The 71,195-nt window shown below is 49.3% G+C and overlaps 1 protein-coding gene and 1 non-coding gene across 3 annotated transcripts; one reads left to right on the plus strand and one right to left on the minus strand.

The window, feature by feature from the left end:
- Positions 1-679: 679 nt before the first annotated feature.
- On the minus strand, positions 680-38,891 carry SOX13 (SRY-box transcription factor 13). 2 transcript variants are annotated; one of them, XM_049770631.1, is made up of 14 exons: positions 38,790-38,891; positions 9,453-9,666; positions 7,517-7,628; positions 7,351-7,437; positions 6,204-6,376; positions 5,810-5,878; positions 5,499-5,610; positions 4,303-4,388; positions 3,625-3,787; positions 3,424-3,533; positions 3,244-3,340; positions 2,934-3,077; positions 2,012-2,228; positions 680-1,917 (listed from the first exon to the last, which is right to left on the minus strand). In XM_049770631.1, exons 2-14 carry the CDS (start codon positions 9,663-9,665, stop codon positions 1,641-1,643), a joined length of 1,860 nt encoding a protein of 619 aa, XP_049626588.1. In that variant the 5' UTR covers position 9,666; positions 38,790-38,891; the 3' UTR covers positions 680-1,640. The 2 variants fall into 2 exon arrangements, with proteins under 2 accessions (XP_049626588.1, XP_049626587.1); XM_049770630.1 differs by having other exon boundaries at positions 5,499-5,613.
- A 19,952-nt stretch (positions 38,892-58,843) lies between these two features.
- LOC126005773 (U6 spliceosomal RNA) lies at positions 58,844-58,950 on the plus strand. The gene has a single exon (XR_007494808.1). It is a non-coding gene; the product is annotated as a U6 spliceosomal RNA (small nuclear RNA).
- Positions 58,951-71,195: the final 12,245 nt, after the last annotated feature.

The raw sequence follows: 71,195 nt of genomic DNA on the forward strand, positions 1-71,195 counted from the left end.
GCTTTATCTTTATCACAGGTTGCCATTTGGCTTTGTTGCTTTCACTCTAGATTAATAGTATGTTTAGACACAAAAGCTTTTCTGGTTTGTTAGAACCCAGGGCCTCCTACATATTAAGCAAATGCTCTATTGGACCACATCCCTGGCCCCAATTTGGTCTGTTTTATCTACTCTTGTGTTTTCAGGGTTTCTGTGAGTCACACTACTCTTTCAGTTCAAGAGAACTGTTGTTCTCTTGCAATCCTTCTGAACAGTCAGTCAGAGAAACCAGTGACCAAGGCTTCACTAGCCCCTAGGGGTGAGCAGGGGCCTCAGAAACGAGCCTTTCTTGGGGACAAATGAGCTGTTTCTGATGAGGGCCCATAGCTTTCACTCACAGTTCAAACGGGCTGCTTCTCCCAGAAGCTACAGTGCATTAGTGAGATGGGACAGGGCCCTTTGTTTTCAGATGACTGTTGTCAGGTTCCCGAGTGTTCTCCTGGCCTTGTCAAAGGACATGAGAAAGGTCCAGGGCCTCATCAAGTGTGCCCACAGGGTGGCGCCTGTCACCCTACCTTCCTGCTCCTCCCAGGCCAGGCGGCCAGAGCTTTCCAGAGCCACCACCAGGGGGCAGGATGAAGGACTGGCAGCTCATTCCAGGCTTTCTCCCGGTGGCCAGCCTCCCAGCCCTTGCAAGGGATTCTGAAACGGTCTCTTTATTATGCCAACAGAAAACAAAACTCCCCCAGTGTAAACAGGAGAAATGTCTGGTTAAGTTACTCATCATTATCTTCTTATTAACAAAATAAAGCACTATCTATGTTTACAGTCATAAAAAAAGAAACAGCCTGGAGAAGTCGGGCTTTGGTGAGGGGGGAAGATAGGGGGTAGGCAGAGGAGACTCCACATCTGCCTGAGGGACTTGGGGTTCCCCCTCCCACCTGGACTTTTGGAGTCAGGTACCCCTGGGACATGACTTTCTCCCCACTCTTTCCCAAGAACGGGAGGACCCTACAGTCCTGAGCCCTGCTCTCCAGGCCTAGTCATTCACAAACCAGCCTTCACCCCGCACTCAGGTTGGGAGCTGGCCCAGGATCCAGCCGCAGGAGGCCAAGCTCTTTCCTAGGCTGCTGGGAGCTAAAAATGGCTCTGTGGGAAGCAGGGGTGGGGAGGCAGGGGGCTGGTTGCCACGCAGGGGCTGCCGGAGACCCAGAGCGCCAGTGCCATCCCAGGGCAAGGATGCACTAACGAGAGGACAGTGGCCTGTAAGGCCAAGGATAGGAACGCACAGGACACAAACCTGAGACACTCAGACTGACAGAGGTAGTAGCCATGTGGGGCAAAGAGAAGCACAGAGAGGCCCCCAAGGGCAGAAATGGGCACCCGACAGCCCGCCGCCTTGGAACAGGGGCTTAATAAATACCTCGTGTGAGGAGGAAGAGAGAAACACCAAACTCGCACACAGGACAGACAGTGAGGGTCCCCTGAGACCCCTGCAGCAAGGACACGGATCCCAGTGTAGGCCAGGACAGTGGGTGCAGGGCTGGTCCCACAGGGCTGAATGGAAGCAAAGCGCTTGGGGAGCCCAGGCCTGGCCCCTCAGCGCCCCCCTGGAGTCTGTACAAGGGCAGAGCTGTATGGCGCCTGCGCTCCAGGCCAGGTCAGTCTGTGAGCACCACCAGCTCTCCGTCACTCTTCTCCTCGCCCTCAGAATCCTCGTCCTCGCTGTACCGGTACATCTCGCCATCAGCCACTGAGTGCCTGTCCTCAGCGGCCTCGCCCTCCTCCCGCAGGCTGCAGGTGTTGACGATGACGGGCATGTTGGGGTCCAGGCTCCGGGGCACATAATGCTCCACCAGGGGCTGAGCCAGGGGCACACCTGCCACTCGTGGGTATAGGACCTCCGAGGCACTCATGGGCACCTGGCCGGCTTGTGAACTGTGGGGCAGGAAAGAGAAGTGGTTACAGAGGACCCCCTGGGGCACCTCCCAGCACCCCGCTTCTTGGCTGCCCACCCTGCAGGCCAGCTCACGGGGTGGCGTAGCTCTGGCGTGCATCCTGGCGCCGGGTTCTCATCAGGGCCTTGTACTCGCCCACCCGCAGTCGCTTGCCCTCCACAATGCAGGTGCGCTTGGGCCTCGGCTTGTACTTGTAGTCCGGGTACTTCTCCAGGTGCTGCCTGCTCAGTCGCGCCTGCTCCTCATAGTACGGCTGCTTCTCCTGGTTGCTCATGGACTTCCAGCGGGAGCCTGGCCCAGTCCCAGGCAGGTGGTCAGTGCTGGTCTCTGCTGCTGACCCCCACCCCCAACACCTACTAGGTCCCCAAGGGAAGTTTCTCCCCAGACAGATATGCAAGGTTCTGAGCTCCTCTGAGGCCAAATGACACAGGCAGGTAATGAGTCAACCAAGGTCAGTGGGAAGCCCATCACCTGCCAGCTCCCCATGCCCCACCTACTCTATTGGAGGGAACATACCCAGAGGTGCTTGGCTTGAACTCAGCACTTAGGAACTGCTCCTGGCGTGCTCAGAGGGCCATACAGGATAATGAGAATCAAACCCAGGCCAGTCACTTACAAGGCAAATGCCCCCTCCCCGTGACCCAAACTGCTGTGCATAAAGAATTAATTAGGGGTACCTCCCCACATTGACACAGATTTAGGAGGAGGTGCATGTGGCCCTTCTGACAAACCTGGGAGGAAACGCAAAGGCCTGATACACTTATTGGCCCAGTAGCTCCCCTGTGCCCTGCAGAACTAGCCTCAGGATCTGGGCAGACAGTGGGGCAGTTTAAGAAAACAGGGCAGCCGTGGGGCCAGTAGAAAGGATGGGGCTGTGCCCACACTGTCCTGTCTCCCCGAAGTTCTCGTGTTTCACAGCAGCACTGAGTTCAACTCCTCAAGTTCCACATGGACTCCCACATTCTGTGCCCCAGGTCTTCCCCTCACTGCTCTCACCGAGAATCTTGCTGATGCTGGAGTTGTGCATGTCGGGGAAGGCCTGCAGAATCTTCCTGCGCTCATCCTTGGCCCACACCATGAAGGCGTTCATGGGTCTCTTGATGTGACTGCTGTTCCGGGACTCAGGGAAGTGGCGGGAGCCTGAAGACAGGGAGGGTCAGCTGGGAGCCAGTGGGGCAGAACGCAACCCCCACCACCACCACTAGAGTAGTGAAGCCCACCCACAGGAAGGCAGGAAGATGCCTGGAACCTCCTAGTCCAGCTGGGACCCTGAGGGCTGAGCACAGTGGTAAAGGATGGGCCTCACCGTCCATGTCACAGCCCAGCATGGCCTCCTCCAGGGGGTGTCCACAGCTCTCCTCCAGTCGCTCCTTGGCTGGGGATGTGTCCAGACTGATGAGGTCCTGGAGGGGACAGTAACAGCTGAATTCGCCTCCCCCACCCCATGCTGTCCGTGCCTGCTGTGTGCCAGGGAGTGGGGCCATACCTTGCGGAAAGGGGTGCTCGGTGGGTTTTCCACAGCCCCACTGTGGCTGTGCAGCAGCTGCCGGGCGTCCTGGATAGCTTTGGTCACTGCATCCCCTTCGCCAAGAAAACCTGTGGGGGGCAGGCAGCTAAGCCAATACCCTTAGGGGAGGACTGCGTGTTCCCCAAGAAGGGGAGAACCAGGCCCTAGACAGGAGCTTACCCAAAGGCAGGCTGGGGGGGCTGGACTGCAGGTCCCTCGTGGGGGCCCCATGGCTGGGAGGGCGAGGCCCACAGCTGCTCATCTTCAAGCTGGGAGAGCTGGTAGTGCTGGGCAGTTCAGGGGCCTTGGGCTTGGCTGTGAGGTTCAGGGGTTGGGGGGGCTCCTGAGGGAGACCCGGGAGGTCAGAAGCTGAGACACCCCCAGGGAGACCCTCCAGTGTGACAGAGGGATACAGTGACAGAAGAGATGTGGTGGCAGAGGGGACATGGGAGGGATGTAATAACAGGTGATATGGTGGCAGAGGGAGATAGTGACAGGAGAGACAGTGACAGAGAACAATGACAGGGGACATGGCAGAAGGAATATGGTGACGGGATATGGTGAGGGGGAACATGGTAACAGGACATGACAGGATGAGGTGGTAGAAGGGATATGGTGACAGAGGACACAGTGATAGGAGGGACACCACAACAGAGGGAACACAGTGACAGAGGGGACACAGTGACATTGGACAGTGGTAGAGGGAGCATGGTGACTAAGGGACATGGTAACAGGAAATGACAGGGAATGTGGAGACAGAAGGGAAATAGTGACAGAAGGGATGCAATGATGGCGGGACACAGGGACAGAAGAGGCGGTGACAGACAAGGACAGAGGCGGGTCAGATGCGGTGATCACCTGCAGGGAGTGATGGGCACCCACAGCCCCGGGCCGCTTCACGACAGACGCAGGCGGGCTGTGCAACAGCTGCAGCGGGTACTCCACTGCAGAGAGATGGTGGTGAGGGGGGAGGCACTTCCAGGGCTGCCCCTGCCCTGCACCTGTGATTTCCCAGCCAGGTCACACCGTGTCCAAAGGTTCTTGTGTTCAAGGTGGACAGGTGAGTCCCCATGGGGCCCCTGGCCCTCACCACAGGTGTAGAAACAGACCCCCATCCTCTGGTCCTGCCTCAGCTGATCTTTCTTCTCCCTGACTGGCACGCACTATGGAGTAGTGGGATGTGTGAGGCCAGATGTGGGTGCTGTGACTGGCAGGGGTTCGGGCCATACAGTGTGGACTGTGCTGAGGAGTCAGGACTCCAGCAAAAGCCCTGAAGCTCCCCAAACTTGCAAACACATGGGGTGTCGCTCAAATTCACTGCAGGAAGGCCATGGGCCAGCCAGCCCCAGTCTCCTACTAACAGTCTCCCAGACGGCTCCTGCCATCCTTCCCTCCACAACTCTGTTCTGGGATCCCCTAGGATGCAGAGGTCCCAGTCCCAGGTCTGGCTCTCATCCTGTAGTGACTGGTGTGGCAGTTACAGGCTGATGTGTGAACAGTGCCCACAGCCTGCAGACTTCATGGCAACCTGCCTGGTTCATTTCAAGAGGTCAGTTCTGTCACCCCATCACTCAGTCACCTGAGAAGCTCTGACCACGTGCTGTGTGCAGACACTCCCACTGCCGATGGGACACACCTCCACGCAAACCTGCGAGCTCTCCACCTAGAAGCTGCATCTGAACAGCTGCCCACCATGTTTCCTTCCACCCTCACACCTGATTCAAACTCTGAACTCAGAATCCCTGGGATCTGCAGTTGTGGCTGCCAATGCCATCGAGTGCTGAGCCCTGGGAGAGGCAACAGCAGGAAGAAGGGGTGCATGGGGAGCACACATTAGTCCACTCCAGGCTTGGACGTGGGGTAGGGGAGACCAGAGCTGACCTGGCCACACCTGCTCACACCTGGAAGGCCCTTGTGGTTTCAAATGCCCGGTGACAGAAGGAAAGTCGCCTCTTCCTCCTCCCCCCTAGGGCATCCTTTTCCTCCTCCACCCTAGGGCATCCTCCTTTATGGTGAGGTTCTTCTCCAGCCAAAGGTGCCTGCCTGTCACTCACCTGGCTTACAGGGGATGGGCTGAATGGGCAAGGCCAGCTGGGATTCGGCGGGGACAGACAGAGGTTGGTGGCTGGGGGGGAAGGCCGGGATCATGACATAAGGCATGTTGACCTGCTGAGAGCAAAGAAACACTGTGTGAAGGGGTGAGTGTGGGGACACAGCAGCAGTCTCAGTGTACCCCCATTGCACCAATGGATCCTGACTGAGGAGGAAGATGTCCCATTCCGGGCTCCCCTCCACCTTCCCATGTTCCCTTCTCTCCTCTCCCCCCTCCTGAGCCCCTGCCCTGCCCAGCTCAGCGCCAGGGTACCTGGATCTGCTGCTGCAGGAGGTTGATCTTATGTTGCTGCTGAATGAGCTGTTGCTGCTGCTTCGCGATCTGGTGGGGAGAAGCCGGGTAAGTGAGACCAGTGGTTGGGGCAATAGGGCCAGCGCTGACAGTGCAGCATGTCTCCCTCAAGCTCGGGACAGCTCAGGACAGCTCAGGACGACCCAGGCACTGAGGGCAGCTGGGGTGTCTTCATAATCCTGCATGCTCTTCCCAGCCTTTCCTGCAGCTCCTGATGGACCACTCCACGGGACCTGCCCCAAACAGCCCCCAGCCAGGCCATCCATAGGACCTGCCCATCATTGGCCCCTGCCTAGCAAACCCACAAGACCTGACCCCGTGCTCCTGCCCACAGTGTTCCTCCCCTCAGGCCCACCTGCTCCTGCTGCTGCCGGGCCAGCTCCATCTGCTGTTGCTGCTTCTCAAACAACATGGCCGCCATGTTCTTCTGCTCTGAGTGGGCAGCTAGAAGCTGGTCCCGCAGGGTGGACAGCTGGTGAATCATGACCAGAAGCTGCAGCTCCTTCTCTGCCAGGCTCTCCTGAGTCCCTGTTCCACAGCAATATATTCATGGTCATGCTGTGACCCCTCAGTCCATCTATCTACTCATCTGATGGGCAAGCAAGCAACTGCCATGTTCCAGGCCTGTCTTGTGCTGAGTTGCCAGACTATGGAGACTGACCAGAGAGGGGTCTTTCCAGGTCTCCCAGAGGGGCCCTTCTTGAGGGCATCAGGCAGTCATTACCATGGCCATGTCAGCTGGGAGTGGGGGGTGGCATTTCAGTGGCATCTCTCTCTTCCTGGAGTTGCAAGAGTGACCTGTGTCCCAACACTTGCCTTTCCTTTTTCTTCCATTTCTTTGCTGAGCCACACCCTGCGGTGCTCAGGGTTTACTCTGGCTCTGCTCAAGGATCATATGGGATACCAGGGATTAAATTTGGGCCAGCTGGGTGTGAGGCAAGTGCCCTGCCCACTACCCCATCTCTCTGGTCTCACTTAGGCACAGGCCTAGTGCCTTCACAGGAAGCTCTGGCACATGATCTCTGACCAATAAATGCTTCCTGTCACCCTCCTGTGAGGAGCCAGGCCGCTCCAGAAGGCAGCCCCAACAGACAAAGACTCGAGCAGAACTTCGGTCTCGATACTATTCTGAGATGCTCTTGTATGAGCTGAGCTCACTGGGGAAATGCCCCATGAAGACCCCAAATGACTGACCCTGCAAGCCACTACTGTTCAGTTCAGTGGAGAACATGGAGGATTTGCCTAGAGTCAGATCAGGCCTAAGATGCAAGGGTTTCCAGGAGGGCCCACACCTGCACATATACACTGGACTCCCAGCAGCCTTTACTGCACTGGAACATCAGAGCTGATGCTCAGCCTAGGAGAGGCATGAAGCAGGGCTTGGAGCCATGGGGGAACCAGTGAAACAGGGAGGTCTCAGAGCTCTGGGAACCTGTGGGCTCCACATGGGCTGGGAAATGGAAAGGGAGTTCGGGGCCAAGGGCAGCGGCCCACAGGTTCACCTTTGATGTCTTTGGTCTCCATAGCACTCCTTCCCAGAAACCTCTCCTTCCAGTCACTGGACAGCAGCTTCTCAATGGCTGGTACCACTAATCAGAGAGAGGGTATGAGGGTGGCTCCCCGGCCTCCCTCCCGGCACCCGCTCAACACCTAACTGATCTAGCTGACCTTCTTTCAAATTCCGGTTGAAGTCCAACTTGTCCTGGCTTCCGGAAGCCACGTCAGACCTTCCTGGTCTCTTGGGTTCTGGAGACCCGTTGTTCTCTGGGGAGCTGCAATCCTGCCAGACACAGTCAATGTCACTGTCAGCCCCAGAGGAGGGGTAAGGGGCAGGCTGAGTGCCCAGAGATGTGAGACCAGAGGGGATCCCGGGTCCATTCAGCCCTGGCAAAGGCCTCCTCCCTCAGCTATGGCTTTGCTTGACAAAATGAAAAGAATAAGGGCTGGGAAGGGCCAAAAGGGCAGAGCACATGTTTTCCATGTGGGATGTCTCAGTTAATTTCTGGCACTGCATGGTCACCTTGCACAGAGCTGAAAGCAGGCCCTATGACCAACCAAGTGTGGCCCCAAAACAAAACAAATGGGGTGTGTGTGAAGTAATAGTACAATGGGTAGGGCATTTGCCTAATGCAGGTTCAATCCCCAGCATCCCATATGGTCCCCGGAACTCATCAGGAGTGATTCCTGGGCACAGAATCAGGAGTAACCCCTGAGCACTGCCGGTTGTTACCCCAAAACAAGAAAAATATTGAGGAGGAAAGGGTTAATAAAACAAAATAATGGGCCAGAGCGGTGGCACAAGCAGTAGGGCATCTGCCTTGCATACGCTAACCTAGGACAGCCCCCCCCCCCCCCCCCGGCACCCCATATGATTCCCTAAACCAGGAGCAATTTTTTTTTTTTTTGGTTTTTGGGCCACACCCGGCGTTGCTCAGGGGTTACTCCTGGCTGTCTGCTCAGAAATAGCTCCTGGCAGGCACGGGGGACCATATGGGACACCGGGATTCGAACCAACAACCTTAGGTCCTGGGTCGGCTACTTGCAAGGCAAATGCCGCGGTGCTATCTCTCCGGGCCCAGGAGCAATTTCTGAGCGCATAGTCAGGAGTATTCCCTGAGTGTCACCGGGTGTGGCCCAAACCCTCCCCCAAAATAAATAAAATAAAATAGGGGCTGGAGAGTTGGCGCTAGCTGTAAGGCCAGGGATGATTTCTGAGCGCACAGCCAGGAGTAGCCCCTGAACCTCACCAAGTGTGGCCCAACCCTCCCAAAAGGAAAATAAAAATAAAAATAAATAAAATAAAATAAAAGGTCTAAAGATAAGAGGCAACTTTAAGTATAGGCTGTGGATGCATAGGAGGAATCCTCTGAGTTATCCTAATACTCCTGTCAGGACTGTTGCTGTCACTAGGACTAGGAATGGTCATTACTTAATGTCAGGAGGCATAATGCAGGCACTCCACCAATGCTCTGAAGACACTATCACTGCCTCCTCTCAGGGAACCCCTCCATCCTTGGGCTAGAGAGAATAGGTCCAGCAGGGAGGGTGCTTGCCTTGCATACAGCAGACCTGAGTTAGATACCCAGTGTTCTACATAATTAACTGACCACCAGGAGTGATCCCTGAATGCAGATCAGGAGTAGGCCCTGGACATTGTTGGGTGTCACCCAAAACAAAACAAAAAGTTCCTCTCCAGCCTCTAGGATCCAGCTTGAGGTCCCAGCTCCTCCAAGAAGACCTTCTTCATTACTCCCCCTTCCAAACTCCTCCAGATGGGACTCAGCCTAGAGCTCCTCACTCTGGATCTGGTATTTGAAGCCATCTCTGCCTTCACAGAGTCCTTCCTGCTCACAGAGCTCAGCTCCTGTTCCAGGAGGGAGTTTTAGTCTGGATGGAGAAGACTGGCAACCTCTGGGAAAGTAGCTTTGGGCCAAGCCTGGCAGAGATTGAGGAGCCCGTGCCTCTGCACCTGTCCTGGGGGGTGGGGATAAAGAATGGGAGGAGGGTATTCCTGGGGGATGGTTTCCACCTGCCCAAGCACAGGGTTGGAGGTGAGGGCCAAAGGAGGACTTGCACCAAGGAGCCCCAGAAAAGGGTTGAGCACCTGGGCTGCAGCCTGAGGGTCAGAGCCCTCCAGGGCCACCTGGGCAGAGTCTCCTGGCTGGGCTTCTGATGTGGCAGCAGCAGCAGCTGTGGCTGGGCCTGGAGATGTCTCGGGACAGGCATCCTTTTTCCCCTCTGGCTTGACAGTACAGTTCACCATGGTGCCAGCACCGTCCAGGGCCAGCTGGGCAGAGCCAGGGCTCCTCATGGACATCCTGTAGGAGAAACAGAGTGAGTGGTGAGCTCCAGGCCGAGCCCAGAGGTAACGCCCCCTACATACCCACTTCCTACAAACGCACAGACAGTGGGATGTCCCTCATCCTCTTTTAAAGGAAAGGCTGGGGGCCAGAGAGACAGCGTGGCGAAGAGGGAACTAGCTTTGTATATCATCAACCTGGGTTCAATCTCCAGAACCCCATATGCTTCCTCGAGCCCATCAAGGAGTGATCCCTGAGCACAGAGCCAGAAGCCCGAGTACAGTTGGCTTATAACAACAACAATAGCAACAATTATGCTAGAGAATACTATAGGGGGAGGAGGCCCTTGTTTTGCAAATGGCTGAAACAGGTTTGATCCTAGCATTGAATGTTGTCTTCTGAACACCACCGGGAGTGATCCCTTAGCATAGAGCCAGGAGTTAAGTCCTGAGCACTGCCTGGTATAGCCCCAAACCAACAATTACACACACACACACACACACACACACACACACACACACACACAAGCCCTGAGCACTGCCTGGTATAGCCCCAAACCAACAATTACACACACACACACACACACACACACACACACACACACAAGCCCTGAGCACTGCCTGGTATAGCCCCAAACCAACAATTACACACACACACACACACACACACACACACACACAATCTAGAGCCCGAAGAGTAGCTCAGTGGCTGAAGAAACCCCAAATTTGACCCCCAGGACTGCCCAGACCCACATGCTGATACGGTCTCAGTTGCTCTGTGGCCCTGGACTTCTTGGGCTACAAGAAGGGATTTGGTCACTGAAGCACCAAGCAGAGTGGTAGCCTCTGGTGAGCATGTGTGCAAACATTGCAGCTGGAGAGTGTGACCAAGACCACTCATGTTCGAAGAAACAAATACAACTGGACACGTTGTGTCCGGTGAGGGGGAGCCACCCTGCTAAAGCCACCTGCAACCCAGCCACAAACACAAGGGATGGGAGAGGATGGAACCACCAGCCATGGACACTCACTGGAACTGGGATCTGATGCACCCACCACAGCAGAGCAGGGAGGCTCACTGGCTGCTCGTGGGCCCAAAAACCTAGGGCTACCCTTACACTGTGTGCATCCACATTCCACATTCCTGTCTCTACGTGCACTTGTCACCAGCAGCATTTAGCATCAAGGCAGACCACGTGGTTGGGACTCTCAGCAGATGCGTTTCTAGTGGAATCCAGTTTGGCCTCAACACTCCCCACAAGTGCCCATCCCCTTCCAAAAGGAAAACCAAGTACCAACTAATCCCGTTATTCCATTTGTCTGAGATGAGGGACAGATGAGTGATGTTTTCTCTATTAATTATACAAGGGCCAGAAGCAGGAAAACAAATGACAAGCAGAGAGTGGTTTCCAAAAAATGTCTGGCGGGACTGAGCCTAGCCCTGCAGGGCACAGCCAACCCTAAGGGCAGCTGAGCCTGAGCCTTGCACTCTCTTCACTGCCCCCTACTGGCCACATGTCCACCAGTGAGTCTGGAAGAGTGAGGAGCAGCAGGAAGCTGGGATCTTGGGCAAGTCAAGGATGAGGGGACCGGCGGCAGCTCTGCCCTCATGGGTCCTGCCTTTTCTCCCCAGGCCAACTCCTTCTGGCCCTCAGCTCAGTTTCCTCACCTGTGCCATGGGCCTATGTAGAATTCCGGGAGTGCCCATGTGTGGTCAGGGCCGCTGCTCACCTGCCTGGTCTGCAGAGAACAGGAACCCGGGATGGGCCCAGGGAGCTTTTCAGCAACTCTTAGTGATACACCATTAAGTAGACTTGAAAACAGTAACACTAGGGTCTTATAGATAATACTGGGGGGAGGGAGCTCCCCCCCACTAAAGGCCTTCCTAGGTTCTAACCCTGGTATCCCAAATGGTCCCAGAGCCCTAAGCACCCCTGGGTGTGGCCCCAGAATAAAAACATAAACAAATTGGAAAGAATCCTACTTTGCATAAAGTTCGGGGGTTGTGCTACTAAAAAGCAAATAAAAACAAAAGCAAATTTTTAAAAAATCACAACAGAGAGAGGCCCTGGAGTCTAAGGGCAGGTGCAGCTGTGGGTATGACAAGACTGACAGGACCCTGAAGCTCCCACCAGAGACCAGGATGGCCGGGCTGGGATGCCCTGGAGCCCAGCCTGGACACATCGGAATGGCCATGGGGAGAAAAGCTCGTGTTGGCAGGCCAAAGGGACTGAGCTGCTTGGGTGCGGGGTGACCTCCCGGGGCCCAGGGCCAGGGGCCGGGAGAGCATCCAGGAAGCCGGGCGCAGCCCATCCGGGCAGGGGGATCGGCGCCGAGCCAGGACGAGCAGGCCGGGGGAGGGGCGCCGGGCTCGGGTATTATCCTGGAGCTGAGGGCAGCAATTACATAACAAACAAACCCCGGGCTCAAGCTGTGAATTAATCAAACCGCTGAAAATAAAACCTTCCTCTCAGGAACTTCAGACAAAAGAAATGAAAACAACCAGGCTGGCTGGAAAAGAAAAGGCAGCAACGCTGAGAGGGGACAAAAGGAGGCAGACAATAGGGTGCTGGACAAAGGCAATAAAGCCAAAGGAAGTGTGACGGGACAATGCGGCCTGTGTGCTCCGTCCTCCCGCCCCAGCTCAGCGGCCCACAGCCACTGCTCCCGGCTGCTCCGGAGTGGGAGGAAGCCAATGGCACCACCGACTGGGTCCTGAGCCCGGACTGTCCCCTCCATCCAGCAGTTCTCCATGTCCCACCTCCCAGCTGGGTGCACTGCCCCCCAAGACCTCAGAGCTGGGCGGTCCCATGAACAGCTGACCATGCCTTAGCAAAAGGGAAGGGGAGACAGAGGGAGAGGGGGTGGAGAAAGGAGAGAGAAAAGAGAGGAGAGAGAGGAGGAGAGGAGAGACAGACAGACTGTCCAAAGACTGTGACAGCCCAACACTACAAGCAAGTCGCCAAGTGTGCAGTGCTTGGCATTTGTGATGCTTCCCGCAGACAAAGCCACCAGCTGGGCTCGCTGGCCTCTAGGTGGCATGTTCCTGGGGTGCTGAGTTAAATAAAAGGCACCACGAAGAAAAGTCATTCCACTTTTTCTATTTGCGCTTCTTAACGGAGCCCCTGGAGAATGCAAGTGTGCAGATGGCTCCGCCCTCCCGCCAAACATCCTCGTGCCCGCTTTCAGTTCCCATGCCCTTGGCCACCCACGTTTCACCTCCTAGAGTACCTCCAGTGTGGCACTGTGGCTTATCTTTACTTGGGGGGGGGGGGGGCTTGCTTCCTGAAGCTCCTGGAGCCCAACCTGGACTTTGGCACAGTGCCTAGTAACAGACAATGACAGCACGGCCCAGCCAAGCTGGACAGGAGTGTAAGTCTAAGCGCCTGGATGCAGTGCCCACCAGGTGCCCCAAGCCACTGGCTGGCTCCCTGCGGGCCTGGCACCGGCTCTCCGGAGGCTGGAACCACCTGTTGACGGGGAAGCAGCCTGGCAGGCCTCCCTCCCCACCTGTGCAGACAGGCTCCACAGGCATAGCCGAGCTCAGAAGAGCGCGCCCTTCTCTGTCACAAGCACAGCCTCGCCGAAGGACCTCAGAACCAGGCTTGGAACTGGCCCCTCCAGGTCTTTGCTCCCCGGGAGCCAAACAAGAGCTCGGCACAGTGGTGAGGGGGAAGATGAGGGTGATCCTATATCACTGTCTGGCCAGGGCTCTGAGTCACCTGTGCGGCCTCTTCTTAAACGAGGAATAGGAGGGAGCACAGATGTGAACGGGGTCTGGGGCGCAATAATCTGACCTGCTCTGGCTGACCTCTGTGACATCAGGCAAGTGAATTTACTGGAGCCTCTATCTCCTGGCTGGGAGAATGGGCACAACATCCAGGGCCTCAGGTGTCTATGAATAGGAGCTAAGGTTGAGCATCTTCCCTATTGCCACAGCCCAGGATATGTCTGGAGCTGCGTGGTGCAGGGAAAAGCTCTATATTCACACAGACTTGGGTAAGCATGAAGGCCAAATCTGCCCCACAGGCTGCTGTGCAGTCCTGAGGAAGGAACTTAGGGTCTCTGAATGTCAGTAAAATGAGAATAAGGAAACCCAGAGAAAAGAGCTGAGCTTCCCGAGAACACTGCGGGTCTGCAGACAGGCCTTCAGGGCACTCACTGTGACTGGGTTTGAGGTTTTTGCATGGTGGGCTCCTTACAGGCTCAGGAGACCCAACACCCTCGGCCTCTCTTGGGCATGCAGGAAAGCCCCGCCTCTGCACAGCACTGCAGAGTTCAGCACAGAGCTGGAACTCAGACACTCCGTGTGGGCACAGGGCCAGGAGGGGTGCTGGGGAGAAGCAGTGAAGTTAGGCAAGCCTGGTTAACTTGGAAAAGTCCTGCTGCTGACCACTTGCGGCTCTGCCCCACACTCCTGAGTGTTATGAGTGCTCCAGGGACAGAGAAGACCACTGCCTTATAGGGTACAGGGGAGCTTTTCCCAGATGCACTGCCTCCCTAACATGCCCCCCATATAGGCTCTCCAGAGCTTTGGACCCTGGAAGCTTCCTGCCCTGCATGCATAGGAGATGAGATGGAGGTGAGTGACTGGGGGCCCAGTGCTCAAAAGCCACAAATCCCAGGAGCCTGAATTCAACCTTCACTCTTGCTTGATCAGGAGCCCTCACTCCTACTCCCCGGACTCACTGGGGCAATTTTGCACCTGGGACCAGAGCCACTGGGACTGCCCACCTGCTTGGAATCCCTCTGCACCCCTCCTGGCCTGCTCACCAGAGCCTGGATGAGGGTAAGGCTATGCCTATGCCTGGCTTTGGCTCTCAAGTAGAGGGGGTCAGGCCATCACCCTCCTCCCAAAGCCCACCCTCTCCCCCACGCCCAGCCCTCACCCACTCACGATACAGCTAGACAAACTGCCTGTCCCATCAGACCTGTGCCCACAGCGACCAGTTGGGCTGGGATCAAGGGATCAAAGCAGTTTCCACCCTCAACCCTGCCCCCCAGAAAGCACCCACTGGAGTATCTAGATGCAGATAAAGATAGATAGTGTCCGGTCTCCAGGGCAACGGTGACTCAGACCCAGGGACACAGGAAGACAGCCTGGGCAGATGGACAGACCCTTGGGGGGGGCCATGCCCTGCCTCCCTGCCAGGCACCCCCCAGCCTACCCATGGCTCCCACACCCTGTGTGAACAGTGCCAGGGGAGATCTGAGTGGCAGGGGTGGGGCGGAGCGCGCGCCCCAGGGAATGTCACTTCCTCCCAGAGCCCCGGGAAAGTGGCAAGCCTCGGGCAGCCTTAAACAATGGCCCAAGGCGTGGGTGCCCAGAATGGTGCCCCTGTGCCACATCCTGCCATTCTTCTCCCAGGCCGCACCCTGCCACCCTTCCTGGCTACACCTGATCCTATCGCTGCTGTTTACTCAGAGCTGGGCTGGCTGCACAGTGGTCTGGGGACACAGCTTTCCTGAAAGGCCCCTCACCTTCTCCAGTCACCATGCTTGGGAAGTAATGATGGGGGTCACATCCAGGGCAGGGCCCAGTCTGGTCTGGCCAGACCAGGAAGGGCCAAAGCGACACAGCCCAGTCCCCGAGTGCCTCCTCCAGGTTGTATGAGGCAGCCAAGGCCCCTGTATGCAACTGCAGTACCACCCTAACATCCTGCAGAAAGGTTATTGGGACCAGGCCTGACTGCTCTGTCTGTAGCTCTCTGTGGGGAGAGCCAAAAAGTGCCCCCAAAGCCATCAGCAGCTCCAGGAGGATAGGGCTCACTGCTCAGCCCTTTATCCTGTGCCAGGGCCAGGGAAACCAGGCATCATGATGCCCAAATTCACTTCTCTCATAGGCTGCTGAGGCCCTGGCTCTCTCCCAGCAGCCCAGATAATAGGAGCAGGTCAAGGAGAGGGACAGAAGGGAAGAAAAAGAGAGTGGGGCGGGAGGGAGAGGGTTGGAGAGAGTTCCTCCCCTTCTCTGCCACAGACAGGTTTCCAGTTGTTTCCAACTTGAGTTGGAAAGAACCAGTAGAGAGAAATTGAGGCAGATGTGAGAAGGGGGTGGAGACACCCCCCCTGCCTCTTCCAAGCTTGTTTTGTCCTGTGTGAAGTGAAGGTACCAGTGTGTACCCCGGGAACTGGTGAGGGGCACAAAGGCCAGAGGAAGAACAGGGCAGCAAGAACCATCTGTGTCCCCACCTCCAGGCCAGGTAGGTCACTTGCTCACCCAAGCAGGTGTGTTCAGAGGTGAAGGGTGGGTGTGCCCGGCAGGGTTGAACAGTAGGATAGAGGTAGGGTGCTTGCCTTGCACGTAGTCAACCCAGATTAGATCCCTAGCACACCCAGCCCACCAGTAGTGATCCTTGAGTGCAGAGCCAGGTATAAGTTCTAAGCACTGCTAAGTATGGCCCTAAAACAAAAACAAACAAACAAAAATGGCCCTTTGTGATCTCCAGATCTGGAGATCTGGCCAGAAGCCAGGTTAACCAGACCCACAGAGCTAAATGTCCACCGGACATTTCCTTTTCTCCTTTTGCGTTGGGGAATCCACACCCAGAGATGCTTAGGGTTTACTCCTCACTCTGTGTTCAGGAATTACTCCTGGTGGAGCTCAAGAGACCATATGGTATGGCCGGAAATAGAACTCAGGTCGACCTTTGCAAGGCAGGCACCTTACCTGCTGTACTTTCCATCTCGCTTACCCCACAAGGAATACCCTTCTCTCCCTGTCTACAACAGAACAAATAGAGTAGGATTAAGAAAGTTGAGGTGTGTGCAAATCCAGTTGGTCCCTGGGCACTTCTAGGAGTGATCTATGAGCACAGAGGCAGAGCAAGGAGTAATCCCTGAGTACTACTGTGTATGGTCACCACAAAACTAAGTTAAAAATACATATACACATGAATGACTCCCTTGTAGAACTATAGAGGCTTGAGTATGATGTTTGAAATAGAAAAATGTACAATCACTGATCAGCCCATCAGTCTCAAGAGATGCCTCTCCTGCTCCTGTGTGCAAAGACGCAAGACACCCACCCAAAGGGTGTTTGGGCCAACCTTGTCTCCTCCTGGTCCCGCACAATCTCGCTGCCGGGTGAGTGTGGGGGTCCGCGGCCAACCTAGACTTGCCCCTCTAGTCCGTACCCACGAAGAGTCAGGTCTCACGTCCCACAATGCCAACAGGAACCAGCTTTACCAAGGACACCCCAGTGGCTGGCGCTTGCTGCTGCTTATCTGGAGCCGTGTGCGATGACACAGAGCCCTGACAGCTCACGAGCTCCTTCATTTCCTCCAGTGCTGAGAGTGCTATTAACCCCTGCAGACACTACCACCCCCTGACAACCGCAGAAAGGAGACCTCGAGGGAGTAGGACAGGTGTAAAGGACCTAGAGCAGCCAAGGCTGACCCTTCTCCCCCTAGGGTGGGGCCCAGCTAGCTGGGGCATACTCACATCTAAGCTGCCATGGTGTGTGGTGGGGGCCAAGCAGTCTAAAGACGACACTATTTCCACCCCCATGGTCTCTTTCTCGCCATATACTCGAGCCAACTTACCTCTTCAGGCCGATGTTCTCCTTCACCGCTGCATGGAATGAGAGGAGCCGAGGAGCGAATGAGACAAAAGAGGCAGAAGCGAGGGCCTGGCGCACAGCCATGCTGACAACTGTGGTGGGTTTTTTAGTGCCAGACCCCAGAGATGGCGGGTGAGGCCAGGGAGTCACCAGTTCTGCCCAGCTCGGACCAAGGGCCCAGTGAGTGCTGGGGTCTTCACTTCCTGACACCTAGGTCTGCCTCTAAAAGAGCCTACCAATACCTACTCCCTCCAGCAAGGGAGAATTGAAGCTATTGTGTTAGATACTCAGTACAACACCGCCTGGCAGATGGAAGTTTAGTATTGTTGGAGAGGTAGAATGAATAACTGAATGAACAAACGATCGAATGAATGAATGAATAAATGGCCTTCCAGAGATCTGGCTGCCAGAGTGATGAGCCCCACCCCTTGGATGTTTCTTTTCTTTTTTTTTTTTTTGTTTTTTTTTGGGGGGCCACACCCAGCGGTGCTCAGGGGTTACTCCTGGCTGTCTGCTCAGAAATAGCTCCTGGCAGGCACGGGGGACCATATGAGACACCGGGATTCGAACCAACCACCTTTGGTCCTGGATCGGCTGCTTGCAAGGCAAACGCAGCTGTGCTATCTCTCCGGACCCCCCCCTTGGATGTTTCTAAGTCTCCTCTCAAAGGCATTTTGAAGGCCAGAGAGATAGTACACCAGGTAGGGTATTTGCCTTGAATGCAACAGACACAGGTTCAATACCCAGCACCCCATATTATCCCCTGATCTCCTGATGCAGAGCCAGAAATAAGTCCTGAACGCTGCCGGGTGGGACCCAAAACCAACCAAACAAACAAACAAACGAACAAAAGGCATTTCAAATATCATCTCCACACATGCAGGGACAACAGGCCGCTTCTCATAATGGGAAGTCCACACTCTTTCTGGAGGGACCCCCCTCCTGGCCTCAGGAAAGACCTCTGCTTCCTCCCCCAGATCCTCTTCCTCTTCCTGCCTCAGCCACATGCTGCAGAACCAGGAAAATGGGTCAGCTTCAGGTGGGGGACCATACCCCAGAGAGCTGACAGCACGACCAAAGTGATCAGCAGACACGGCAGCAGCTCTCCCCTGGGTATGTGACAGAATGCCCATGTGAAGCTCTGGGTCTCCTTAAGGGCCTGCAGTGCCTTGCTACAGCTGGAGCAGCCACTGTGTAGTGGGATAACCCTTGGCTCCCCTTTATACCCTTTCAAGTCTAGCCCTCCCACCCTTTCATCTCCTGCAGGTGACCCTGAAGCTAGTGACCACCAGCACCCCCTAGACCAACTTGTTCACTGGAACCCCAATGAGTGTTCCTTCCTGCTCCCAGTGTCTCACCCTTGGCTGCAAAGTTTCCTCTTCATTATCTGCCCATCAGCAGCCACCAGCACAAGACAGAGTCTCAGCTTTGTTTCACAGTCTCCTTTCCTAATGGCTCAGAGCAGGTGACCGGGTGGTCACTTGGGTTCTTTCCCCCAAAGTGACTGGAAGCCAGGATAGGAGAATAATATCACTATTTTCGATTCTGTCTAAAATGCTCTTCAAATGAATGATGCTTTGAGCGATCACCCCAGTCTTCCTGAGACCCTCACTTTAATGATCAATACCCTTCAAAAAACAAACAAACAGAAGGAGGTACCAGAGAGATAGCACAGCAGTAGGGCATTTGTCTTGCATGCAACTGATCCAGGATGGACAATGGTTCAAATCCCGCATCCCATATGGTCCCCCATGCCTGACAGAAACAATTTCTGTGCGCAGAGCCAGGAGCAACACCAGGTGTAACCCAAAAAAACAAAACATAAAACAGAAGCACGGTGGACAACCACTGTTTCACCATTGCCCAGTTTCACTACTCAACCACAGAGCTCTGCAGAGACGCCAAACCAACCAAGACTCCAGTAAGAACACACCAATTCAGACATTAACATGGATTCAAAGCCACTTCATGCTCAGAAACAAAACAAATAACAGAAGATCAACCAGCAACAAATCTCTTAGCCAACTTCCTGACAATGACTTAATGACCTCGTTGTGAGATATATTAATTTTTTACAAATTTTTTAATTATTCCATTACCACTTACCAAGTAAACAAGCAATCGGAATTATGTTCTTTCATGCCTGCCAAAGGGGTAGACTTAGGAATGGATGGGAAGCCAGGGACAATGGTAGTAAGCATGGTCTTGGAACAAATGTATAGTCTTTAAATAAAGTAATGTATTAAAAAAAAAAACAGAAGCAGGGTGTCTTACGCCTAGAAAAGTCAGCTCTGGGGGTGGGATGAAGTATGGCTCTGGGAGGGACCCAGACATCTGGAGTCCCCATGCTAATAATAATAAAATAATCATGGGCACATTGCAAATAAATACTGAGTGATGAGCACTAACCAATTAGACGGGTCTCCGGGGACAATCAGAGGAGCTGGCAGATGTCAGCCACAAATGGTTGTCACACTGGCCCGGATCAGCTGAAGCCCCTCCGTCTGGTAAGCTGACACTGCAGAGCTGTCACTCCATTCTACCAATACAAATTTATCCTGTGGGTGCAGTAGATGTCTGAGCTGGGGGAGGGGGTCCATTTTGCAGACGGTGAAGTTGAGGCTCGGAGCTCTTAGCCAGAGCTCGGGGACAAAGCCTGCCATTAAACAGGAATTCCCTTTCCCTCCACTGCCCTGTGTTTCAGGGACGAAAACTACATGGAAACTTTAAAAGGTCCAAGCACAGTAATGAAACACTGGCCTTGTTTGTGTCCCTTTCCTTCCACTGGTCACCCACAGAAAGTCGAAGCCGGGAGCCCACACCATGAGAAGCTCAAGGGGGCCCAGCATGGTTCTAGCTCCAGCTCACACTCTTGGCTTGCAAGAGATGACAAGGACAGACTGGAACTAGAAGAAAACCCAGTTCTGCTCCCTCCTGCAAAGCAGGCCAGAAGACTAGGCAAGAGCTGAGAACAACCACGAAACCCCATAAGGCTGAGATAAGATGCCTCAACCCAGCACACCACCCACGGCATCTTCTGAGGGCTCAATCCGCCTCTCTTGGTTTCTGGTCTCACCCTGCTCACACCACTTAAGAATTTTCCTCACCTCATTGTCACTGGGCCACAGTGGGTCATAACCACTCTTCACCTGAGTCATGGCAGGAAGAAAAAAGGTGCCCGGAAACCAAGAAAACAGCCCTATGAGGAAAAAAGTCGAGGATGAGGCAGCCATGAAGGATGCAAACTCCTGCTTCTCGCAGCATTTCTTGGAGTCTTAAAATGATGATGCCAGAATCCAAGTGATGGTACAGTGGGGCAGGAGTTTAAATTGCACATGGCAGACCTGGGTTTGATCCCCAGTACCCCAAATGGTGCCCCAAGTCCTACGAAGAATGATCCCTGACCACAGATAGGAGTAGCTCCTGAGCACTGTCATATGTAGTTCCTCCCCCCTCCAAAGAAAAAGATGAGTGCCAGGGTGCTAGCTCAAAGGGACCTCAAAAACTACCTCTTCACATCCATTATATTAGCAAATTAGCAACCATGAAATAGAAAAGTGTTTGCAAGGATGGAATGTGGGTGACTGCTAGTAGAAATATAAAATGGCAGACTGGAACCATAGTACAGTGAGGAAGGTATTTGTCCTACATGAGGGCTACTCAGATCTGATCCCCAGATCCCCAGAGCCTGCCAGAAGTGATCCCAGAGCACAGAGCCAGGAGAAGGTCTGAGCATGGCTGGGTGCCCACCCCCAAATAAATGAAATGTAAAGTGCAGCCACTACAATAATATCTGTCCAAAATCAAACACAGGGGGCCGGAGAGATAGCATGGAGGTAAGGCGTTTGCCTTTCATGCAGGAGGTCATCAGTTCAAATCCCGGAGTCCCATATGGTCCCCCATGCCTGCTAGGAGCAATTTCTGAGCCTGGAGTCAGGAATAACCCCTGAGCACTGCCGGGTGTGACCCAAAAACCACCAAAAAAAAAAATCAAACACAGAATAGCCCACAGATGCAGGCAATATATTTCCCAACCCCCTAAAAGCAGTCTTGGAGAAATACTTGCAAAGTACCCCAGAGCCATGCAGTGGGAGAACCTTGGGAGGGCACTTGTCTGGTCTGCCTGCCCAGCCTACCAGACACTGGCTGAGCAGGGACTGGAGGCACACACAGGAATCTGTCAGTCCGATGGGCTAAATCGGCCATGAGAGAGAAAATGGGACGCACCACAAGGTGTAGGGTGTCTTGGAAAGTCACTAAGTTAACCAGGCCAGTACAGAGAGGAGGACCTCAGGCTAGACAGGAGGTACATGGATGGTTTGCTTCGTAAACAAGAATGGAAGGATGGGGCTGAGAAACACAGCAAGTAGGACACTTGCCTTGCATATGGGTGAGCAGGATTCAATTCCCCGAATCCCATTGAGTCCCCCCAGCACCACCAGAAGAATTCCTGAGCACAGAGCCAGAGGTAACCCCTGAGCATCGCCAGGTGTGGCCAACCCCCCCCCAACCCCTTCCTCCCCAAATAAAAACACTGGAAAAAAAGGAAGGAGATTTGAGGTTACCTTGAGATTACTGGGAGCTGGGGAAGGAGTGTATTGGGTCACCCATCACCCATATTCTCCCAGGACAGAATTTTGCTGGAAAAATGTGAAGTTCTGGGCATTGCACATATTTGGATGAGCTGCCCACCCCTGAACTGGACACTGATAGCGCGCATGCAATGAAGAACGTGAAACTGCCAATAATTTCTACGCCGCCGTCAATCTTCCGGAGAAGGGCAGAGGCGAGCACATAAACACAGCCGCCCAGACGGGCCGTCTGCAGGCGTTGGGGAGACCCAAGCTCACAAAGCCATAATTAACGGCACTAATTGAAGTGTCTAGAAAGACCAGAGCCAGACAGTACCAGACCTGCCCCACCAGCGAGCAGTCCTGGCCCCTGGCCCTCTCTTCCTCCCTCAGGAACAATGAAAGGCTCCCACCTGCCCGCAGAGACAAGGTGGATTTAGGGTTCCTTATCAGGAGGCAGAGGGACCTGGGGACAGGAAGATGGGATAGAGGAAGAGATTTGGTTCTTGGTCTTTCCTAGGAATCCCTTCTGCAAATGTCTAGCTTGGGCCAGCCCTCTGCTCTGGGGCAAGACAGTCTTGGGCCCTCTCATGGCCTCTCCTGGTGTCCTCCATATTTGGGGGAGACTCCAGGACAAGGGCCTCCCGGAAACCCCACACATGAGGTCTGCGCTCCCTGTGGTACGCACTGTGGGTACAGACCCTCTATACATGGCCTCCCTAAACCCCCACCACCATCCTTTTCCCACCTTGGCCAGCCCACCGGGTTTTGACTGGTCCCTTTTCTCTGGTGTCAGCCCCGGTAAAGGTGACCCAGGCCCCACATCAAAAGTCTGCAGAGGCCTAAGGCAGGGCAGACTGGCCCCTATGGACACTAGGGACCCTCAGGAGACTCCTGTGGGAATGAGAAAAGCCCCCACCCCCTTTGTCCATCTCTGACCCAAGAAGAAGAGACGAGTGTCACCTCCCTCCTCTGGTCCCCCCCACACACACACCACGAGGCCATTAGAGATGCTCGGCTCCCCTCCCCCACAACAGTCGCCTGACCCAGGGGATGGGGGTCAATGGTGGGGTCACATGGAGCCTAGCTCCAAACCTCATGAAGAATTTAACCCTCTCCCTCCTGGACGCCTGCCAGGCAGCCCTCTGATGGAAGGACCAAACAATGTGAACCTGCACAAAACTGACTCCTGCACCCCGCTTTTTCATCATGGTGTGGATATGGAGATGACGGGAGGCCCCACCCCGCTCGAGGTTTTCAATGATGGCTTGCAGAGTCCAGTACACATCAGTGCTGGGCCTTAGTGGTTCCATGTTCCCTACCTGCCCTCCACTTCCCCCATCTCCCTGGTACACATGAGGAAACAGCAGTCTTCCAGAAGTGAAGATCTATGTGGGAAAGGGTCCCTGGTCTCCATGCTTGGAATAAAAGTGTTGCCGAGGCTCAGAGAAAGAGAGCACAGCCGGGAGGACTCTGTCTTGCACACAGCTGCTATGGGTTCCTTCTTGGCACCACTTAATGATTCCTCCAACAGGAGGGATCCCTAAGAGTAGAGCTGGGAGTAAGCCTTGAGCACTGTTGGCTGTGGGTCAAACAAATAGTCAGGGTGCCTCAAGCTGAGAATAACTGAGGGCAGCAGCGGCTGTGTGAAGAGGAAGAGAAACTAAGCTTCATGAAGCCCAGATTCAGGTCACGGCCAGCCATGAGGAGACGTACTTCCCAGATGTGTCCTGCAAGCTGGAGGCCATGGAGGATCCACCTGATGGCATAAGGGTATGCAAGATTGCTTCCCTGGGATGCAGTAATCCTAACACCCCTCTCTGCAAGGGCTGCTTGAAAGGCTCGGCCCTCATTTGCTGCAAGGTCCCTGGTTGGCAGCTCCCAAACCTCTGCAGATCACAGGTGGGTTACTGGAAAGCTCAGAGTTCACCCACAGCTGGACTGAGCACTGGAAGACATGTGGGTTTCCAGGACCCCACTGGGCAGCGAAGGGAAAGAACTGGCAAAAGAACCATAGCCTAGCAGAGGGCTTCTGCTAGCCTTGCAAAAGACCAACCTGGGTTTGATCTCCAGCATCACAAATGGTTCCCAAGCCCACAAGGAGTGATCCCTGAGTGCAGAGCCTAGAGTAAAGCCTTAGCATTGCTGGGTGTGGCCCCAAAGAAAACAAAGTCTAGGCACTGGCCTGTCATTCATGCTCCCCTCAGCTTGGTCTGTGGCAGTCAGACAGCTCCTGCCTTTCCCAGCTTGCTCCTCACCCCTCAACCCAACTGCAGCCCATGGAGATCCCTTGTTCGAGCATCTGGACAACTAGGTGCCAGCTCTCACCTTTATCTGGATAGGCAACAGCTCCCACAGAAATAAGCCCAGCCGCCTACATTTCCCACATCCCAGACCCTAAACTGCACCTCGGCCTGCACTCCCGCCCCAGTACTTCCCAGCACACATCAAGCTCATTCACAAAGCCAAGCACGGCAGGGCCAAGTGACAGGCCCAGGGCCTCATTGCATGAGGACTCTGAAAGGCAGGTCAGATCCGAGCATTGGAGCACGCACAAGCCTGGAGAGAGCCCTCTCCCTCCTCAGATCCCACAGGCTCAACACCAACCAGGAGTCACTTCCTTAAGCAGGAAGGCCTCTGGGAATGCAGCCTCACACCTGGCACAAACCCTGCTCCACCATGGCTGGGCCTTTGGAAGCCTCCATCTCTCCAAGAGATCCCGGGACTGTCCAAGCCAGAAACCAAGGGCCTCCATGCACAGCGTAGGACTTGCCAAGTCTATCTGACACTTGGAATTCAGCCTTGCCCCCGTGGTTCTGGCCATGAATGTTCAGCAGCAGTTCCTGTCCAGCTGGACCCAAGACCCATTCCCACCAATGGGTCCTCCTATGTCTTCCTCATCTTCCTCAGGGCAGGCCTAACCACCACCTTCACCTGACTCACTTACCCATCCCTGAAAGCCTCCCTCGTTCAAAATCAGGGTAGCCATTTAAAGTGTCTCCAGCGTTGGGTTCCTCTACATGTGCTGGATTTCCTGGGCAAATGACACCTCTCACCTGGGCCCAAGAGGGACCAAAGCGGACAGAATGGCCATAGAGCAACCCTCCACCACCACCATGGCTGCCAGCTTGGGCCCTGTACCCCAATACCCTGGGGAAGGAAAGGCATTCCCAGTCACCAGGAGATGCATTACAATCTCAAGGCAGCAAAATAATGTCCTGAGTGGAAAGAAAAAGAGCAAGATTTTTTGACTGGAATTTTTTTTTTCTTTCAGACAAGGTTTCGGCGTAGATGAGTAAGTCACCCATCATGGAAGTTCTTTTTGGCTGTTGTTTGTGATTTTAATCACACCCGGTGGTACTTAGGGCTTACTTCTGGCTCTACACTCAGGAATTACTCCTGATGGGCTCGTGAGACTATACGGGATGCTGGGGATCAAACCCAGGTTAACTGCTATGCTTTCTTTCTAGCCCCATCTTGAGACTTTCTGTCCACTTGGAGCTGGCTGGTGGGCCAGGCCAGGCCGTGAGGTCTCTCCAGCTACATGGAGGGCCTCCTTCCTCGTGGCCCCAGGACTGTTCTGTGCAAAGAAAGTGGGGAGGAGTAGGTCTGGTGAATTAACACGCTGTTCCTTAAAACTCCTGATTTTTTTCTGAGTGTAACTGATGGTGCTGATGGAGCCCCGAGTCTGAAGCTGGTTTGAGTCCATGCCCACGGGGAACTGTGCCCAGTCAAATCTCGGAGCTCATCTGCCCTGGGCCCGATCGTCCATCAGCGTGTGGGTAATAATAAATAATACAAGTCCAGGCCTCACTGGAAACAGGGCCAGTCTCGCCCAACACTGCATACACCCTCGGCCCTGCTCCTTCCATGGAACGTCAGACCCTCCAACTGGCACTGGCACTGGCATGCACACACCTCGCCTGAAAACCTTGCGGGGGTACAGCACCACAGGAGGTTTTGTTCCCCACTTGGGGCTGACCCCAGACAGAGCAACTCCATCCCCAAGGAGGCAGAGACCACCCCACTCCAAAAATCGGCCCATGTGGCTGTTTGCGGTCAAAGCCAGACAGCCAGGAAGAGAACAAGGAGAAACAAAGAGTCAACTTACGTGAGGGGCAAGTAAAGGAAAGGGGTTTGCTTCCAGGAACAGAGACCAGTAATGAATGCAGGGAAGCAAGGTGGCCAGCCTGGTGGAGGAGGCACCATGGCTGCCTCTGTTTGCCCGAACCACACGGCCTGCACACACAGCGCCCAGGCGCCCGCAGAGCCCTATCTACAGTACTGATCTGGTGCACTGGGAGGAACATTCCACCAGCTCAGCACTTCTGCAGAAAAAGGGTTGCTGGCTCATGTGCCATTCTCCCGATGGTGCCGCCATCTTGTCTGCTCCCCTTTCTGGTGGTCCCCCCAAGCACAGCCGGTCAAAGCAAGTGTCTTCCTGCACCCTGAGAAGCCCAGGCCCATCCAGATGTGTGCAGGGCACCCTCACCATTGGGGCTCACCCGAGCGAACATGGCACCAAGCAGTGCATCGCCCAGCAGGGCTCTGGCCTGTCCTGAGGACACTGTCCCATGCTGCTATGCCAAGCAGGAGGGGCTGACCCAGCTTCTTCCTGCCCCACCTCCCGCTGCGGACCCCAAGCATCTTCCCCATGGTCCGAGAACAGAATGTGCTTGGCGGCGGACGTGGATGTCATAAATTGCTAATAACAGATTCTCCGTCTGAAAAACAAAATCCTAGGCAGCCTGGCCCTTCCTCTACTCCTCTCATCCTCCACAACTTCCTGCAAGGCCAGGACAGAAAATGCCTCAGCCACAGTGGTGAGGGAAAGCAGGACGAGGGTGGCTCTGGGACCTGAGGTTCACTGCTCCCTGCCAGGTCCTAGGTCTGGATGAGCCAGGCCACAGGAACCTGCCCCATCCACAGCTGCCCAATGCTGTGTCTGCCAGCTTCTGCTGAGCTCCTCCAAGGCAGGCAACTCCAAGCAGGGAAGACCCAGGCTGACATCCTGCTCACGATCACCTGCCTCTGGCATAGGGGTGAGGGGACAGTGGCACAGGGGCGCAAAAGCGCAGACCAGTGCACAATGCCCAGGCTGCCATATTTGGAGGGAACAATGGCTGAGGTACTTCTGACCAGGACTGGGGAAGTCAGGAACTGGGAACATCAGAATTGCAGGAAAACAATTCTGGCCCTGCGCCCTGCAGATGGCCAAGCAGCCACCACAGCCAGGGAGCCCCTGTGTTGGCCCTCTGCTACTCTTCCCTCTCTCCTCGTCTCTCATCTAGGGAGAAATGTGAGTGTTGAAGAGAACGGCGGACTCACTGTGGTGATGTGATGATGACAGGAGTGAAGGACCAAACCTCTGTCCAGCACTTCCTCCCAGATCCAGTCTCCAGACTGGCCTCTGGTGACTGTCAGACACTGAATAGGCTGGGGAGAGGGCTCGATGGTGCGTAACCATAACCAAAACCACGTAAACACCAGGGGCTCCCGGAGGATCCCAATTGAGCATGTATATGGCCCCAGGTAACTGCAACAACTGAAAGAAGGCTGGGGGCTATAGGTCTCCCCAGCTCTGCACAGGACATGGTTGCCGCCCGCACCCAGGGCAGCCTCATCCCTGACCCCTACCAGGGAGGGCAAGAGGCTTTGCCCTCACCCCTCCATCTCAGAGCACCATTTCCTCATCCACAAATGTGGGTCAGACACTCTTTGCCATCCTAACTACAGGGCCCCCCACCCATATGCAGCACACCCAGGTGCCCCAGGGCAGAAGCCAGCTCAGATGTGGGGCATGGACTGTGGGCTGTGTCTGACTCCACATCTGGATTTGTTTTTGTTCTTTTATTTTTAGCTTTGGGGTTATACCCAGGGATGCTCAGGGATTTTGCCTGGCAGACTTGAGGGGCAATAGGAGATACCAGGTATGGAACTTGAGTCAGCTGCATGCATTACCTGCTGTATTATCAATCCAACCCTGGGATTTTGTTAAGTTTTTGATTTTTGGTTTTGGGGCATACCTGGGCAACACTTGGGGGTTACTCCTGGCTCTGTGCTCAGGAATTGTTCCTGGCAGGTTCAGGGGACCATATAAGATGTTGGGGATTGTATCTATGTTGGCCCCGGATGGCTGTATGCAAGGCAAATGCCCTACTCACTGTGCCATTACTCTGGTGCACCTCTGGATTTTGAAACAGTGACCAAAGCAGCACAGTGGCTGCCATGATGCAGTCCTGACTCAACCACTACAGCAATGTGCCTGAGTAGAGGATTGTCCAAAGGGTTCAGCCCAAGGTCAGACTGAAAAATGGGGCTGAGAGGTGATATGGGTCCAAGAGGCCCCAGTGGCCCCTGCAGCAGCATTACTGTGCCAGCTGCCGGCCACTGGCCACCATGTGCCCTGGGACGGCCAAGGTTGCCCTCCAGTCCTGGGCCTCTGGCATGGCTGGCCCAGTCTGGAATCAGCAGCCTGGGCGATGGGACAGCCAGAAGGACGAGGCCCAGGTGGATTCCTGACAAACTGAGACCAATCAGAAATCAAGTCTGGTGTCTCCCCCAACCACGCACACAGGGGGTTGGGGGATCCACAGTCACCTGCCACACAGGCCACACCATGACCCCATTTCACCAACAGGAAAATGTGGCTCAACAAATGAGGTAAATGGCCCCATTTCAAGATTCAAATTCCCAGTGCTCCAAATTTGGTGTCTCTAAAGTCCTGGTGTTTTCACTCAACTCTCCTGCTTCTTGAAAAATCCACGGGCTCAGGAGATACTAGGTTCAGCAGAGAAATTGGGACAGGGGCAGGAAAGAAAGATGAAAGCAACCAGAATGGAACCACCTCTAGAGCAAAGGTGCCTCTTAGACGCCCACCCTGAGCCTCAAACACCCCGGACAATGGGATCACGTGGTGGGCTCAGAAGCATCCACTGCACCCGCCATTCTCAGTCTACCTGTGCCTCCAGCCTCCCCAGGGAACAGACCAGCCTCTGCCCCACACCAACCACCATGGGCTGCAAGTCCTGATTCACAGAGAAGGAAACTGAGACAAGACAGAGATGGTCCCATCTTCTACTGGCACTGTCTGCTTCTTGCTCCTCTGTCCTGATTTGACACCTGGCAGCTGCTCAGCGAAGCTTTGGTTCCATATGAAGGGGGATCAGAGTGATAGTAGAGCAGGTAGGGTCCTTGCCTTGCAAGCAGCTGACCTGAATTTGACCCCCAATGTCCCATATGGTGCCCCAAGGCCTCTGGGAGTGGTTCCTGAGTACCACCAAGTGTGACCACACTTGGTTCCCACCCCACCTGGAATCCAGGGGTGGCCTGACTTTTTAGCACTCCCTCCAGCATGCCTAACATCCAGCACTTGCCTCTTCCAGAAAGCTCCAGGAGCACTTCCTGTCCATTCCTAATGGGCTACCCAGTGAGGGTGTAGGTCTCTGCTATCTTCCTGTGGGACACTGAAGCCCTGGGAGATCTCATGTCCAGAGTACCGAATCCCCAGAGGTCCCGGCTCACCCTGCCTCAAGTCCCAAAAGACGGGTATGGAGGGCACCTCTGGTTGACCTGGACACTGGACTCGGGCTACCCCTGAGGGGGGGAAGGTTTCCCGGGGCCTGAGAAAAGGAGACAAGAGGCCCTTTGTGTCTGCACCTCCTGAGACACCTGTTCCCCCTCCTGCCTGCCTGCAGCCTCCCTTCCTCCCTCCCTCACTGCCAGCCTGTGTGCGGCCTTGTTTATGCGGCAGCGCTGGCAGCCGGGGGCCTGCTCCCAGCATGGGGCTCCAGCAGCCCTGCCAGCACCTGCCCAGCCCTGGCAGCCCAGAGCCGCTGGCCAAGCACAATCACCCGCTGTCGACACAGTTGTTGATTTTCAGGAGGGATGAGGAGAAGGGGAACAGCGCTGGCTCTTACAACCGCCAGGCTTACGAGCAGTTGGCCTGGCCAATATCTGCATGTTACCAGGAGGGGGGTCTAGTCCCAGGCAGCTTAGGGCAGGCAAGCCCAAAGCCATACACCCAGTGCTGGCGGGCACCCCAAATCCATTCCTGACCCACTCACTGCCGACCGAACAAGCCCTCAGCAGCCTGCACTTGAGGGACCCAATCACCAGGGACTCTGGTGTGGGTGGGACAGGCCCCTAGACAGATTGAGGGGAAACCCAGAGTCTGGGAGGGATCTAATTGGACCACCTGCTCTTCTCTGCCAAACCACCTTTTCCTACAGGGAGCTTCCTCAGCTGACTGTCCAAATTCCCCTGCTCTCTCCTTTGTCAGTGCTCCTCTCTCTGCTCAAGACTCTTGGGCTTCGACTGTCTCTGCACAAGCCAAGCCCAAGGGCCCAGTTTGTTCGACAACTGAGTGGGATAGTGGAGACCTCAAGTGGGCAGCAGGCAGTGTGGGGTCTGTGGAAAGGAATGCTTTGGAGGAGGCAAGAACCCCCACACTAGGCCCCCTGCTGCATCAGGGTGCTCCCTGTCCCAGCTACCTGGAGTCAGGAAAAGAGCCTGGGGAGAGAGCACTGTGCTCCATTATTAGATGAGATGGGCTTCCTGGGACAGAGTGAGTGACACCCGCTTCTTCACAATCACCCCTCAGCCCCAACTCCCACACTTGGGCCCAATGAGAGCCCAAACCAGGTGATAAATGGTCCCAATTCCCCTCACCCGCTTTATGTCCAGAGCTACAGGCTGGAGGAGAGACAGACTGGAAGTGGAATCATGCCAACATGCCCCTGGCCTGGGGACAAACCAGATAGCCAAGAGGATGTTCAGTGTCTTCTTCCTCCTCCCTCACTTCCAGCCCTGGATGCTGAGCCTCTTGCCCTATCTCAGGGGAGAAGCCACCCCTTGCCCAGCTAGAAACCTCACTGATCCCACCAGGGGCTCTTCTCTCACTGGCCCCCTGGCCAAACACCCAGAGCTTCCATGAGGCAGAGAGGGCAGGAGGCAGATGGGAGGAAGAACCTTCCCCCACACTCCCCGTCCTGTCTCTCCCTCCAACACCATTTCTCTCCCTTTGCCTTGTAGGTATTGGTATGACAGATTCCATCATACAGACATCCCATCCACATCCACAACACACACACACACACACACACACACACACAAACACATATCACAACTCCTCACACTTGCACACAGACCTCTCAGCACTTCCTCTCACCTTCTACGCTTACCACCCCCTTTACCCCTCAAGATCCAGGCTCAGAATGAATCTCCCAGGAAAGATGAGTCCAGCCCCCTCAGTTTGGGAGGTTGGAGTGTGTCACACCCCATCCAGACAGGAAATTTCCTTCCACTCTCAGCACAGCACTGTGAAGCCGGCAAGAACAAGCACTCTGGTGTCTGCAAGGGCAGCTAACTCCAAGGCCTCACTCCCAGTCCTGCTTCTCCCAAATACCACAGCAAAGAGGGTGCGCGGGTGCCCACCTGCCAGAGCTTATTAGGTTCCCCAAGTTACTCAAGTATATCCTGAATATCTTGTAGCTCCTTCCCTCCCACCAGGGCCTCTCCTCCTGTCACGGAGTCACTCTTGCCAACTGGCCCCTGACATCCACAGGAAAGAACACGGACTGCTTGCTTCTGATCTGGCAATTCTGAGCATTTCCATCCGTCCTCCTTTCGAAAGGTCAGAAACGGAAAAACAAAGAAGAAACTGAGATGCTGGTCTGGGGCAGCCCCAGCCTTCATCTCTAGCTGCCACCTTGCCATGATCTAGGTGATCCCCCCAGCTGCACTTTTGTGTGACCTGAACTACTTTAGCACCCAGCTCTGCTGTCCTCCAACACACACACTAGCACCTCCAGCCATGTCCCAAAGCTGCCACCCCTGTAGGCAGTGGGGTGCCAGACACGGCCAATCTCACCCCTTCCTGCTCCCCAAACTCATTCCATTGGGAGGCAGTGAACAGCCAGAGAAGCTGACCAGTAGAGAATGTGGACCAGGTTGGCCTCTGAGGCGGCTCCCCGGGGAACCAGGCCCAGTGGGGATTGACCTCAACCACTAGGGGAGGCAGCTGGGCAAGAGTCCCTGCCCAGTCTGGGCCTGCTCTTTCCTTCGGGCTCTTCAGGCTGAAACTGTGTGTATGTGTGTGTGTGTGTGTGTGTGTGTGTGTGTGTGTGTGTGTGTGTGTGTGTGTGTGTGTGTGTGTGTGTGTAACACAAAATTCCTGCTTTCCCCCCCCCCCCAGCAGGGCAAAATGTGCTGCTATGGGGCTTCTTGCCAAGGCCTTTTAAATGCTAAGGCCACAATGGGGGGAGGGAGGCTGGGAGCACTGCTGGCCTATCAGGCTGCCCAGGGTGACCAAAAGGAACAGAGGAAGGGCAACCATTTCAGGAAAAGGTGGTAGGTGTGAGTGTACCTCCTAACAACTCCCCCCTCAAAGCTGCTCTGGGCTAGAATCTTCAACATTGACCAGCTGCTGTCCTACTAGGTCTCTACGCAGCTGGGGTCAGCTCCCAGAGGAACTTGGGAGGAGGCCTCAGTCTGACCACTGGCTGAATCCATCCGGCTCCTCCCTGAAGCCCCAAGTAAGCTGGGGCGTCTCCCGGAAGCAGGAAAGTGGGGCCAGCAGAGGCCAGCAGGTGCTGGAGAGAAGCCTCTGGCACCAGGGCCTTTTCCATCCTAGGTGCCAGCAGGATCAGGGCTCAGTGTTCTAGCCTAGTCCTGGTGGCCAGTGCCAGGCAGGTACTGGCAGGGCTAAGAGGGAGAGATGACAGCTGCTCAGAGAAAATTATTTTGGATTGTTGAGACCTTCACCCAGACCAGAGCAAAGGCTGAACCTCAGGTCCCCCTTCAGCCTCAAGGAAGCACTGATGAAGACCCCCAAATGCCACATCCCCAGGCCCTGCTTCCAGCACGGTGACAGACACGGTGACAACCTTCCTAGCTAACACATCCGGGTTCCAGCAAAGGGTAAGGATGGAAACGAGTTTAGGCAGGAACGAGCCCTCTTAAGTAAACACTACGCACAAAAATCATTCCCATTCAAAGCACGATTAATGAGGGCCGAGTCGGCCCTTCCTGCACAGAGCCCTTTTCAAACACTCGGTTTCACCCCCACACAGCTGCGTTTAAATTCCACTTTTTCCAGACATCAACTTCCTGGTGACCTGCTGGGGACCTGGGAACCCAATCAGAGCCCATCTCCCAGCATCCCTAGAGAGTGTCCACCCCTCAAGGGCAGTCATGCCAAGACTCTCCAGAGAAACAGGCCTCGCTCAGGCAAATGCTGTTGAGCCACAGCAACCGCAAACCCTCCAAGTGAAGGAGCCTGCAGCAGACACGAGCAGACTCAAGCCCCTTGAGCTCTGAGGTGCTGCCATGATCACATTTCATGGGCAAGAAAAGAGATGTCACCTCTCCTGGATCTGAATCCCGAGCACCAATTACGGAGCAATGGAGCTCTAGTGGTGCTTCATTGGAGCAAACTGTTCCTGTTACCCCAGGAGGAGGAAAGAAGGGAAGAGGAGAGAGAGCGTTCCAAAGCCAGGGCAGCTTGGGAAATGTCACATGGCTGATGCGGGTGGTCTGAGCCCAGCTCCCAGCCGGGTGTAGAATTATCTGCCCCCAGGCTTGGAGAGATAGCGCAGGGGCATTTGCCTTGCAAGCAGCCGATCCAGGACCAAAGGTGGTTGGTTCGAATCCCTGTGTCCCATATGGTCCCCCGTGCCTGCCAGGAGCTATTTCTGAGCAGTCAGGAGTAACCCCTGAGCACCGCCGGGTGTGGCCCCCCCCCCCAAAAAAAAAGAATTATTTGCCCTCTCCAGGCAAGTGCAGGCTGTGCTGATCTCCCTAGAGACAATCTACGGTACCCCCAAAACTGTCTCCCATGGGCCCACCCAAATCTAAGGCCCCTTCTCGGTGCCCCATTCACCTTTCACTGGTCTCTCTGCTTCCCTTCTAGTTCAATTTCTGTTTTCATCACCCACAAAACCAATTTCTCATTCACAATTTTCCACTTACAAAAGTGGAAAAACTCATGGGGCCAAGAAATATGAACAGCAGGTAAAGCACGTGGCAGGCCCAGTTTCAATCCCAGGCATCCCACATGGGCCCTTGAGACCTCCAGGAGTGATTCCAGAATACTTGAACATCACAGGGTGTGGTTCAAAAACCAAGTAAACAAACAAACAAACAAACAAAAAAACATTAATTCATGACCATTTTAGAAGACTTAAAAAATAAACAAAAATTGCCCACATGTCCAGCATTTAATATCGGCTCTGTAAACATTTCAAGGCAGCCTTCTAAGATCTCTCTGTGTAAATGGGTGAGGGGCAAGTATACACACAATAATCTGGACAAAAGTGGTAGTAAGCAAGTTTTATATCACTTTCTCTTTTTATTTTGTATGTTTCCAAGTTGTAAGTTATTATTTTTTTATTTGTGCTTTCTGGGGGGCTCAAGAAATAGTACTGAAATTAAAGCATTTCTTTTGCACAGAGCCAACCCCAGTTTTACTCCCTGAACTGTCAATGGCTCCACAGCCCTGTCAGGAGTGATGCCTTAGTGCAAAGCCAGGATTAAGTCCAGAACACAGCTGGGTGTGGCCTCCAAACCCCATAATAAATAATAATAAGGACCAGGGTGGTGGCGCAAGTGGTAGGGTGTTTGCTTTGCTTGTGCTAACCTAGGAGGAACTGTGGTTAGATCCCTTGGTGTCCCATATGTTCCCCCAAGCCAGGAGTGATTTCTGAGTGTAGAGCCAGGAGTAACCCCTGAAGAACACCAGGTGTGTCCCAAAAACCAAAAAAATAAAAAAATAGGGGCTGGAAAGTAGCATGGAGGTAGGGCATTTGCCTTGCATGCAGAAGGTCAGCGGTTCAAATCCCAGCATCCCATATGGTCCCCTGAGCCTGTCAGGAGCGATTTCTGAGCATAGAGCCAGGAGTAACCCCTGAGCACTGCCGGTGTGACCCAAAAACCAAAAAATAAATTTTAAAAAAAACTGTAGGGCTGGAGAGATAGCATGGAAGTAGGGGATTTGCCTTGCATGCAGAAGGACGGTGATTCAAATACCAGCATCCCATATGGTCCCCTGAGCCTGCCAGGAGCGATTTCTGAGCATAGAGCCAGGAGTAACCCCTAAGCACTGTCAGGTGTGACCCCAAAACAAAAACAAAAATAACACAAAACTGTACTTTCTGGATTTTGTTTATATATCTAGTTCACACAAGCACATAGCACTATATTCAGAAAGAACAAAAGAACACAGTGGATTGGATATGACTTGCAGCAGCTGACCCAGGTTCAACCCCAGATTCAATCCCTGCTACCCCACAGGGTCCCCTTCTCCCCTCCAGGAGCAATCCCTGAGACAGAGACAGAATAGGCCCTGAACACCGTCAAGGAGGCCCTAAAACCAAACTAAAGTAAATAAAACACAATCTTGTCTCCAGCCGATCCCTCAGTCACCACCAGGAGAATTCTGATTTCCTGTGTACAATTTCTGAGAACACAACAACCCATGTTCAATCCTCAGAGTCCTACATGGTCCCTGAGCCCCACCAGGGCTGACCCCAGGAGTACAGAGCCAGGACTAGTAAGTAGTCCCCTTAAGCACAATCAAATGTGACACCCCCTCCCCCGACACACACACACCAAAAAGAAAGAAAAGAGAAGACACTATTAGGCACCAGGGACAGCTCAAAGGTCAAGAATCTACTTTAGGAATGAGGCCTTGAGTTGGACCCCTGGCACTATCCCACATGTGGAACATAATCCCAGCAACACTGCTGTTTGTAACCCCCCATCTCACAGTCGTGTGTGTCTCCAGCAAATCACAACTGTGTATAGTCACTGCAGCTAATCTGTGTGATCCCCACTAACAACTCAGTGCATGTGGCTCCTGGTTATTGAATCAATAAACAGCAAAAACACAGAGAAGGGGGGAAATTATCCTTAAATCTGACTGACCCGACTCCTTGACTTAAACCCACCTGTTTAAGTGGGCCTCCTGTTGCCCTGGTCAGAAAACCCAGACTCGGACACTGCACAGGGGTGACCCAGGTTCAATACCCCAATACCTCATATAGTCTCTTAAGCACTTCCAGGCATAATCCCTGAACTCAGAGCCAGGAGTAAACCCTGAACATAGCCAAGGATGGCCCCAAAACGAAAGAGCCAACCTTTGAGTCATGCCTCTTTTTTCCAGCCCCTTTTCCACCCTTCACTGCCTGCCATGGGGTTAGACGGGTTAGGACAGAAGAGGAAACAGTCCATCATGCAGGCGGGGGCTGGCAGATGTTCCTCTTCCGAACCCCCAGGTCACTGCTTGAGAGTCTAGAATCAGGGGCCGGAGAGGTGGCGCAAGAGGTAAGGTGTCTGCCTTGCAAGCGCTAGCCAAGGAAGGGAAGGACCTCGGTTCGATTCCCCGGTATCCCATTTGGTCCTCCCAGCCAGGGGCAATTTCTGAGCATCAGGAGTAACCCCTGAGCATCAAACGGGTGTGGCCCAGAAAACCAGAGAGAGAGAGAGAGAGAGAGAGTCTAGAATCAGCCAAGGAGGGCATGACAAACCCCAAATCTTGGAAAAGACTCTGTAGTTAAAAGCTAAAAGTTAGAGGTGAAGTTTCCCCCACCCTCACTTACCGGAAATCCCACAGCTAGGGGCTGAGGCAGGTGGGATATTCCAGCTTCCCAAGTAAACCCTAGAGGCAGGTGACACAAACACTGCCCAGGTAGCAGGGCTCCCTGGGGGCAGTCCCAGCCCAGCCCACCTGTCTCTACTCCTGGGAAACCCAGACACCTGGGCTCCTCACTCCAGAAATACACTGGGCCCAGAGACACAAATGCACATCCAATCTGGAGCTAGGCCCGGACACTATATAGAGACAGGACACTTCAGGGGGATGCTTCCTTCCTCAGCCTGATTCCCATTGAGAGCAGCGCAGTGGGGCCAGGGCTGATGTTGAGGGTGGGGGTGGGGCGGCAAAAACTGAAGGCCATTTGCAAAAGGAGAAAAAGATGAAAGAGTTTAACCAGCAGGTATGGGATAAGGTGCGAGATGATGATGGGGGAGAACAGAGATGAAAAAGGCCAGGGAAGAAAGGTGAGCTTGCCTTCTTCCCAGACATGAACAATTATTATAATTGATTAAATGAGCCCAGCCGCAGAGGGCAGTGGAATCGCAGTGGAATCACAGCGGAAGGAAGAAGCAACTAACATTTCTCCAGCACTTTCTCTAGGAACCCAAAGGCTGCACTTTATCAAGGCCTTTATTGAGCAGGGTAATCATGTGTAGGTAGAGTTCATACTAAACCCAAGTCTGGCACAGAGCACAGTGCTGAAATTACTCCAGATAAGATCTGGATAAGTGGTGGTATCTGAGACCTATTTTCCAGACCCTTCCTTACCCACTAAATGCTGCTTTGACCTTCAATGGTCCAACGTGGGGGACAAGGAGTCATGCCTTTCCAATTCGGTAGTTTTCAAGTGCACAGTAAATGCCAGTTTCAAACATATGCACAGGGAAAATCTGAAAAAGTTAAGCTCACGCTGCATAGGTGGGGAAGAATTAGGACCCAATCTCTCAACTTCCTGCGAGGGCACGGTGGGAACCAGGGCCTCTAAAAACCTCAGTCGGTAGCAGCATCTTTTTTTGGCTCTCTCTCCAGACCCCTTCACTTAGCAGCATCGCCCAAGCGCCCTGCCCGGAAATTCCCACAGAGTCAAAGCAAACTTCCCAGGAAAACTCCTCGGCTTCCTCCTAGCCCCTGTCACTGAGGCGGCTGCCAAAAAGCGCTGTTGGGAGTCTTTGCAGCTGCCGGCGGTCCTCCAGGGCGGGGAGCCCCGGCTCGTGCTCTCGGGGTCCTCCCGGAAAGGTCCAGGGCTGAAGTTCAAAATTCACTTCCCGCCCAGGCACGGCTAGCGACCTGGCCCCGGGGTTCTCTCTCTCTCAGCAGCCCCCCACGCCTCGGTGCTCTCCAACTCCAGGGAAAAGGGGACATCTCCTAGCCGGGAAGAGCAGGCGTAGGCGGGCAGCTGGGAGAAAGAACCCCAAAGGGCCATCGCCTCCGTGTATGGGGACTGGACACCGCAGGCGTGCATGCACACACACACACACACACACACACACAAACACACACGCACATCTGGGGACTGAAGCAGCCGGTGCGCACACACACGCACACACCCGACACACGCGCGTGTGTGTGTGCGCGCGTGTGTTTACGCACGGAACGCGCGGGGTGGGAAAACAATGGCGAGCCGCTGGGAACCGAGGAACTAGCCCCCGTCTCCACCTCCTCACCTCCCTCCCGGCCAGGCGCAATCTGCATGGGCAGCGAAATCGGGAAGAAAAGGTTCCCCTCCGTCATCCAAAGGCGAAAAAATGGGGGAGGAGGGGGGAGCAACTAAAGGCTGAAACTGGAGCAGCCAGGCGCAGAAAACAAAACAGGAGGCAGCGCCGGCCGGGCTTGCTTGGTCGGGAAGGAAAGAATCCGAAGAAGGGTGCAAAGGGCTGCGTGTGTGTGTGTGTGTGTGTGTGTGTGTGTGTGTGTGTGTGTGTGTGTGTGTGTGGCCCGCGCCCCCCAAAACACAACCGAACCGCGACGCGGGACGGACGCGCCGAGCCGGAGTGTACGTGCGTGGGGAGACCCGGGACCCGCACCCGAGCCCCGTGCCCGGTGCGCTCAGGTCGCCGAGGGTTTCTTCTTCGTCTGGGAACCCCCGCAGAGCGCGCGGCTCACCCCAGGCTGCCGCAGAAAGCTCCAGTACCCACGGCCGGCAGCGGAGCGCACACGCCAAGCCACGGCCTCGCCAGGCTGCCCGGCTTGCGCACCAGCACCCACCCGGCGGGCACCGCAGCTGGCCGGCGTCGTGGCGCACGGGTGCGGGGAGGCACCCGTTCCTCCACGAAAAGAACTTTTGTCCGGGATGGAAAGTGGCATCGACGCGAGCCACATCGACGGAGTGTGCCCGGCTGCGTGGGCGGAGGCGCGAGTGTCAAACTTGGCGAGGGGCTGGAGGGAGACCGGGGCGCGCGGCGCGCTCGGGGCGCACTTACGATCCTCCGGGCTAGGCGCTCGCTCGCTCGCTCGCTCGGGCTCCGGGCTCGGCACTCCGGCTGCTCCTCCGACCGGGTGGGTCCTCGCGGCTGGCGGTCCCCACTTCCCGCTCACATGCCCCGGCTGGGGCCGCAAGGGGGCACGCCCCCCGCCGTCGGCTGGGGGAGTCTCGAGGCGGACTCGTGGCCACCCCGGCCCGGCCCGGCCCGGCCCGGCAACCCACGGCGGGCGAGCGGGCGGGCGGGCCGGCTGGCGTCCGGGGCGGCGAGCTGGATTCCGGCCGGGCGGCGCCTCGGCCGAGCCAGGCCGCTCTCTGCACTCTGCCCTCTGCCCCGGGGCTGGCCGCTGGCCGCTGCCGGCCGCGCTCCGGTGCCTGCGCCCGGCGCCCGGGGCTCCGCGCCTCGCTCGCTCCGATCGCTCCCAGCGCCCGGCCTCGCAGGCTGGACCGCGGCGCCCCGATCGCAGAGCCGGGCTCGCCTTCCTTCGGGCCGGCTGGCAGGACCCGTACTCACACGCGCAGTTCAGTTGCGAGCCGGCGAGGCCACTCCGCAGCCAGCCTCGGAGGAGAAAGAGGGAGGGAGATCGAGCGAGCAAGGGGAGGAGGAGGAGGAGGGAGGAAGGGTGGGGAGAGGCAGAAGGAGGGAGGGACGGAGAGTTCCCTCCTCCTCCTCCCTGCAGCCCTGGTCCATCCAGGCATCAACAGCTGGAAACCTCTGTTGAGACCCGGAGCTGCGGGGCGGGAGGCCGGGTACAGAGTGGGTGGAGAGAACAGAAGAAAGAGGCGGTGGGCTCGACCCAAGGCCACTGCCCAGGTACGGGACTGCTGGAAAATCTTTTTTCTTCCCGAGAGAAAAAAAATACAAGAAGTTGCTGCTCCAGCGCTGCTTACCCTCTGCAGAGAGACACTCCAGGTTTAAGGGTGCTTAACACCCCCAACCCCATTTCCCCATGTCAGGGCTTCCCGGAGGGGTCCGGTCCCACCGTCTCCGCTGGACACATTCCTGGTGTCTCAGACATGTCCAGTCCTGGTTCTTCTCTCTCTCTCTCTCTCTCTCTCTCTCTCTCTCTCTCTCTCTCTCTCTCTCTCTCTCTCTCTCTCTCTCTCTCTCTCTCTCTCTCTCTCTCTCTCTCTCTCCCTCTCTCTCTCCCTCCCTCCCTCTCTCCCCCTTTCTCTCCCTCCCTCTCTCCCCCCTCCCCCCCCCCCCACACACACACACAGGTCCTTCCTTTCTTTTTTCTTTGTTGTTTGTCTGTTTGGGGGCCACACCCGGCTGTGCTTGGGAAATCATGGGATGCCAACAATTGAACCCGGCTTGGCCCGTGCAAGGCAAGCACCCTACATGCTATACTATGGCTCAGGCCCCCCAAGTTCTTCCTTCCTTTAATTCAACACATTCATTAAATGTCTATAAATTACCTGGACAACGACATGACAAGGACTCTTTGGGAATGACCATTCTGTGGGAGACATAAAGCTGGCACATTGTTACAGTAGGTGAAGTAGTGCTGAGGCCAGCCAATACCCCTGGGGACCACCTGGAGCCCACTGTGCCACTATGGGTAAGGGGAGGTGTCCTTCCTTGGGATGCCTGGGGCTGGGCAGTTGTGAAAGTGACAACAGAATCAGGCTTCAGGATGAGGCCAAGGTCTGGACTTGAATGTCCCACCAAGATCTTGGTCCTTCGAAGCTCGTTGCTGGCCTTGGCACCAGAATCAGTTACACTGGGTAGTCTGACTCATCCACTGGACTATAAACTCCAGGAGGGAAAGGAGTATCTCTCGGGCCCACTTTTAGACCTTCTACACCCAGCCAGCAAGGAACTATTTGGGCCCATTGAAGAGAATGGGGAGTTCTAAGTAGAGCCTTCCATGAAACCAGTCTGGCAGTGCTAGGTTTGGCAGCACACATACTAAAAAATTGGAACAAGACCAATTTGACAGAAGTCAGGGAGGACAGGGATAGTGGTAAGGATAAGGGTGAAAATGTGGGAATTCAAAATGAGCACAGGCATGGATAAGGGAATAGAGACCACAGTAAGTGGTGAAGAGTAAGGAGGGGGACAGAAAAAAGGTTAATTGCCAGCACCACCAGACATACCTCAGGCTGTACCTCAAAATATCCCTCTCTTCTCCTACTAAAAAAGAAGTGAGGAGACTCAATATTAACTCAAAGGCTGTGTGTCTGTGTAAGAAAAAGGTCCAGGGCCAGAACAATACTACACTGGGAAGGGTACTTGACTTGCATGAGGTCAACCAGGATTTAATCCCTGGCATCTCCAGTTTGCCAGGAGTGATTGCTGAGTGCAAGGCCAGGAGTAAGCCCTGTGTATTAGTAGATGTGGCACAAAAGCAAAAAGAGAAAGAAAGAAAGAAAGAAAAAGATAAGAAAGAAAAGAAAGAAAGAAAAGAAAAGAAGAAAGAAAGAAGAAAGAAAGAAAGAAAGAAAAGAAGAAGAGAAAGAGAAAGAATAAAGAAAGAAAGAAAGAAAGAAAGAAAGAGAAAGAGAGAGATGAGAGAGAGAGAGAGAAAGAAAGAAAGAAAGATAAGAAAAAGAAAGAAAAAGAAAGAAAAGAAAGAGAAGAAAGAAGGAAGAAAGGAAAGAAGGAAAAAAAGGAAGAAAGAAAAGAAGGAAGAAAGATGGATGGAAAAAAAGAAGGAAAAAAGGAAGAAGAAAAGAAGGAAGAAGGAAGGACGAAGGAAGGAAGAAAGAAAGAAAGAAGGCAGGAAGGAAGGAAGAAGGAAGGAAGGAAGAAGGAAGGAAGGAAGGAAGAAGGAAGAAAAAGAGAAGGAAGGAAGGAAGAAGGAAAAAAAGAGAAGGAAGAAAGAAAGAAGAAAGGAAGGAGAAAAGAAAGGAAGAAAAGAAGGAAGGAAAAAGAAAAAGAAGAAAGAAAGAAAAAGAAGGAAGGAAGAGAAAGAAGGAAGAGAAAAAAGAAAGAAGGAAAAAGAAAAAAGAAAGGAAGGGAGAAAGAAGTAAGGAAAAGAAAAAGAGAAGGAAGGAAGGAAAAAAGAAAGAAAGAAAGAAAGAAGGAAGGAAGGAAGGAAGAAAGAAAGAAAGAAAGAAAGAAAGAAAGAAAGAAAGAAAGAAAGAAAGAAAGAAAGAAAGAAAGAAAGAAAGAAGAAAGAAAGAATAGAAAGAAGAAAGAAAGAAAGAAAGAAAAGAAAGAAGAAAGAAAGAAGAAGAAAGAAAGAAAGAAAGAAAAGGTTCTAAAGGATTGCAGTGATAGAAACGGAGGGTTAAGCCTTGCATACAGACTACCCTTGATTGATCCTTGGCACTATGTATGAGTCCCCAAGCACCACCAGAGGTCAATTCTTGAGCACAAAACCAGGAATAGCTCCTGAAAACTAGTCTCAATAAAATACTAAATAAAGGGCCTGAAGAGATAGCATGGAGGCAAGGCACTTGTCTTGCATGCAGAAGGATGGTGGTTCAAATCTCGGCATCCCATATATGTGTCTGTGTAAGAAAAAGGCCAGCTTCTCAGCTTGATATAGTCCCATCTGTTTATCTCTGCTTCCACTTGTTTGGAGAGTGCTGTCTCCTCCTTAAAGATGTCTTTAGTCTCAATGTCCTGGAGTGTTTCATCTACATGTTGTTCTATATACCTTATAGTTTCAGATCTGATATCAAGGTCTTTAATTCATTTGGATTTTACCTTTGTACATGGTGTTAGCTGGGGGTCTGAGTTCGCTTTTTTTTTTGCAAGTGGCTGACCAGTTGTGCCAACTCAAAGGAGATAGTACCCAGAATACAAAGGCTACCCACTGAGTGGGAGAAATTATTCACCCGACAATCATCAGATAAAGGACTAATATCCAAAATTTACAAGGTACTGACAGAACTATACAAGGAAAAACATCTAACCCCATCAAAAAATGGGGAGAAGAAATGAACAGACACTTTGAAAAAGAAGAAAGGCAAATGGCCAAAAAGCACATGAAAAGATGCTCAACATCACTAATCCTTAGGGAGATGTAAATCAAAACCATTATGAGGTGCCACCTCATGCCACTGAAATTGGCACACATCACAAAAAAGGAAAACAAGCAGTGCTGGCGGGGATGTGGAGAGAAAGGAACTCTTTTTCACTGCTGGTGGGAATGCCATCTAGTACAACCTTTATGGAAAGCAATATGGAGATTCCTTCACAAACTGGAAATTGAGCTTCCATACGATCCAGCTATACCACTCCTAGGAATATACCCAAGGAACACAAAAATACAATACAAAAATCCCTTCCTTACCCCTATATTTATTGCAGTGCTATTTATAGTAGCCAGACTCTGGAAACAACCAAGATGCCCTTCAACAGATGAGTGGCTAAAGAAACTGTGGTACATATACACAATGGAATACTATGCAGCCGTCAGGAGAGATGAAGTCATGAAATTTTCCTATACATGGATGTACATGGAATCTATTATGCTGAGTGAAGTAAGTCAGAGGGAGAGAGAAAGATGCAGGATGGTTTCACTCATCTATAGACTTTAAAAAAAATGAAAGACATTTTTAACAGTATCTCAGAGACAAGAGAGATGCGGGCTGGTAAGTACAGCTCATGACATGAAGCTCATCACATAGAGTGATGAGTGCAGTTGGAGAGATGACTACACTGAAAACTATCATAACAATGTGAATGAATGAGGGAAGTAGAAAGCCTGTCTCGAGTACAGGTGTGGGGGGGGTGGGGAGGAGGGAGATCTGAGAAATTGGTGGTGGAAATGTTGCACTGGTGAAGGGGGGTGTTCTTTACATGACTGTAATCATACAACTATAATCATATTTGTAATCACGGTGTTTAAATAAAGATAATTATAAAAAAAAATAAAGAAAAATAAAAGGTCCAGGACCAGAACAATACTACACCGGGAAGGGCACTTGACTTGCATGATGTCAACTAGGAGCGTTTTCTGAGCATAGAGCTAGAAGTAACCTCTGAGCACTGCCAGGTGTGACCCAAAAACAAAAACAAAAAAAAACTAAATAAAATACTACCTAAATACTAATAAATAAATTTAAAAAAATAAGGCCCCACATGAAGTCATTCATGTCAGGCACTCACCAAGATTTAATATCTAACTTATTCTGTTTTCCCATCAGTATAATTATAAACCATTCAATCTGAAGTTTCTTTCACACCCCACACTGCTCAGGACTTACTTCTGGCTCTGAGTTCAGGGATCACTTCTGGCACACTCAAAGGACCAAAAGGGATGGTGAGGATCTATCTAATCTGAGTTGGCTGCATGCAAGACAAGTGCTCTTCCCACTCTACTCTCTCTCCAATCCCTCAATCTAAAGTTTCTTGCTCTCCAGCCCTATAGTTATGGTCTTGTTGTTGTTGTAGTTGTTGACTTATGTTCTTTTTTTTTATAATATCTTTATATAAGCACCTTGATTACAAACATGTTTGTAGTTGGGTTTCAGTTATAAAAAAGAGCACCCCCCCCCTTCACCAGTGCAACATTCCCACCACCATTTCCCCCTCATCTCTCTCCTCCCCGCTTCCCTTTCCTGTATTTGAGACAGGCATTCTATTTCTCTCACTCACTACCATTGTCAGGATAGTTGTTAGTGTAATTATTTCTCTAACTTAATTCACCACTCTTTGTGGTAAGCTTCATACCTTTCATACAGTGAGCTGGTCCTTTCAGCCCTCATCTCTATTATCTCTGGATATGATTAACATACTGTCTTTTGTTTTTCTTAAATCCCACAGATGAGTGAGACTATTCTGCATCTATATCTCTCCCTCTGACTTATTTCACTCAGCATAATAATTTCCATGTCCATTCATGTATAGGAAAATTTCATGACTTAATTTTCCTGACGGCTGCGTAGTATTCCATTGTGTATATGTACCACAGTTTCTTTAACCGTTCATCTGTTGACCTATAGTTATGGTCTTAATGAAGTTGTTAAAAGATTTTTCTAAAAAAAAAAAAATTAAAAGTGGGGCCGGTGAGGTGGTGCTAGAGGTAAGGTGTCTGCCTTGCAAGTGCTAGCCAAGGAAGGACTGCGGTTCGATCCCCTGGCATCCCATATAGTCCCCCAAGCCAGGAGTAACCCCTGAGCATCAAACGGGTGTGCCCCCCCCCAAAAAAAAACAATATTGAAAGATTTTTTTCCTTTTTTTTAATTTGTCACATTGCAAATTCAAGCTAAATTATGCAAATTGAATGGCTATCTAAATAATTTCCAAATAATATAAAATGCTGGAGCTGAACTGAACGTGATTGTGATTTTTAAATTGTGTGTGTGTGTGTGTGTGTGTGTGTGTGTGTGTGGTTTTTGGGTCACACCCGGCAGTGCTCAGGGGGTTTTCCTGGCTCCATGCTCAGAAATTGCTCCTGGCAGGAACGGGGGACCATATGGGACACCGGGATTCGAACCAACCACTTTTGGTCCTGGATCGGCTGCTTGCAAGGCAAACGCCGCTGTGCTATCTCTCCGGGCCCCTTATGACTTCTTTTTTACAGAAAAGCTAAACTTACCTCAGGTCTTTTGTCAACCTAAAGCACATTGGTGTAACACAATTTACAATTGCTCATTTCTCAGTTTTCACTAGAATTGAGTTTTCTGAGGGTTGCGAATTTGAATTAGTGTATATAATTAAAGCAACTAGAAATAACAAGGAGACATTTTGATATGTATGAACATTTTCAGTAAGAGTATATGCAAGGAATGAAGATACAATTTTGCAGAAGGAAAGAAGTCAAAAATTTTAAAGGTGTAAGAATGTAGAAAATACTTAAAGAAAATGTGTGGAAGAGTTATTTCAAGAAATAAATTTTAGGGCCCGGAGAGATAGCACAGCGGTGTTTGCCTTGCAAGCAGCCGATCCAGGACCAAAGGTGGTTGGTTCGAATCCCGGTGTCCCATATGGTTCCCCGTGCCTGCCAGGAGCTATTTCTGAGCAGACAGCCAGGAGTAACCCCTGAGCATCACCGGGTGTGGCCCAAAAACCAAAAACAAAAACAAAAAAAATTAAAAAAAAAATAAATAAATTTTATGCGATCAAGGGGCTAGAACAATAGTACTGGGGTAGAGCATTTGCCTGGCAGTTAGCAAACCTAGCTTTGTTCAGACACCACATAAGATCCCTCAAGCATAACCCAGGTATGACCAAAAAGCAAACAAAAAAAGTATTAATCAGATAGATAAGATTTAATTAATTTGGACAAAGGAGACAACTCAAAGGGTTAGGGCACCTGATTTGCATGTGGGAGCCCCAATTTTGACGCCAAATACTTCATGGTTCCCTGAATACCTCCAGGTATACCACCCTAAGCACTGATCTGGGAGTAGCCCCTGAGTACCCCCAAGTCTGAGCCAAAAATCAAGTAAGTATTTTTTAACGTTTTTTGGGTTTTGAGCCAGACTGGATGGTGCTTTTACCTGGATCTATGCTCAGGGGTCACTCCTGCCAAGCTTGAGGATACCAGATGGGGGTCAAGAGAAGGAGCCCCATTCAGCCAAGTGTAAGGTAACAGCCCTACCTGCTGTATTATGGCTCTGATTCCTCAAATAAAATTTTATAAAAATAAAAAGATCTGTGTTTGTCAACCATGTAAGCTTGAATGTTTTCTTTGAAATCTCTCATTATCACTGTGGTTTTGTTGTTTGTTTTAGTATTTTTAGGTCAGCCACAATCAAGGCAAGCATTTTACCGACTGTACTACAGTTCTGCCACACACACACACACACACACACACACACACACACACACACACACACACACACCCCATTTCGATATTTTTACTTTTGTTTTGGGGGCACACCTGGCAGTGCACAGGCTTTACTCCTGGTTTTGCACTTAGGGATCACTCCTGGCATGCTCAGAGGATTGTATAGAATTCTGAGGATCACACATGCCTTTGCAAGGCAACAGCCCCCTGGTATATTATCATTCCAAGGCCCCCTTCCAGATTTTGAAATTTAGTAAGTTTCAAAATTATTGTCATGGCAATAAAATGTTGTTCCCTTTGTATAGGCATTACGGGCAACATCTACTGAACCGGCAGTGATGCAGATTTAGAGTTTATATAGTTAATCTTACTGCAAATAACAAAACAAGCTCATTGAAAACTGGACTTATTTTCCCAACAAATTAATTCTGCCATGACCATCTTTGTTAGAAACAGAAATGATTATAGAGAGAAAAATCATGTTTGCACCTTTGTAGATATTCTAATTCTGTTGTCTTTGAGGTTTTGTTGTAAGCCTCTAAACTGAACTGGATCTGGAATCCTTCCTCTTTAATCCAGTATCTGGCTATGATTCCAAATTCATGCTTTCAATTTTCTTCCACTCTCCTGGTTTGGAGTTACAGAAAACAAAGACCACCCTTGAATTTTCTGAGAAATTCACAGTCACGGCTTACACACTTGAATGTTGGGTATCTAGTAGCTCACAGTTCAAGAAATACATCTGGTACTGCACAGACAAGAAGACCTACAAATCAGATTTCCCAGAGAAGTAGGGCTGTGAGGGTTTAGTAGCTGAAGCAGCTGCTTGCAAGTGTGAGGTTGCAAGTTCAGTCCCCTGATGCCCGTATGATCCAAGTGTGACCCTGACAGCTCTGCCATCTGTGCTGCAAGAGATTCTCAACCACAGCATAGTAGGTGTGAAAGGACCATGGCCAAGAGAGTGTGGCCCTGAGGAGCAGGGCAGCTAAGAAGATACTTTAGCAAGGAGATCTACAGTGTCCTTCCCCAGAACACAACCAGTATGTGGATGGTCGTTGCAACAACATTAACAAAGGGAAGGGAAGACAGGCAAAGAGAAGATGCTGCTGTTCGTGTAAACGGTTTTTGATTGAGAATTTGTTAGGTTTTCTTTTTTCACTTTTGTGGGGATTTTGGATTGTTTGCTTTTAGATTTTAGGGGAGAGGAGCTATACCCCATGGTGCTCAGGGTTTAATTCTGACTGTGTTCATGGGTCATTCCTAGCTGGACTTCGGGGACTTTGGGGGAGGGGGGAAGGGATGGAACATAGGTCAGTCATGTGCAAAATAAGTGCCCTAGCTGCTGTACTCTGGCTCCCGTTCCTCTGATTAAAAAAAAAAAAAAAAGTGAGGGGGGTGTCATGACCAGTGACGCTTAGGGATTACTACTGGCTATGAGCTCAGAAATCGCTCCTGGCTTGGGGGACCATATGGGACGCCGGGGGATCAAACCGTGGTCTGTCCTAGGTTAGCGCATGCAAGGCAAATGCCTACCACTTGTGCCACCACTTTGATCCCTGAATAAAAAATTTTAACATCCATTATTTGCTAACTTTTCTTTTACTTCTCGCAGTGACCTGACAAAATATCTGTATTCCTAAAAGGTTTTTCCATCCTATTAATGAGCTTGCCCATTATGCTAGTGGTTCTCTAGTTTTGCCCATCCAAATATTTTTGTTTGGAGGTCCTTACTTGGCCCCACTTGGCAGTGCTCAGGAGTTATTCCTGACTCTGCACTCAAGAATTACTTTTGGTAGTGCTCAGGGAACTATAATGGATGCTGGGGTTTGAACCTGGGTCAGCCATGAAACAAATATTTACCTGCTGTACTATCGCTCTGGCACCCATCCAAAATTTTTTTTTACTATTTCCAATGTTTTACTCTACTGTCTCTCTGGAATATCATCAATAACTCTCTATACTGTGGAACTCTCACCCTACTCAAACATTTGCCCTTCCCTATTATTTGATTAACACCTACCAAATCCAAGGCTGGATATGTGGTTCAGTGGTGGACACTTGCCTTACATGCAGATCATTTGAGTTTAGGAAAACACTTTCCAGTTCTAGGCAAAAAAAAAAAAAAAAAGCCACAGTACCTGTATTTTTGGCATACCCTTAATACTCCCTGGCCTCTATCACTGTGGCCTCCTCCTAACTCTTGACAATATTGCAGAATCTCATGTGAAAGCAACAGCTGCCCAACAAAAATCTTTAGACCCTTTGGGAAAAGTTGTTCTAGACAACTTTTTTTGGTTAAGTAAGAAGTGATCTGTGTTCTAGCCTGCACTATGTGCTACACCTGGATTAACATTTCTGAAGAAGCTGAAACTTGGTTACATAAGACCCTGAGTAAGTCATTTTGTTCCAAAGGATGACTCATAAAACAGAGTTTTTCTAAAATTGGTTGGAGGAGGAGTCTTTTGGTCCCTAGCTCAGAAATGCACTGATCCCCAACCTCCCCCCCCCCCAAAAAAAAACCCATTGGAAATGTTAATGAACTGATCTACCCTCTTCCTAACTATAAAAATCTTTAGATATAATAATTCCCTTAGCACATTATAGTCTCACAAAAGCTTTAAATACATGTTCGCAGTTTCTGACCCCTAAACAAAAGATCTAAGACTGGGACATCAGAGAAGTAGAAAGGAGGATGACTAAGTTAAGGAATGTGGCCTGAAGTTATGATTTAAGTGATGAATAACACACAAAAAGTCAATGGAAAATACAAGGTAGCTAGGAGTGGTCTGAATCTTAGGATACTAATGTCTTAAATTTTGATCAAATCACTCAGGCTGGTCAAAACAGGGATTTTTATTTTTAAATAAACAATAGACCCAAAATGGAGTCATTTGTGCCAGGTGCCCAACAAGAATTAATAATCACCAATCTAATTACACTAAGTCTACATGTCTGCAACAGTGTCATCTTAAACCAACTAATCTGGAGTTTACTGATCAGCACCAATAAGGAAATCTGTGTGAGGAAAACCCCAGCCTGTGAAGGAGACTTTGTCTGAAATAATCATTTTTTAATACTAATGACCTGCCCACCCTCTTTCTAACTACAAAAGTCTTCCATTTTGCACAAGCCTATTGCAGATGAAATGCTACAGGACTCATGAATAAAGCCAATTCAATTTCTAAATTGATGCAGAATTTTGTTTTTGTAACACTTGGTTTATGGGTGACCTGTGGATAAAGGCATTTCAAGATTCATCAAAGGGCCTAAAATGCCTTTGTTCTCTGTATATTTGATTTTTATCTGTCCCCTGATAAACAGTGGGCAGCTTTATGATGGGTCTTTGTCCACAACAGATGAAGAGGAAGAACAGAGAAGTGGACAGTGGCCTCTCCTCCCTCCAATATTCCCATCCACTGATAATAGCCATATTTCCAAAATGTTGTAGGAGAGGCAATATGAAGAAGTGCAATAAGAAACAAAATAGAGGGCCCGGAGAGATAGCACAGCAGCGTTTGCCTTACAAGCAGCCGATCCAGGACCAAAGGTGGTTGGTTTGAATCCGGTGTCCATATGGTCCCCCGTGCCTGCCAGGAGCTATTTCTGAGTAGACACCCAGGAGTAACCCCTGAGCATCGCCGGGTGTGGCCCCAAAACAAAACAAAACAAAACAAAAAGAAACAAAATAGAATGTCAAATGTCTAAAAAAGGGATGAATGTTAAATTATGATGTCAAATGAAACTCAACCATTAACAGCTTTTCAACTCTATCTCATGGTGATTCGACTTTAAAAAAATTAAGAAAAGATAATCAGAAATTAGCAATCCTGGTAAGAAAACAACTTTGGAAAGTTACTGGAACGTTCTCAGAAAGAGAACAAACTTCAGGGCCATAGTGATAGCACAGCGGCAAGGCCTTTGCACGTTTGCCTTGCACGTGGCCAACACAGGAGGAACACTGGTTCAAATCCCGACATCCCATATGGTCCCCCAAGCCTGCCAGGAGCAATATCTGAGCACAGAGCCAGGAGTAACCCCTGATCATTGCCGGGTGTGACCTCCCCCCAAAAAAGAGAACAAACTTCAATTTTACCTTTCTCCTCACTAAACCAAAAAGACATATTAGTACATAATTCCTAACTGCCTAACCAAACGCTAATGAGGTCTGTGACATAGAAGCAAGCGTTTAGTCCTAATACATACACATGACTTTTAGCACCACCCTAATTGTGCTACTCATGGCCAATGCTTTGTGCATTTTATTCTCCTTATTTAGGGCCAGAGAAATAGCTCCATTAGCAGTGGAACACATATATTACATGTGAAGGGCTTGGGTTTAATTCCAAGCACCGTATGTTCTCTGAGCACCCCTCTAGCCCTGAGTGCTGAGGCAAAAGTAGCCTTTCTATAGGCACACCCTGGTGTGGGCCCCAAATAACAACAGTTCACACCATTTAACCAAACTAACCACACCCTCTTCAAAATAGTCCCTTCATGACTCCACACTCTCCTAAATATCTTCTGATCTCATTGCAGCCTTTTCTGAGCTTCCCTTATTTTTCTACCCTTTACTCCAGGTGGGTGTTTCCTTTGACTCTTTCCTGACCCGCTTGTTCCTCCCTTTCCCTGGGTCAAGTTTTTCTGTTTCCATAGCTTTCAAACCAATTATCCTGCTGGTGATTTTTCTCAAAAATTTTATTTAGATTTATCTTTTTATAAAATTTTATTATTTTATGTAAACTGTGGTTTACAGTTACTCATAAAACAGTTGTTTCTGGTTAGCCATGTTCTAACACCAGTCCCACCATCATTGTCCCCAGTTTTCCATCCTCCCGCAAATAATTTGCTTTATATTGCTTCTTACAACTAAGTGGTGATGGAATTAACTTTTTTAAGTTTTTTAAGTAAAAGAAAGATTGTGAAAATTGCAAATATCTCACAATGGGGTCATTGAGTCATTCAAAAATTGTTTCTAGTTGAGCAGTTTGTGTTTATTGGTTTTGTTTATTAACCTTAGGTGGCTTCTATGCTACTTTGACTTCTAATTCGGCGCATTTCTACTAGGGCATCAGTATTGAAGGTGTATTGGAGCATTGGAGATGTTGTGTAACTGTATATATATGGACACATGCTCCAGGAATTCCAGAATCTGTGAAACTGGAATGATGAGCTGAGATGGCGGCACATGTCACTTTATTAGATTTCAAAGACCATTTAAAGCACTTCAGATTCATGTGGATATTCAACAACATATTCAACACTTTACCTGAGGGTCTCACATGCATCCTGAACTCAAGTGGAGTGAGTGGAAACTCTAAGTGGAGACTTTGCAACTAAAGACTTGCAAATCTGTGACCAATGAGTGCATGTGTGACTCCCCCGCTCCCAAGGGTGAACATTTACAATGTGTATGACCCCACAATTAAATGAGTGTGGCCTCTGACAAGCACACTGAAAACACGGCCACTTAAGTGTCTGACTCTCAATAAGCATTTTAGTGTGTAAGCACCACAACCAAGTGAAGGGGAGATCCCAGTCCTCACAACAATTAGAAGAACAAATGAGAAGGAAGGAGCTGAAAGGCAAAACCAAAATGATCTTCATAATCTGCCTCCAAGCAAGTCCACATACTCTATATAGCACCTTTCCCATCTTTTCAGGCTGGAACCTGAAACCTAGATGTTTTCCATTCTCCTTGTTTCCTCTTTTATCAGCTAATCACAAGAGTGAGTCTCCTTAGTTTCTCTCCAAAGCAAATGCTTTCCAATCTACTGGCCTTATTGTCTTATTGTCCCCATGCTGTCCTAGGCCAGCTCACCATCACCTCGGCCTCACTGTCACCATAGTCTGTTTCTAAGAACCAAAGGCACCTGCAGCCGCTCACTTATCTAAAGCTGTTTATAGAAAAAACACAACTTTAATATTTGTTGCAGAAATTTCTTGCCCCAGAAGATAAGAACATAAACCAATAAATAACTTCATTATTTGCTCCAGGAACTCCCTGAAAATCAATTTACCTGAACAATAGGCTGCTCAAACAACCACCTTCTCAACACAATAGTTTGTTAACCTGGCAAAGCACAGGTTTATGAAACAATTGTTTATTTCTTAAGACCCTCCCCTTGGTTGTGTCCTCCAATCTTAAACTATTACTTCACATGTTTTGTTCAATCCCACTGAAGGTTTTATATGGAAGGATCCACCTTCAACTGATAAAAATTCCTTCACCCAGGGGCCGGAGAGATAGCATGGAGTAGGGCTTTTGCCTTGCATGCAGAAGGATGATGGTTCGAATCCTGGCATTTCATATGATTCCCCCATGCCTGCCAGGAGTGATTTCTGAGTGTAGAGCTAGGAGTAACCCTGAGCGCTGCCAGGTGTGACCCAAAAACCAAAAAAAAAAAAAAATTTCTTCACCTGGAAAATACTTCCCCAAATTCTGTGCTTCTTAAAGGCAGCTCCTGCTCATATTCTCTGCTCTCCTGGCAAGGTCACACCCCTCATCTCTCCCCCCACCCCATTCAAAATCATCTGCTACTTTTTTTCTCTTCTTTTTACTCTTCTTCATCTCTTTGGTATAGTTCTTTATAGCTCTTACCACACTATTTATTCAGTCTTTTTTCCCTTTTTTGGTGGGGGCATACTCAACAGTGCTCAGAGTTTTCTCCTGACTCTGTGCTCAGGGATCACACCTCGTGGGCTCAGGGAACCATATGAGATGCCAGAGATTGAACCTGGGTAGGCCACATGCAAGGCAAGTGCCTTACCCACTCTATTATCTCTCCCGCCCTATTTATGTTTTGTTTTGTTTTGAGGCCACACCTGGTGATGCTCAGCGGTTACTCCTGGCTATGCGCTCAGAAATCGCCCCTGGCTTGGGGGACCATATGGGATGCCGGGGGATGGAACCGCAGTCTGTCCAAGGTTAGTGCGTGCAAGGCAAATGCTCTACTGCCTGTGTCACTGCTCTGCCACCACCCCCCCCCCGCCCTATTTAGTTTATTTTCTTGTGTCTCTCTGTTCTCTATTCTTTAGGCTGTTAGCTCTGTGAGAGGCAAATTTTGTCACTTGAGTTCCCATTTCATTTTCAGGCCCCATAGTAGATGAGGAGGATTTCCTGAAGGAATAACCTAGACTGACCTCAGTGACTGACTGTTCCAATTCTTGGGACCTGGCCACGAAACTGTTTCTAAACTGGTGGGGGTTGAGATGCCCTGGGTTTAAGGGTTCCCCATGTTGCCTCTAATCTTCTAGGTTAGAGACAAAGTGTAAAATATACACACTCTTGGGAGAAGTAATAAAAAGGCCTCATAAAAATGGTGTGAACTGCTTTTCTCAGAAGGAGAGGATTGGTGAGGGAGAGAGTGAGTCATGGAGAACAAAACACATGGAGATTCTCTCTGCCTGAAATGCTTCAGCTTTCTCTGGGGAACCCTGGCACCTAAGATTCATCTCAGAGGTGCATGTGGGGTAGATCTGGTATGGCCCAGGGTACTTATCTGGTCACACTGCTCCTCATCTTACTGACTAAAGTTCTTTTCTGAAGACCAATATCCAGTCAGAAATGTTCTTTGAGGGGGTCGGGGAGATAGCATGAAGGTAAGGCGTTTGCCTTTTATGCAGAAGGTCATTGGTTCGAATCCCGGCATCCATATGGTCTCCCGGGCCTGCCAGGAGTGATTTCTGAGCATAGAGCAAGGAGTAACCCCTGAGTGCTGCCGGGTGTGACCCAAAAACAAAAACAAAACAAAAAAAGAAATGTTCTCATTGCCTGTCTGCAGCTCACAGAAATAGGTACTCCCCTCAGGCTGATGCTTGTGTAAGGTGGGATGTGTCTAATTAATCCTACCTGGGTTTTATTCCAGAGAGACACACACATATATGCAAGTTAGTCAAGAAGGTAATAGATCACAGAATGTTTTATTTGCCTTCTCTGGAAGGAATGACCTTCCAGAACCATTTCCTCCCACTGCTCTCTGTGCATAGAAAGGAAAAGACTCTTGCCCCAGGCTGCTACTTTGCACACCGGACACCCTATAATCTACCTGCATCTCTGTGAAGAGTACACAGTTTCACTTGACAAATCAGAAAATGATAAGCAGAAAAGACTGGGTAGAGTTTCTGTGACTATAAAGGGATAAAAATTGGCCTGTGAACCCCAGTTTTTTGTCCTTCAAATCTATGTTTTCTGCTGTGCCATCTGCTTCTCTTCCTCTGGGCTTTAAAGTCCTCCAAACCTGATCATACAGACACCACATGTATATAATTCCAGAGTCTAGATTTTCTGAAGATCTTTTCTGCTTCTCAGACAGCCTCTTGGTTCCCAGATGGAGACCTTTCTCCCAAGAACAGTGAGTGATTCAGCCCAAATTCCTGTCCACACACACGTGCACATATGTACACAGGGCCTCACTCTGAGTATGTGCCTGGCTATTGCTCATCACACAAACTCACACATGCTTAAACACACACACACACACACACACACACACGCTCACACACACGCTTACACACATTTGCAAAACTTCCACTTCCATTTCCATAGCCTTAATTCAGTTTCCATTAGGGTGGTTTGTCATTTTCACCTTCAGGGTTGGCATGGGTCCTCTGTAAACTTAATTCTTTAGGAGTCCTGAACTCTGGGAAATAAAAATCCACCTGAGGAATGGAGCAAGAGTAAGGCCAACCCAAATTTGATGCCCCCACTTCCACATCCTCTATGGTTCTCTGAACACCGCCCCCCCCCAAACCCACCAGGAGTTATTCCTGAATGCAGAACACAGGAGTAACCAGAGCAATGAGTGTGGCCCTAATAACAAACAAGCAAACAAATTTCAACTGAATGTCTTGCATATCAAGTTGAAATGGGTACACACACACACACACACACACACACACACACACACACACACACACACTTTCCATTTTCTTTTTCTGTTCTCTCCCAATCCTTCCCACAGAGGATGGTCAGTGAGTCCCACTTGAAAAGGCCTCAGACTGGGGTGGGGGCAGTGAAGAGGGCTGCCCCTTCCCTGAAGTCTGAGCAATTCAGAAAATCCTGCTGTTCCCTCCTCAGTTCTCTTCACCTCACTCTCTCCACCCCCACCACCAAGCTGTGATGCCCGCCCCCACCACCTAACTTTCTTTAAAACCCTCTTTCCTGTCTTGGGGAGACCTAGATCCTCATCCTGGGAGGGACTGGCAACAATTGACAAAGGCACCATGGAGTAAGGACAATTAACAATCCAGAAAAGGGGAAAAAAGAGGCTTTGTTCTGGTCTCCATGGCAACGGGGGGAGGGGAAGGGGCCATCCAGAGAGGCCGATACTTTCACTTTCCCTTCGTCCCTCCCCTCTCCCACCCTCTTGGGCTTCTGCCAGGGAGACCAAAGGGATCTGGGAAGCAACAGGGCTGGGAAAGGCCAAGGGTGCCGGCTGGAGACTTGGAAAGGGAATCTTAGATTAGGCCTTTGTGGAGAAGTCAGGGGGGGAAATGAGACCCCAGAGAAAGTGTGGGGCCAGAGCAAAGGCATGCCCCCTTCCTTTTCTCTGAGAGCCTCCTGTAGGCTAGACCCCAAATCTCTACTCTGCAGAGCTCAAGTCGAAGAGTTAGTGTTACCACAAGCTTCTTCATCATGCCAAAGGGATAGGATGAACCAATCCAATTTGAGGCCCACTACAGAATAACATGTTTCAACTGTATAAAGAATTCAAGATGGCAGCAGTGGGAAGTAACTCAACTGCAGAGCCCTTACCTGTGCAATTACACGGTAAATGCCCACAAAGCCAGCCTGTCTGCACAGTGTGTGTGTGTGTGTGTGTGTGTGTGTGTGTGTGTGTGTGTGTGTGTCCATCCGTCCGTGTGTGGTGTGTGTGAAACCAAGAAAACTTGTTCTCCAAGTGAGAGCTGCTCTGGGGCCCAATTCTCCAGGCCTTGCTGTTTGGAGAAGGCAGAGAGGGTGAGGTAGCAGATTCAGAAAACTGCTTCGAGGCATGCTGTCAGTGAGGGCAGCAATAGGTGGCATTTTCAGTATGGTTTTCAGTAGAGCAGAAATGTCAATCCTAAAACCCAGTCTCCCAGCAGGACTTCCCTTTCTCCATGGACACTGGCTTCTGGGACATATTTTCCTCTGAGCAAACCTGACATCATGGAAAAAAAATTGGTTTAGAAGGCTACAGAGAAGATAGTACAGTGTGTAGGTTGGCTTGCCTTGCACATGGCTGACCCAGTTTGATCCCCAGCATTCTGTATGGTCTCTAGTGATTCTCATATGGTCCCAGGAGTGATTCCAGAGCACAGAGCCAGGTGTAAGCCTGCCAGGTATGGGTCAAAACCTATTTTTTTTAAAATGGGTTAGATATGCCAGAGTCTTATCATTCTAGGGCTCAGTCTTTCTGTTCTAAAGGTTCAAGATTTTTTATTCAGAAGATAAAATCCAACAGAGTGGTTGGTGAGATGTGATCAGTTTAGATTCAAGCCCAAATCAGCCAGATGTGACCCCAGACCTATAATAAAGCAAAACAAAATGAAATGGAAGAAAATTAAAAATAAAATCTATCAAAGTCTCCAGATCAGGCAGGAAGTCAAAGGTCTTACCTCCTCACCTGCCTTCAGGTTTCTTTGTAGGCAGGAGGTTATAAAACAAATTGTACCACCCAATCCCCAATTCCTATGTTCTGACCTTCAGTAGTACCTCAGAATGGGATGCCTGGGAGACAGAGGGCTCTAGGTTGAAATGAAGTCATGAGTGTGGGTACTTATCCTAGAAGAAGAGATTTGGATACTGACAAGGATGAGGAAGGGACACAGCAGGGAGCAAGGCCTAGTAGGAAGCTTCCTCAGGCTTCCAGGGACTGAGGATGTTCTTTTCTGATGGAGAAGCATTTGCTGAGCAGCTCAGGAAAACCACCCTGGGAGGCCCACAGCCCTAGGGGTAGGGAGGCATCTCTGGTGTGGTCACCACAGCTTTATTTTAACTCCAAACAAAGTGGACCTACTCCACTTCCCCCATCGTCCAGGTATTTTCATTTGTTATTTCCCTTGGTATCAGTTTAGCACGTTTTATTGTTTTAATCCCTTTGGTCTTTTATTTTTCTGGTTTTAATGATTTTACTTATCTCAGTCATTTTTAATCTCTGTTTTGTCTTTCTTCAAGCTATTTTATACTATTTCCTTTTATCTGGTCTTATCCTCTAGATTTATTGTTATTGTATTATCTTTTTATTCTCTCATCTTTTACTTCTAACCTTTGCCTTATCGCCTCTTTGTTCTATCTTTTAATTTCTTTTTAGTTTATTTGGTTTATTTTTAGTTCATATTATCGCTTTATTGCCTGCTGCCTTTAAAAAAAAACTGTTTTTACCAGCTTTTTATTTCTTCTTAGCTTACTTTATCTTTTTATTGACTGTTGGATTATCTTCCATTTTTTACTGTTTTCGATTCTCTCCGCTTATTAAATGTGGAGGCTGGAGGCACAGTCCTCTGGGGAGAGCTGTGAGGCTAGCCCCATCCCCCAAGCTGAGAGACTGATTCCACACACACCCCAGTCTGCCCGGCAACCCCCTATAGATGCCTAAACTGACCCCTTCTCTCCCGAGAATGAATCTGCCCTCTGGGAAACCCCGGGAGGAAATTGTCTCAGGACACTGCTCACTCAGTGATCACATCCACTCTCAAAGGGACACTTTCTCCCCTGACACACTGCTGTGTGTGAATGACCCATCACCTAGAACCGACCATCATTAGAAATTAGACCAAAGTTGTGAAAGGCCCACAGGAGAGATGGTTCCAAGTACTCAGCACATGTTCTACATGAAGGAGCTCTGGGTTTAATCCCCTCTACCACGTGTTCCCTTTGGCACTACCAGAAGCAATCTCAAGCCCTGAGCCCTGAGCATCATGAACTCTACAGTAATCATCAGGGTAGAAATGATAGACAGGTAAGAAATCTAACCACAGGAGAATGCTCAACAAACCTCCTGACGTTTAATCTGAATAAGAACCAAGTGCTTTTTGTTTGTTTGTTTGTTTTGTTTTGTTTTGGGTCATACCGGCAGCACTCAGGGGTTACTCCTGGCTCTACACTCAGAAATTGCTCCTGGAAGGCTTGGGGGACCATATGGGATGCTGGGATTCAAACCACCGTCCTTCTGCATACAAGGCAAATGCCCTAACTCCATGCTATCTGGCCCCCAAAGCAGTCTTTTTTATTTGGTTGGGCTTTTTTTTTTTTTTTTTTTAACTAATTTTTTGTTGTTGTTTTGATTTGGGGTCATATCAAGTAGTACTCAAGGTAAACTCCTGGTTCTATACTCAATAATTACTCCTGAAGATGCTTGGGAGGTCATAAAGAATGCTAGAGATAGTGCTCGCTTTGGCAGCACATATACTAAAATTGGAACAATACAGAGAAGATTAGCATGGCCCCTGTGCAAGGATGACATGCAAATTCGTGAAACGTTCCATAGTAAAAAAAAAAAAAAATACTGGGGATCAAACCCGGGTCAGTACATGTAAGGTATGTGCTGTTCTATCTCTCCTGGTCCCAACAAAATAGTTTTCATCAAGACATGCAAAGTCTTTAGAAATAAGCACAAATTTGGGTTACCAGGCTTCTCACATGGAGCTGTCTCTCATATATCCATGGGCTTCATAAATAAGTATTAACGAATTATTCTGTGTGAATATGACAATGAAAAGTTTGAAGAGCCTTTACATCCATATTATTAGTACCATAATGTTTACAGTCTGTGGTCAAAGGATCTTATTACTACCATAATGTTCACAGTCTGATTAAGGGATATTCAACTTGATTATGATGATCTGATTTTTCTTCCCTTCCCAACAATTTTAGAGCAGGTTATTTTATTTTATTTTTGGTTTTGGGACTCACCTGGTGGTATTCAGGGTTTATTCCTGACTGTGCTCAAGGATCACTCTGAGCGAGGCTCAGGGGACCATATGGGGTGTTGGGAATCAAACCTGTATCAGCCATGTGCAAAGCCTTACTAACTATACTATCTCTTTGGCCCCTAGAGTAGATTATTATTCCAGAAGTTGCTAATGGTCCCCACCTTCACTCAGAATTTTTAATTTCCCTTTGAGGTAATGTAATCTTTAGCTAAGAAAAGACCACCAACCAAAAGTATGTATCTCCCAGCCTACCTTGTAGTTAAATATAATCACATGCCCATGAAATCCAAGTAAAGTGACACACAAATAAGAAATGTGTATTCAACCCAGGTCGGCTTTGTGCAAGGCAAGTGCCTTCCCCTCTATGTTATAGCTCCAGCCCTGACTGTGTATTCTTTATTCTTGAACAATTACAGGAGAGATTAATATACCAATCTTGGGGCCGGAGAGATAGCATGAAGGTAGGGCATTTGCCTTGCATGCAGAAGGACGGTGGTTTGAATCCCAGCAACCCATATGGAGGTAACGCATTTGCCTCGCATGCAGAAGGACAGTGGTTTGAATCCTGGCATCCCATATGGTCCCCCGAGCCTACCAGGAGTGATTTCTGAGTATAGAGCCAGGAGTAACCCCTGAGCGCTGCTGGGTGCGACCCAAAAACCAAAATAAATAAAAAATTAAAAAAAAATACTAATCTTGCATAAACCACTGTACCACTGATCTTTATTATAACTACAAAATCTTAGCATGTATGTTTCACTCAAAACTTTAATTTGGGAGGAGGAGAGGAGGGGGAAAAAACAAAACAAAACAAAAAACTTTAATTTGGAGGGGCTGGAGACATAGCCTAGAGGCAGGGCATTTACCTCGGACAGACCTGGGTTTGATCCCTGGCATCCCATATGGTCTCCTGAGTCTGCCAGGAGCAATTTCTGAAAGCAGAGCCAGGAGTAAGCCCTGAGCACAGCTGGATGTGGCCCACCACCAAAACAAAAAACAGGGGCCGGAGAGAGAGCATGGAGGTAAGGTGTTTGCCTTTCATGCAGAATGACAGTGGTTCGAATCCCATATGGTCCCCCGGGCCTGCCAGAGGCGATTTCTGAGCATAGAGCCAGGAGTAACCCCTGAGTGCTGCCGGGTGTGACCCCCCCCCCCACAAAAAAAACCCACACTTTAATTTGAAGGCAAGTCTGGAATCACATCCTTCTGGGGAAAAAATGGGGGGGGGGGGAGAGCAGTGTCAATCTTACAGTGTACAGGGCCTATTCCTGGCTCTATGATTAGGAGTGACCCCACTAGCATTCAGAGCACTATATAAATTGTTGGGGTTGGCTGCATGCAGGGTAAGTGCCTTGACCCTGTGCTATTTCTCCAGCCCCTTGTTTTGAGAATTTAAATAAGTTAACTGGATCTTTTTCATCTCATTTTTATAGGCAGAAGGAAAAAGCCCCTCATCATTGGTGATCCTTGCTGAAATCTTAGTCTACTTCTCACTATCCTTTTCTCCTGGGTTCCAGAAAAGCAAGTTGGGTCTTGGTACTTGTCCCCACTTTAAAAAATCTTTGTCATGACAAAGTACTTATGCAAGCCAAGGAAACTATTCTGTAGAAAACAGTCTTTCATCAGTGAAATCTACACCAATGACCATACTGACCGCACCCCTCTGCCAACAATGATTCCTCCTCAAGTTTTCTATTATTGCCTCAGAACTCCAACTTGGCCAGAAAGATGTTTACTTCCATGCTTCCTGGTCACATTTTCGGTCACTTAGTATTGGAGCAACAATCTTCCCTCAGTTCTGCCCTGTCTGCTGTCAGAGGCTGTGGAAGAGGTTGACAGACTTCATCACTGAAGACTTTATAGAACTGATGTGGGAACTGGTCCTACTTCTACCCAATCAAAGAACAGCAGCCCCTTCATTAGTTTGCTGGAGCTGTTAGACAACATGCCACAGACTGGGTGACTGAACCACAGGATATATGTCCTTCTGGGCTGGAATTTCAAGATCAAGGAGCAAGGAGGCCTATGGGGTTTCTTCTAGCTTCTTGGTGTCTGTTTTATTCTGTATGCTAGCATAGTAAAGAGAGTGCTCATCTCTTCTTCCTATAATAGAACTAATTCCATTGAGAATTTCCCCACCCTCATGACCTCATCTAATCTGAATTACTTCTCAAAGTCCCACTTCCAAATACCATCACACTGGGAGTTAGTGCATTAGCAAATAGATTTAGGGAGATAGTGTATAAAATCTTTCATTTTCACTCACCTCTGTCTTATTAATGGAAACATCCTCAATCCCGAAAATACATTGCTGTATTTTCCAGCGTATAAGACGACCCCCTAATTTTACAGTTAAAACACAGGTTTAGGCCTATATTTGCTGTATAAGACAGAATGTTCCTGTGCTGCAATTGTATCTTCCACAGTGAGCCAATCACAATAAGCAAAGGTTCAAAGTTTATACTGCCATAGACTCTGGCCAATCTGAGCAGGCTTTTGACAGTGTAGATTCGGGTCCAGAACATTGTCTAATTTGCATGCATAAAAAGCCTGCTTGGATTGGCTGAATTAGAGAGGTGGTCCGAGCAGCCTTGCAGTGATTGGTGTGCAGGATCGAGTTGGAAAATTCATTTTGTGGCAATATTCAGACAATTTTCGTTTAGCGGTATATTGAAACATTTTTCGGGATAAACTCGGCATATAAAATGACCCCCGATTTTCGGTTGACTTTTTTTTTGTTTCAAAAGTCGTCTTATACGCCGGAAAATACGGTAAGTCATAAAATCCTGCATAATTCTAAATTGCTATTATATAATGGTTACATCTTTCTAGAAGTTTCCCTGGAATTTCTTTCTCCTATCTTACATATTCTCTAAACATGAGTCTAGATAGAGTTCTTAGTAAAAACTTAAAAATTTGATCTGCGCAAAAGCCAAGATCGCTATTTACAGATGACTGACTGTGACAACCATGAATGGGCAGAACGTATCCTGGGTCCAATAAAAAAAAAAAGCCCGAGTCCAGAGTTTAACCTACGATCTGTACAACAACCAAGATCTCTAACTCAAGAGATATGACTGAGACAACTGAAACTTCTCCTGGAAGCATAACGAAAGACGCCATTCCAGGCTCCATCTTAGGTTCAGCACAACGACCAAAACCACCAACTAAAGAACACTGAATAAAACGACAGTGAAGGAACTGAACTTCTAGAGCCATTAAAAAAAAAAAAAAAGACTTCCTCATAAACTCCATTCCTTGACCTGTGCAGATACCAAGATCTCTAGATACTAAGGTCTGATTTTATCACGCATGATGGAGCAGATGTCTCCCATACACCACAGAAGGATCTAGGGGAGAGTAAATGAACATACATGGAGTCTATAGTTAATCCCATGACAATATACTTCAAGGGCGGAGAAACCTTGTATCACTTAGGCCAAGGGAATTCCCTTTCTAATTTCCCTAATATTTACTGTGCCTATGCAGAAGGAAAGAAAAGAAGAAGAAAAAAAGAACCAGCACAAATTTTAGTTTTGTTTTTGTTTTTTGTTTTTTCTTTTCTGTTTTTTTTGTTTGTTTGTTTCGTTATTGTCGTTGTCGTTTTCTTTATCTTTTTTTGTGCTCCGTTTTGATTTTATTTCAGAAGCGTGATTATTGTGTGGTACTGTGTCTATCGCTGTAGTGCTCATTGGATTTCTTGTTTGATTTTTCTTTTTGTATTGTTGTGGTGATTCTCTTCCTTTTTCCCTTTCTTCTCTCAAAACAGATGTTTAGATCCTCTAGAAGGACTCTGCCCACTTTCGGCGTGTGTCATTTTTTTACCCCATTCTATTTCTTTTTCTTTTTTTTTTTTTTTCAAACAGAACCACATAACTGGAACCATTTTGCTTTGCCCTCAAATTGAGAGGGAAATAACAGAAGATATTAAGTCCAAACAACTGTATGATCATTAAACAGTAATAAAAATGATCAGACTTAAACACCAAATCCAAAGCCAAGGACAACAGAATCGATACCCAATCTACAACAAGCTAGATACAGAGGGGATCACTTATACTAGCAGCCCGGGAAGTAAGGGAGGGGGGTATCGGATGCATGCTGGGAATGGGGGTGGAGGGAGGTCAACTTCGGTGGTGGAAATTCCCCTGATTCAATGTTAATATGTACCTAAAATATTACTATGGAAGATATGTAATCCACTTTGATCAAAAAAATCCTAATGGAAAAAATATTAAATGATTATACCTTGGGTTACATGCTTGACTCTTGGGGTCATAGAGTTGACTCTTTGTATATGTGGGGGGGTGTTGAGCCACATTCCATAGTTCTTAGGAACTATTCGTGGATCTTTGCTGAGACCAATGGTAGTGCTTGGGGGATAATAACGTGGTGATAAGGGATTGAATCAGAATTGATTCCATTGCAAGGCAAATGCCTTAACCCCTGTACTAATCTGGTTTGGTGCTTATGATTTTGTTTGTTTATGTGCTTTTTTGAGCTACACCTGAAGCTGTTCAGAGGATATTCCTTGCTCTGAACATAGAAGTTACTTCTAGTGGTGCCTAGGAGACCAAATGGGATGACAGGGATTAAGCCAAGGCTGGTCATATGCTAGACAAGTGCCCTATCTGCTGTACTATTGTTCCAGTTCCTAAGCTTAAGATTTTGACAGACAGTTTCCCCTTCACTCCACCACTAAAGTGTCCAATACCTAAATTCCTGGGGCCAGAGTGTTAGCACTGCAATAGAGCATTTGCCTTGCATGTAGAAGGACTGTGGTACGAATCCTGACATTCCATATGGTCCCCCTGAGCCTGCCACGGGCGATTTCTAGTGTAGTCAGTAGTCCCTGAGTGCTGCTGAGTATGATCCAAAAAACAAACAAAACAAAAAATAAAGTATCCAATACTTAAATTCCTGTCTTTGTGCTCAGGAATCATTTATGACAGGGTTCAGGGGACCATATGGGGTACCAGGAATAGAACTGGGTCTGCTACCTGCAAAACAAGTCCCCAACCAGTGTACTATCTCTCTGACCCTGATATACTTTTTGTTGCTATTTTTTTTTTGTTTTCTGTCTGTTTGTTTGTTTTGGGGGGCCACACCTGGTGACGCTCAGGAGTTACTCCTGGCTATGCGCTCAGAAATTGCTCCTGGCTTGGGGGACCATATGGGACTCGGGGGGATCGAACTGTGGTCAGTCCTAAGCTATCTCGGGCAAGGCAGATACCTTTCCACTTGCACCACTGTTCCTGCCCCTTATGTTGCTATTTTGGGACAGACTCAGCTTCGTTTAGGGCTTACTCCAGGCTCTATGCTCAGGGATCACTCTTGGTTGGACTCTAGAGACCTCATGGGGTGCTGGGGATTGAACCTAGGTCAGTGGCCACATACAAGGTAAACAAACACCCTACTATCTGTTTGACCTCCTGATTTACTTTGCTTAACATGATACCCCCAGTTCCATCCAATAACAGTGAAGTGCATAATTTCACCCTATGATATAATATTTATAGAATATATATTATATAATATAATAATGTGTGTGTATATACACACATCTTTCACCATTAATCTATCATTAAACATTTGGGTTTCTATATCCTGGCAAGTGTGCTGATAGTTGCACCGAACATAGGTGATCATATTTTTTTAATTAATGGGATTATTGTTTGTGTGTTTTGGGCAAAATACTAAAACGTGGGATTTCTGGCTTATATTAAAGCTCTATTCTTCTATGGGGGGGCATACCCTACAGTGCTCATGGATTGCCTTTATGCTCAAAGTTTAGCTGCTGGAGGGGCTTTGGGGCAACCATATGTGGTGCCAGGGATCAAACCTGGGTCAACCATGTGCAAGGCAAGTGCCCTACCCATTGTATTGCTCTGGCTTTTATTCTTGCCTTTTTTTTTTTTTTGAGAAATCTCCATACTGTTTCCACAAAGAGACTGAACCAGAGAACCTTCCTACCAGCAGTTCCTTTTCCACCATATTCTTACAAACAGATTATGTCCAGTCTTTTAGTATATGCCATTCTCAGTGAGAAAACTTTTTAAAAATGTATTTATTTGGGGCTGGAGCAGTGGCGCAAGTGTTAGGGTGTTTACCTTGCACACGGCTGACCTGAATTGGACCACGGTTTGATTCCTCCAGCATCCCACATGGTCCCCCAAGCCAGGGGCAATTTCTGAGCACATAGCCAGGAGTAACCCCTGAGTGTCACCAGGTGTGGCCCAAAAAATATTAAATGTATTAAAATGTATTTAATTTTATTTCTTGGGGATGTTACAACCTGAGCAGCGCTCAGGGGTTACTCCTGGCTCTACATTAAAAAAAAATCACTCCTGGCAGGCTCGGGGGACCTTACGGGACGCTGGGATTCGAACCACCATCCTTCTGCATGCAAGACAAATGCCCTACCTCCATGCTATCTCTCTGGCCCCTTAATTTTACTTTTATTAAAAATAATTTTTGGGGGGCTGGAGAGATAGCATGGAGGTAAGGCATTTGCATGCAGAAGGACAGTGGTTCGAATCCTGGCGTCCCATATGGTCCCCTGAGCCTGCCAGGAGTGATTTCTGAGCATAGAGCCAGGAGTAACCCCTGAGCGCTGTCAGGTGTGACCCCCCAAACAAACCAAACAAACAAAAAAAAAACAAAATTTTTTTTATAGTTCTGGAGATCAGAGCCAGGTCTTTTTTTTTGTTTGTTTTTGTTTTTGTTTTTGTTTTTGGGTCACACCTGGCAGCGCTCAGGGGTTACTCCTGGCTCTAAGCTCAGAAGTTGCTCCCTCCAGGCTCGGGGGACCATATGGGATGGCGGGATTCGAACCACCGTCCTTCTGCATGCAAGACATATGCCCTACCTCCATGCTATCTCCCCAGCCCCAGAGTCAGGAGAAATATACATATATACATATACATGCACTTTACTACTGACTGAGTCTCATCCTGAGTCCAAAACATAATTTTGGGGTATTAGAGTGAGATCTCAAAGGTGGGACATATCCATACAAGAATGCAAGGTTCAATCCGTGGCACCTAAAATCCCTCTAACACTATCAGGAGTGATCTCTGAGTACTTAGCTAGCAGTAGCTCCTGAGCACTGCTGGGTATTGTCCCAAAACACAAGCATAGAATATTTTACTTTTATCTTAGGATACAATGGCATGATATATATGTACATATACATATATATCATTACATATATGTCATGCCATTGATTTATAGTCATATTTATATGTATATATATATACACATATATATATGTGTGTGACTATAATCTGTAGGGTAGAGAACTAATTCAGTGAGTTACACTTGACTTGCACATGGCCAACTCTGATTAAATTCCTGGCACCCCATTTGATCCCTTGAGCACCATAAAGTGTTTTTTGTTTGTTTTGTTTTTGTTTTGGGGCCACACCTGGTGGAACTTAAGGTTTATTTCTGACTCTTTTGGGGGGGAGGGGCAACCCAGTGACATTCAGGGGTTACTCCTGGCTATGCACTCAGAAATCGCTCCTGGCTTGGGGGACCATATGGGATGTCGAGGGATCGAACCATGATCTATCCTGGGTCAGCCACTTGCAAGACACATGCCCTACCCCTGCGCCATCACTCTAGCCCCTATTTCTGACTTTCTATGCTCAGGGATTACTCTTTCCAGGTTTTAGGGGTCCATATGGATGTGCTGGGGATTGAATCCCAGTTGGCTATGTGCAAAGTGAGAGCACCCTACATGCTAGAGAGAGAGAGAGACAGAGAAACAGAGACAGAGACAGACAGACAGACAGACAGACAGGGAGGGAGGGAGGGAAGGAGGGAGAGAGAATCTACAAACTACTCCCAAAATAATCATTTCTCAGAATTAGGCCCTTTTTATTTACATTTTTGTGTGAATATTAGAAAAGGTAAATTGGTTGTTTTAGTTTCAGTATCTCTAACTTCCAGGAACTCACATTATGACACTCTAGTCTGTTGTAAAGTCCTACAAGAGCATCTGCCAAGTATGTTCCCAGGATGGCTCCTGATGGGCTCCACCTACTGCTGTGCACACCCTTGGCCTGATGTAATACCTTTTTCTGAGTGTGGGTCAGACTTAGTGACTCATTTCTAAGGGACAAAAAAAACAGAGACAATATTTCATTTAGAGACCAGGTCATAGAAGCAAAGTGGCATGGGATCAACTGCTGTAGCAAAGACTGTGTCCTTGTTCAGAGGCATGTAGATTGAGACTCATGGTGACAAGTGAGCCCACAATGTGACATGAGGTTGGCAGCAGCCCTGCAGTGTTGTTCACACTGCAACCTACTGATCACCAGACTACCTAAGAGACCTGAGCCAGCAACACTTAGTGCAGCTGCTCTTAGATTCCAGACCCTCAAGCTGCAATGTGTACAATAATGCATGTATATAGGTTTAAGTTGCTGTGTTTAACATGACTTTCTATGTGGGAATAGGTAAGGAGGCAATAAATAAGGATGTATAAATCAGTAAGCTACCAGTATATTGAATCTATTATTTCTTTTCTTTTCTTTTTTTTTTTTTTTTTTTTTTTTTTTGGTTTTTGGGCCACACCTGGCAGTGCTCAGAGGTTACTCCTGGCTGTCTGCTCAGAAATAGCTCCTGGCAGGGGGACCATATGGGACACCAGGATTCGAACTAACCACCTTTGGTCCTGGATCGGCTGCTTGCAAGGCAAACACCGCTGTGCTATCTCTCCGGGCCCAAATCTATTATTTCTTCTAGAACCTTGGAGGGCACTTGCCTTGCACAAGGCAGACCTGAGTTCAATCCTTAGCATTCCATATGGTCCTCTAAGCACTGCCAAGAGTGATCCCTGACTGTAGAGACAGGATTAACTCCTGAGCACTGCAGGTGTGGCCCCCAAATCTACATAAATTAAAAAAAAAACACTTTCTTTTTATAGATGCGATCATCTGCCTACAACAACAACAAAAAATTAGGATGGGAATCCAAGAGAATATTTATTCTCTGAAAAGCATGACTGGCTCATCTGCATAATCTGTATTCTACCAAATCTCTGAGCAGGAGTCTGGATACAGAATTAGCTAATTGATTAATTGATGGTTGCTTCTTGAAACTTGCATTGCTTTCAATTTGCTTTATTTAAACAATAGATTCACAAAAACTCCTTTTGGAATGAAGAAGCTATACTTCGCCTGGTGAATCTATACAATGTCTTCCCTGACTACCCCGACCTCTGGTTCTGGCTTCATCTGATCCTTTCTGTGTCCTTCCTGGACACAGCCTGTTGCTCAATCCCTGGACTGTGCCATCTTTATCTGAGGGCTGGATAGTTGGAAGGGAAACACCTCTTGCCCTCTCTGCTTTGGTTTTATAACAGAACAGTTTGTGACCATAGTATAAGCTCAACAAATGTCATGTGTGAATAAGCTAGTCCCTATCAATGAAAGCAAAAGCAAATAGATAATAAATGTGTTGGTCTTGAAAGAAAGCTAAATGACCTGAGAAAAATTCATGTATTTCTGAGATTTCTGTTTACCTGTTTAAGATGAAACAATTGACAAGGTACTGTCTAGGAGTCCTTCCTCTTCAGCTCTTCATGGCTTAGATGGAAGATCAAAGATGAGAGGGAGGGAGACCCTTTGCCCTTCTCTAACCTTCAAAAATCAATATTAGGAAGAAAATGTTAAAGATAAGGGTGGAAATCAGTGAAACATGGAACAGATCAACAATAAAAAAGATCAATACAAGCAAAGTCTGGTTCTTTGAAAAGATCAATACAATTGATAAACCTCTAGCTAGAGTGAACAACACAGGTGAGGAAATATAAAAATGACTGATTTACAGAATAAAATGAAAGGGAGGAAACATCACTTCAGGCCCTACAGACAGTGAAGAGTAAGAAGAGAGTTTTATTAAGAAGGTTGGACCAGGGGCCGGAGAGATAGCATGAAGGTAAGGCGTTTGCCTTTCATGCAGAAGGTCATCAGTTAGAATCCGGCTTCCCATATGGTCCCCTGTGCCTGCCAGGAGCAATTTCTGAGCATGGAGCCAGGAGTTTCCCCTGAGCACTGCTGGGTGTGACCCAAAAACCACACACACAAAAAAATGTTGGACCAGAGAGATAGCACAATTGTAGGGCATTTGCCTTGCATATGGCCGACCCAGGATGGATGGTAGTTTGAATCCTGGCATCCCATATGGTTCTCTGAGTCTGCCAGGAGCTATTTCTGAGCTCAGAGCCAGGAGTAACCAACCCCTGATCACCGCTGGGTGTGACCACACACATACAAAAAAGAATGTTGTAGAAGACATAACATAGACAAATTATTTGAAACACATGCTGAAAAAAGTAGCATAAGAAGAAATAGAAAATCTGAAGGCCAGAGTAATAGTATAGTGGGAAGGGCATTTGCCTTGCATACAGCTGACCTGAGTTCTGAGAACAACAGAATTGATTCCTGAACACACTACTCAGGAGTAAGCCTTGAGCACTGCTGAATGTGGCCCCCAAAAAGCACAAAGCGAAAACAAACAAAAAATAACAACCAAAAAACTTAAAACCAAACCACTTTAAAAAAAAAAAAAACACCACACTAGGTGCATTGGTGAAGATAAAAAAAAAAGGACAAAACTAAATATCCAAGCCAAAGTCAACAACAATGGAATCAAAATACCCAAACTCTAACAATCTAAACTTTAAGTGGGCCTGTTTTACTGGCAAGTTGTAGGGCAAAGGGTGGTGAATACACTCTGAGAACAGTGTATGGAGAGAGGTCGACACCGGTGGTGGGATTGGTCCTGTAATGTCTGAAACCCAAATATGAAAGACTGTAAATCACAATGGTTTCAGTAAGATAAAAAAGAACAAGAAACCCAACCAAACAACCCCCCTTAAAAAGCCCTCAAAATTCATAATTTTAAAACAATAAGATTCTATCATTCAAGAATAGGATATTACAATTCAGTAAACAGGAGACACATTTCTCAACTCATTTATAAGTCCATCTTCCCATAATGCCATTACCTAAGATATTACAAAGAAGTAAAATTATATACTAATATTCCTCATGAATGGTCACAAATCCTCAACAAAACCTTTATCCATAGAGTTCAGAAATACACAAACAACATATTGCTTTATCCTTTACAAGCTCTTTATCATCAGAACAAAGAGGAGATGGTGGAAGAACACAGGATATACAGATAGTAAAGGAAGAAATAAAATCTTTTATTTGTGTTAAGGAAATGACTCAAAGGTTTGAGCACATGCTTGGCACATACACTATATGGTCCTCTGAGTACTGTCAAGTGTGCCCCCTACAATAAAATACAATAAAATAGAATAAAATAAAGGAGATGCCTTGCCAGGGCAGATCCAGAGAGGATGCCATTTGAGAACCAGAAATCTGAATCTAAATCTGGTGAGACTTCCGAGGCACCAGAAATTTAAGAAATAAATATCTGTTGTTTAAGCTCTACCCTATGCTAGCCTGTTATAGCAGACCCAGGTTTTGATCACTGGCATCCCATGTGGGTCCTCAGCAAAACAGAAGTGATTTCTGGGCACAGTGCTCAGGAGTAAACCCTGTGTATTGCTGGATGTGGCCAGAGGGCTTAAAACTTAAACAAACCACCCAGTGATCATTGTACAGAAATTGGTTAATTTGTTTGAAAATCTATGTGGAAATTCAAAGGCTGTAGACAGTATTTAAAAAATAAAAAGGTAAAGTAAGATTTATATCTACAGACTTTAAGATCAACTGTAAAGGTATAATAATCAAATCAGTATGATATTGGCAGAAGGATGAATA

This window comes from Suncus etruscus, chromosome 3, assembly GCF_024139225.1.
Source record: "Suncus etruscus isolate mSunEtr1 chromosome 3, mSunEtr1.pri.cur, whole genome shotgun sequence".
Lineage (NCBI taxonomy): Eukaryota > Metazoa > Chordata > Mammalia > Eulipotyphla > Soricidae > Suncus > Suncus etruscus.

Bases quoted from the DNA above. Each gene is read 5' to 3' on its own strand.
- SOX13 (XM_049770630.1), bottom strand. From the start codon at position 9,665: ATGTCCATGAGGAGCCCTGGCTCTGCCCAGCTGGCCCTGGACGGTGCT. The intron at 3,341-3,423 runs GTATGGCCCCAC...TGTCCCCTCCAG, and splicing joins CGAGCACCCCTTTCCGCAAG to GACCTCATCAGTCTGGACAC. The intron at 1,918-2,011 runs GTGAGCTGGCCT...CCTGCCCCACAG, and splicing joins CGCCAGAGCTACGCCACCCC to TTCACAAGCCGGCCAGGTGC.